The sequence below is a fragment of the Oenanthe melanoleuca genome, chromosome 3, assembly GCF_029582105.1.
Source record: "Oenanthe melanoleuca isolate GR-GAL-2019-014 chromosome 3, OMel1.0, whole genome shotgun sequence".
NCBI classification, from domain to species: domain Eukaryota; kingdom Metazoa; phylum Chordata; class Aves; order Passeriformes; family Muscicapidae; genus Oenanthe; species Oenanthe melanoleuca.
The window spans coordinates 66,451,526-66,523,614 of NC_079336.1; the positions used below are offsets into that span (position 1 = coordinate 66,451,526).

General features: G+C 38.9%; 1 protein-coding gene across 1 annotated transcript; it reads left to right on the forward strand.

The window, feature by feature from the left end:
• Positions 1-1,331: 1,331 nt before the first annotated feature.
• Positions 1,332-42,843, forward strand: NID1 (nidogen 1). The gene is made up of 20 exons (XM_056487300.1): positions 1,332-1,563; positions 7,018-7,317; positions 8,411-8,640; positions 9,269-9,693; positions 10,302-10,451; positions 11,804-12,055; positions 13,168-13,368; positions 15,118-15,363; positions 16,264-16,407; positions 17,475-17,603; positions 20,414-20,557; positions 21,279-21,401; positions 28,980-29,204; positions 29,829-30,001; positions 31,977-32,103; positions 35,984-36,155; positions 36,915-37,072; positions 38,389-38,512; positions 39,474-39,586; positions 41,002-42,843. The coding sequence occupies exons 1-20, from the start codon at positions 1,357-1,359 to the stop codon at positions 41,121-41,123; spliced, it is 3,765 nt and encodes a 1,254-aa protein (XP_056343275.1). The 5' UTR covers positions 1,332-1,356; the 3' UTR covers positions 41,124-42,843.
• Positions 42,844-72,089: the final 29,246 nt, after the last annotated feature.

Sequence of the window (72,089 nt, forward strand, 5' to 3'; positions counted from 1 at the left end):
GCCACGTATTTCCGGATATACATAAAGCCATGGATTCCATGAATCCACCAGTTACTGTATTAGAGGCTCTGAAAATATGGAGGGAAGTTGCAGGTGAAAGTACGAGAACTCAAGGAGAGCAGATTCATCTTCCTTTCAGACCTCCACACAATGTCTCAGTGATGGTTTTCACTGACATACAGAACCCAACAGCTAGTGCTGCTAGTGATCATGGTGATTAGATGTGTTTGTCCTTTAGGCTGGCATGGTTATAGCTCTACCTAGGAATGTCTTGTGTTCTTGCAATTTGCCAAATGCAAAATCACACTTTCTTACAAGAAAAAAAAAAACAGAAAGAAAGAAAGAAAGAAAGAAACAGAAGCAGGTATTAAAGAAAAGTGTGCAAAAAGTGTGTGGTTAGCATTTTGGCTGCCTTTCTTCCGATTACTATTTGCTGTAAACATTCTGTGGACATATCACAGCATATACTTTACTGGCCAAGATTTAATCTTTAAACACTGCTGTCCTCACTTGGAAGCTGTAGGAAAAATATATGAAATATAAGCGTTCTTCAGGTGCTTCTGAGTGTTCCAAGGGAGCAGGACTACACTATAAAACAAGAAGACATAGACACGTAACACGTAAGAAGTAATTTATTTTTATATACACCACATTTATTTTCTCTGTATTTCATATCAGCAGTAAGTTTTTGTTTGCCGATTTATTTTATTTAAAATTTTATTTTAAAATCAAATGCAATTCTGACATGGATGGTGTTAATTTATGAAATGCGTTCCAAAGTATTTATTCATTTTCCCCGACAATGAGCACCTGGTATCGAAATTACTTCAGAAGACAGCATGGGGATTAATATTTTTGTTTCATGTTGATATTGGAATTTGGTCTCGGTGCGCTGGCTGTTGGGAGGTACTGCAGCTGCTGGAGTTGCTTTGAGCACACATTTTCCAAACTAACGCAGGAGCCCCACTGGCCCTGGCGGAGAGCCGTGGTGCTTTGAAAGCATCCGCCGGATGCCTACGACCCCGCTCCGACTCAGCTTCCCGAGTTCCGCGCCCCACAAGCGACACAGATCCCAAAAGCGGCTGAGCGTCCCCATCCCCGTGCCCCGGAGCGCTCCGACGGTCGGTCCCCGCGGACGGCTCTTTGCTCCCGCGGGCGAAGCCCCGGGCCGGGAGCGACCCCCACGGCTGAGCGCCGCTGCTGAGCCCCGCTGGGGCTGTGGGAGCGGCCGCGGGGGTCCCGGGGCCGCTGTTCGCCCGCCCCTCACAGCCATTGGCCGCGGCCCCCCCGCTCCCCGCCGGCCCCGCTGCCCGCGCTTATAGCGGCGGGACGGCGCTGCAGCCGGGAGCCGCCGGGATGCGCGCCGCGCCGAGCTGTGCGCGCTGGGCGCTGCTGGCCCTGGCGCTGCCCGTCCTGGCGCTGCCCGCAGAGCGCCTGGCGCTGCTGCCGCACGGCGAGGACCGCGGCGATGCCGCGCTGGAGCCCGGCGACGATGTGCACTCGGCGGCGCTGGAGCTGAGCACGGCGCTCCACTTCTACGGCGCGGCCGTCCACTCCCTCTATGTGAGTTGGCTGCCAGCGGCTCGGAACCGCTCCCGGGGACTCCTCGGGGAGCTTTGGGTGGGTGCGCGGTGGAGCTTGTGGGTTCCGTGTGACTGCCGAGGTCAGAGGTCGGTCCAAAGAGCTTAATTGTTCCAGTTGTATACAGTCAGGTATCGGGGCCGTGTTAATTCCCTTCTTACGCTGTGGCCGGAGCAGATTCTTCGAGGTGCACAGCTTCTGCTGGAAGACAGTGCAACAGATAGTAGTAGCGTAAAGGAAATTAGCCAGAGTGAATGCCGTCCCCAGGCGTTTTCTGCACTCATAACAGAGTGTGTTCGGCTCAGCAACATCCTCCTTGTGGTCTTATTTGTGTGTTTCGGCATGCCAGAGTTACAAAACTGAAACGGGGTGTCTAACCAGAAGAAGCCTAACATGTCCAAGAGTTGCACCTCTAAGCACTGGAGAACTTTCTGTTCCTTAGTGTCTTTGGCACTCTTAGGTGTTCATTGCTTTAAGAGTCTCTAGGGTGGAGGAAATCCATATTTATAGTAATTACAGGCTTTGGGCGACAAGCATTATCTCAGACTTGTGTCTCACAGCTGAATCTGCATCCCAGAGTGGTGTGTGCATGTTTATAACTGATGGAGGGTGTTCGGTGTTTGAAGGTGGGATTGGAAACAGATTGCCTGGAGCAGAGCTGCTTAAAAGCAGCAGGAAAACTGTTTAAAATGGCAGCATGTGTTCAGAACACTGCAAGAGTACTGCACACTTTATCATTGCCTCTTTTCCCCTGAAGCCCCATCTAGGCTAGCAATTAAACATGCTGAGTAGCATGTTTAGAAAGGTTTTGGTAGGGAAGGTACAATGTGTTTAGTGCATTAATCTGGTAAATTAAATCTCACCTCCCTGTCCAGATAAAGCAGTGTAGTTTAGTATCATGGATCTAAGATGCAGCTCACTGGATTAACCTACATGGAGACACTTGGGAAACTAGAGCTCCATGTGATTGCAGTCATTCAAAATTTGATGTAGTTCCCATTCACTCGAGTCTGTTTCATGGGTATTCACTGAAGCTATAACTTGCTTATGCTACACTGAGTTATATTAGTGCTGACACTAAAATGACACTCCTTTTCATTGTCCATACTGTCCATACTTAGATACGTCCTGAAATCATATCTGAAATCTAAAATTTTGAGGGATTCGGGTTGTGCTTCTGTGGAAAATAGATGTTGTTCACTGAACCTTACTGAGATGAAGTATTAAGTAGAGTTCAGACTTCAGTTTGACCCTTAGTTCATTGTCTTGCCTTCTGTACTCTAATTTGGTCACTGATTAGTCAACCCAAGTAAAAAATACACTTTTAAAAGCATGAACATATTCTTGAAAGATAGTGGGCTGTATATTCAGCCACTGAGAAGCAAAGATAAGCAGTGTGTGACAGAGGTAAGCAACAGAGATGGGGCAGAATTTTCAAAGAGCAGTAAATTGATTAACCAGTCTAGGTTTCTTTAATGATCCTGTCACTTGCCCCGCCTTCAAACAGGAACACTTATAAGCAGTTTTTGCCTGAAAGATTACCCATATAGAATCTTCCAGGGCTCTGCCAGCATTGCTCAGTACTAAGGATGGGCAGTTTTAATGAATGGCATTTCAGTACCAGTTTATACACTATGCAGAGGCTTTTTCTTGCACTGAATCTGGCATAAGTATTGCAGAACAGAAGCCCAGTACAAACTTCTTTGGCGTAGAGAGAGGAGCAGTATTCCTGTTAAGGAAATGTGCTGAGCATTTTCACATTACATATTTTTATTGTATATTTGCAATGTGTACTAATGTGGCTCTATAATCTTGCTTGGCTGGAGTTTCCAATGTATTTCTAATTGGCAGTAAATATTATCAAGCTGATACAATTAATATTTAGTGCACAGAATTTTATGTGGTTTCTCTTTCTCTTTTTTAACAGTTGAGAAGCTGAATTGTTTAAGTTAGCTGTACACATGAATAGAAAGGCAAGGCTTTCTGTGGAGTGATTGTTTAGTACCAGCTTGTCATAAAATCCTTGGCAACAAAACCTTTCCTCAGACAGAAGAGAGCACTTTTATTTCATATAAGTGGAAACAGACTTTCACATATTGTGATCTTCAATATGTGCTTTTGTATGTAAGATTTATAGCATTGAACTCTATCATTAACCCATACTATTCTATTTGTTTTAATAGCACGCTTTTATTACAGCTTTTTCAGTTCACACTAAAACTCACTGGTGTGGAAAAATGGAAGGATTAGGGGTTACCTCCATTTAGGAAAGAGCTGAGAATCTTCTAATGCAAACTTGGTTCAATTTTTTAATCCTTACTTTTATTAACTTCTTAAATTAATAGTTGGTCATGTTCATATTAGAAAGCTTTGCTGTTTTACATCAACTGTCACTTCATTATAAAAATAAACTCAAATTTTCTAAACTTTTTTTATGCAGAAATATCCAAGCCCATAAAATGCCTAGTCATTGAACAGGGAAAAAGTAGCTCATTTGTTAGAAACTTTAATTTTTTGTTGTACACACAGATACAATTTTTCTTTTAATAGAAGTACTTCCTTACTTTGCATTCCTTTTCTCACTTGGATTTCAAGGTGGACCTAAAATTGTGTATGTGTGTTATTGGTTCTGCTACAATTCACAAATGTATGTTAACTATGCATGTAATCCAGAAGTTTAACAGGCTAAAAATACATCTATGTTAGTTCCTGTCAATTTAAATAGTGTTATACCCTAAAAGGAAAGATGTACGGTAAAGCTGGTCTTTAGACAACGCCCACCTGAGGCCTCTTTTCCCCCCTTTCCCTTTTGACAAGAATGATGCTTTGATGAAACCAAGTACTTACCCCAAGTTATTTCTCTTTATTTTGAGTTTCACACTTAAAACTATTTTTGTGACCTTGAAAGAAGCAGGATGAAGTTAAAGGAGTATTCACTGTCTTTGTCAATATGAATGTATTATTGAATCTGAAAACTAAAAACATTTTTTTCATTATTGGTGAGTTTATTTTTTTGCCTTAAAAATCGAAGCAAAAAGTGAGCAGCTTGTTTATTTATTTTCATGTGATGGCTTGCAAATGTTTTCTGGGTTATAGAAACATTCCCTTATAATTTAAAACTGAACTGTCTCACTTAAAAACTTACTTTAAAAATGGGGTTTGCGTCTCCTTAATAAAATTATTTCTTACATTAAAGTTTTTAGCAAATAGGAAAGGAATAGCTAGACGCATGTCACTGAGCTGTGAAAAGAGGAGGGTCATTTCTTCTGGCCTCTGCTTTATTCTGCAGTATTAACTAGTCCTGATTGTATTTTCTCTTAATGCTATTTTAATCTCTGCCATAAATGGGGGATCATGATGCTGCAAAATCTACACACACCAAATCTGATGAAGAGCATGGAATTTGTTTAAAATACTTCAAACACCAGTCATCTCTCACAAGAGGATTTAAATGAGAGTAGGGCTGTTTGTGTATAAAAAATGTAAGAGAGCAGAAGGAAGAGGAAAACTTTTAACTTGCACTAAATTTATTACGTTAAAGAGGGAGTGCATCTCTTTTTTCTAAAAGGTCAGCAACCAGACTGTAATGTCCACCATTCTCCATCCTGTCTTCCAGTGTGTAGTATAATTGTTGGGTTTAAATTTTCAGGTCGTTTTAGCTTTGCTTTATGGGGATATGTAGGAGTGCTGGGAACTTTCCTGGACTAGATTTCTCTTACGTGTCCTACTCCAGTTTTAGAGTCTGTACAGAGGTAACTCATTCTAGTTCTTTAGTTCTTTATTCCTCAGGTTCATAGTTCACCTTAGGATCTGTGGCCACTGTTGAGTCATGATGGAGTAGTGTAAAAATTATCACAATATTCAGGTTCTTCTTCCCATTTCTAACATGACCTGCTTGTTGAAAAGACTCAACAAATAGGCAAAGGAGATACACTGAGAATAAAAAACAGCCAAACCACAGGGAATCCCTGGTAGGTGCAGGTGGATGCAGTTGGAGGCTCACTGGAGGAGTATGTACATGTCCTCTTGTTTTGCTGAATCTCCAAACTAGCAGGTACAGCTGGGGACAGACCACTGGGCCAGGTGGCCTTGCAGTGTGAGTCATGGCCATTCTGACCCACTTCTAGGCATTTGTAAAGATTTTATCATGTTGACAGTATCTTGACTATGTTAAAAGATCCAGCAACAGTTTATTGTTCTTGGACTCATAAAAATCCCTGTGAGCAAGATAAATCTGTGGGAGATTGCAGTTTTAATTTCATAGCTTATAGTGACAGTTCTGGGACCTCTTTCCCCTTTTGAGTCCCCCTGTGTATGTGGCAGCAGCTCTAGAGTGAGTGCCTGGCTGCCTGCAGATAGTCAGATGTGTCCTGTTATCAGGTAGTCCAAGACCTGGGGGTGGATTTGTATGTGGCTGAGTCAGTGACAAACACAGCTGGTGGAAGGGCCTGGCACAAAAAACTCTTGTGTGAGCACTTCATGCACCAGCTCAAAGCCTGACACCTGTAGTCTGTGTGTGAGAGCCAGCTCTGGTTTGCCAGTGGAGTTTGGCCGTCATACTTAGATGTGCTCTAGCACCTACCTGTATGTAAGTATTTATCTCAGTTTTAGTTAGAGGTGGCTGACTGTGAATCATCATCTCACTGATGAGTTGAATCTCCCTGAGCCAGTACCTATGCATTTACAGACCAAGTGTTTCACTTTTGTATGTGAATTCCTTCCCACGCCCCCTTTCAAGTATTAGACCCATTTTCCTATCAAACTGTGTCAGGGCACTCAGCTGTAAAGGAATTTATAGGGTGGCTTATGACTGCTGTGGAAATTCTGTCTCCTAGACTCTAAAGCCTCTGGTATAAGAGCTGTGCTCTGTGCTCACAGCACGTCTTAAGAGTGAGCAGCAGCTTGTTGTTGTTAGCCTTGCACAGTAGCAAAGAAGTTCATAGAAGGGTGATTGTAGTCAAGTGAAAACTAAAGCAGTCCTGGCCAGGCAAAGAGAAATCTCTGTCTTCCCAACAGGCTTTCACCCAAGCTATTACAATATGTAAGCATGGAGCAGTTTTTTGGTGTTGGCATCTATGTATGAATTAGTTCTTTGCTCAGAAATTCTATCAGTTTCTGAAGCATTGGTGGGAAGGTGATGTACTTCCTTCTTAGAAAAGACAATAGGTAACTGAAATTTAAATAGCTGAAATCTTTATCTAGGAAAAAATGGCTGTTCTATCTGTCAAGTTGACCTCTGATTTTGGGCAACTGAAATCTCAGGACTCCTGACATAGGATAAAAACCAAAAGCTTAAACAACCACAATTAGTTTTTAAGTACAAAACTGTTGATTAAATTTCTTTTGGAATTAAAATTAAAACATTGTGATCTGGAACACATGTGTGAGACAGTTGTATAAATGGTATTTATGTCATAATTGTCATCTTTTTATTAGGTTACCACTAATGGGATTATTGCAGTGAATGAACCCTCAAGTGAAGAAAAATACCTTGGTCAATTCCCAGTGAGTTTTGGGGCTATTGCTCCTTTTATGGCTGACCTGGACACAACAGGTGGACGTGGAAATGTGTATTACAGGGAAGATTCATCCTCAGATGTCTTGCAACTTGCATCTGACTATATCAAAAGAGGTTTTCCTGAGATTGCTTTTGATCCCAGCAGTGTTGTTATTGTTACCTGGAAGCTTGTGGCTCCTTTCCAGGCACCCGGAGACGATCATGCTTTGGAAGAAAAGGTGAGTGTCAATCAGAGCTTTAAATCATGTTGGACACATGCTCAGCTGAAGTGTAACGCTGTAACCTTTCAATTTGAAGGCTTGAAGTTCTTTGTGTTTAAATGAATTCTGCAGACCTAAGAATGTATATATCATGTAAAAAGCTGTAGCAAAATAGGAGTTTCCAGAACTTTTACTTGAGATTTATTTTAATAATGTTTTATTAATTCAGAAGATAATGCTTGAAACTACATAGCTGATTTTGTTATTTCCTAATGACTCTTACTTTGAATGTTAAATGTGATAGTAACTGAACTAGAATATCCTGACCTCCCTCTGTGCAATTTAATCCTGCTGGCTTGCATTTTTCAGCAGACTCTTAAGTCATTTTGACATCAAGCTATGTAAAGTCAGATAACTATGTGAACTAGTAGGATCTTAAGCCCATTTTGAACAGATGATATTGCATTCAGAAAAAGCTCGTATTTTGTAGCTAGTATTGGATTAAGAAACAGTTAGAGATTATTTTTATTATTATTTATTATTATTATATAATTTTCCCCTTTTTAAACCATTCAGGTACTATCCTGCAAGGATATGTAACTGTGTACATCATAATTATCAAAGCTGATGAGAACATTACAGTATTTAGCATATCTTTTTATGTCAACAACTAATTTCTTTTGCTGAACTTGGCACAAGGATTGTGTTTATAGTAACAATTCTGCACCCTGGTAGTAATGAACATCTGATGTCTGAGGTGCTGTCCCAGTGGTTCCTACAGCAGACAGGAGTGTTCCTGTGGGAAAAGACTTTGGCAACATGAAACTTGAACTTTAAACATTCTGTTTACAGAATTTTTTTATTTAGTCTAGCACATTACTTCTGTTATTTTAAGGAAATTAAATAGCATCCTATAACATTACAGAACTTAAAATTGTTATGCTTTGGGCAGCCTATCTGACTATTTCCTACACATTTCATTTACTTTTGTTAATGTTTTCTTTTTAATGAGAATTCTGATCTTCATTTTGTGTTTTAAAAAAATTACTGTATCTTTCTTGACTATTTTTAAGTAAGTGTGTATTGTTTGGTTTGTTTTTTTTTTCCACAGAGAAATACATTCCAGGCTGTCTTAGCATCTTCTGATTCCAGTTCCTATGCTATTTTCCTTTATCCAGAAGATAGCCTGCAATTCTATAGCACATACTCCAAGAATGGTGATGAAAATATTCCTGCTATGGTTGGCTTTAGTCAAGCCTCTACAAACTACTACTTTTGGGAAAAGCCAGGATCCTACAATGTCATTGCAAATGATGAAGACAACATTAGAAACCTGTACAAGTATGCTTTTCTCTTTGTCTTAACTCCTCAAGAAAACACCAGAGTTCCATGGTTTTCTTAATTGTAGCATGAATCAATGAGAACTGATTAGATCCCTTTAGCCATTGCATGAGAAATCACAATATCTGCCAATGATAAATATCTACTCCCTTGAGGACTTGGAGGACTTTGGTGTAATTTGTTTAAGTCCATATTCCCATTGTCACTGGTAGGAACTCCTGCATACTTAGTTCTTCTATGAATAGTACCACTTCAACTCTTCATAATCTATCCTAGACAGATTGTTTTTGAAAGAAAGAGTGAACAAGCAGGAAAGAGAATGAGTTAGAAAGTTTTAGTCAGTGGTAGCAAGATTTTTGTGGCCATAAAATCTCCTTCCCACCACTTTGGAGGCAAGAAACATAGAAATTCTTAACAGAGCTATAGTTGAGGAGAAAAAAAAATTACTCAGTTACTCAAACTGTCAGGGGTGTTCTACAGCTGAATAAACTGTACCTGTAGATAAGTATGTATTGTAGATAAGATAATTAGACAGTTTTGTCCTGACACTTTGCAGTGAAGGATAACATTGTGTAGGCTAGAAGTGCCACACAACTTGCTTTATTTGGCATGTGCTTGTCTTTGACAGAAGCAGCAATGCTGGGAAGCAGGGCGTCTGGGTGTTCGAGATTGGTAGCTCATCTGACAGTATTGTGCCTGCCAAAATCAGCAATACTTTGGAGAGCATAGAGCCCAACGAAGAAGACCAAGAGATGACTTCTAAGCCCTTTATGTCTGACTATGGTTCCACTGAAATAACACAGCAGTATGTCACAAGTAGTACAGACAGCACTGAAGAGGATCACCATCTTGTCACATACAGTGTTCCTCAGTTAGGTGAAGACTTTCTGACTTCATACCAAGATGTAACAGGAACACCTTCAACTGAATCTTTTTACAGTCCTCAAAATTTCCCGACAGCAAAAGCTCCACCTCGCCAGTTTCGAATCCAGCAGTTTCCCCCACAGCCACCTCAAGTCATAGATGTGGAAGAATTTGATGAAACTGGAATAGGTAAGCTCTTTTGTACAGTTTAGCTGCTTCTAATATGGACAGATTGAAAAAAGGCGTGTGAAAGAAATTGAATTACAAAAGATATCTGGATATGTTAGACTGACTGTCCAGATGTTAATTGTTCCTTGAAGAAGGTGTGAGAGTTGCTATCTCTGTTAAATAACAGGGTAAACCAATTAGGATTACAGGGCACATTATTTGCTGCATGGTCTGGGTACAGATATGTGCTGATATGTTTTGTTCTGAGGTTGGAAAGTCCCCTTTTTGTTTTGATTCAGAAGCAAGGACAAGTTAAAATTATTGTGCATTTAGCTTTGACAGGAACTTTAACTGAACTGTGTTGATACATATCTGCTGGAGTCAATAGAATCAAACAGTTTTCTAACTAAATAATTAAATAGCAGAAGCCCTGATGTTTTCTGCAAAATCGTAGAAAGTTATTTGCACATTGCAAGGTCAGCCAATAGCAATTGAAATACCTTGTTTGCCTTAAAGAGAAAATGAAAATCTGATCAAGTGAGTCCAAAGACATTTTAAAATTAGTCCAGGGATATGTGAATACCACAGAAATTATGTGAAATATACATGTCTGGTCTTATTTTCCACAGTGTTTCGCTACCACACAGATGTCCAACAGACCTGTGCTAACAACCGTCACCAGTGCTCTGTTCACGCGATTTGCAAGGATTATCCCAACGGGTTTTGTTGCAGTTGTATTGCTGGTTACAAAGGAAATGGCAGACAGTGTGTAGCAGAAGGTAACTGGTTTGAAATTTAGATACATAAGCAACAATAACATATGGCATTCTTGAATGAGGTGACCTGTATTCAATTCCAAAATAGACCCTATGAAAACTTTTTGAAAGACTTATCACTGAGATATAGTGAAAGGCATTTGAATTAGTGAACTCTACTTTTTAAAATGTTTTTTCTGAGTGAAGCAAATTATTTTGAGTAGCTGTTTTTATGCTTTATGCATTTTAATGTGACTTTCTAGAAAAAAACTTCTTCTATAACTGACATAATTTAAAAGAAAGCATAATATCCAGTGGTATTTCCTAGAATTAGTAATGAAGTTCCAGCGTGTTATAATCTCATATGGTACTCACTCCAGAAATCGACAGTTGAAAGTGATGAACGAATTCACTTTGATCGTCGAACCAAAGAGCACAGCTCCTCTTTGACTCTTAAGCTGCTTTACTAAAGGGTGATCTGCCAGATTTCTGTTAAATACCCATTCAAACTTTGTTCCTGCGTAAAATCCATAAAGGAATTTCTTATGTATACACTCGTAATCCTTGTAGTGATTTGGTTCGGAGTACAGATGCAGTTCAACAACTCAAATAGTTTACTGCAAGATTGTGTTGTATAACCTAGGAAAGCAAAACCTAATACTTTCTAATATTAGCACTAATTTCTAATACTAATACAGTTCATAAAATTGGATTTTCCCTAGAAAGAAAAGAAGGATCTGATGATAATGAAATGTAAACTTACATGTAGGAAATTATATATACATATATTATATATATATATATATATATATATATATGTATATATATGTATATATATATATATACATATATTATATATATAAAGGAGAAAATTAGCAATCCAAAATAGCTACTTCTGTATAACACTGACAGTCTTCAAAATGACCAATAGTTCAGAGCCAAGAAATGTAATAGGTTAGAGTAGTAGAGAATCAATTATTCTAATGCCTAATTGTGTTAGTCTCCTTACAGGGAATGAAAAAATTTGCATTCAGTATGATATGAAGTGTGGTCTTAAGAAGCTTCTGTCTGCCACTCACTGTCAGATATACTGTTACAGTGTTATGAAGTTATCCTTGCAGACAGAGCTTTCAGTGAGGATAAAAGGTATCTCTTCAGGCAAATTTAGCCATTTAATCCTTCACATAAGACAGCACACATGCACGTACCTTCATAAGCAAGTGAACACGTGCCAGTTTCTTGTCTGAACTCTGTGAGTATTGGTTTGCCATTTTTTTCAACACTAAACACTGAACATTGTGAGCACTCTGGACATGTTCCTTGGAGAGTATGAGAGTACTGTTATTTTGTTCTGATACATTATATTGATTTGCCAGGTTCTCCTCAGAGAGTCAACGGCAAGGTCAGAGGAAGAATCTTTGTAGGAAACAACCCCGTTCCAGTTGTATTTGAGAACACTGATCTCCACTCCTATGTTGTGATGAACCAAGGGCGTGCCTACACTGCTATCAGCACAATCCCAGAGACTTTGGGGTATTCTTTACTACCTCTTGCCTCTATTGGAGGTATCATAGGATGGATGTTTGCTGTGGAACAGCAAGGATATAAAAATGGATTCAGCATTACTGGTAACTTCTAAATTAAAATAATGTTCAAAATTGCTATGCTTTCCTGCATCTTGGTAGAAAAGAAATGTATATTTAGTGACAATATAAGGTGAAAACACATATCTATTCTGAGCTGCAAATTGGTTTTTTGTAATCAAATTTCTCACCATTTTTCTTGTTTACCATATGTAGACAATGGACCTTTTAATTTACTGTCATTGTACAAGAACAAAATGTGTTAGAGAGAAGATTGACTTGGCCAATTTCTTTAAAGAAAGATTATTAAAAAGATCTGTTGGAGGGGGGATTGTTACTAGAGTGTACATAGTTACTAAAAAAAAGCTTCTCCTATATCTTCAAGATATTTAACATGGTAATTCCCTGATTGTACCAACAGAGCGAAAGAGAAATGATAATCAGACCTCCTGAGGATCAGAAACACTTAACAGAAACAGCTGCTGCATGACATGCAAATGACTCTGTTAGCTAGTTTGAGGGAAACCCCTGCTTGCAATTCAAGCTTTTCATAAGAGATTAGGGCCAAATCTGGTTGGCTGTGCTGCTGTAAATTCAAGCTGTAGATTCAATCTGTTCTAGGAGAACACGTGTTTCTTTTTAAAACTTGATCCTTTACAGACTTGTAATATGAATTTAGATGAACACAACTTTTTGGTTCAGGATTTTCATGGATTTGGTATATCTGAAGCTTGTTCTGGAATTTACAACATACATTTCACTTGGTTTTGATTTGGAAACAGATGTACAGGATTTTGAATTTTTTTTAACTCTCTGTACTCCTAATGGAAATTTTTCCTAAAATGTCCTTTTAAATAGTAAGATAAGGACTACTGCTATTAGCTTAGTCAGAACTTCTTTTTAAATTTAATAAAACACTGCTGCCTCAGGTTTATTTGTGATTTATCATGTTTAGTGCTTAAAAAAAATTGCTTCCTAAATATACTATCAGTATACCTCTGAAAGTTATTTCATTAGAAGCACAAGACATTAGCAATTCTGCTGCATCAAAACTTGCAGACTATAATATTTATTTTTTTATGTACTAGAAGCAATATCTGGAATAGAAGGAACTGGAAACCTCTAAGTTTAGTGTTTAACTAATTCTCTTTCTTTAGGTGGTGAGTTTACACGGCAAACAGAAGTAACTTTTCTCAGCAACAATGAGAAGCTGGTTGTAAAGCAGAAGTTCAGTGGCATTGATGAGCATGGTCACCTTACCATCAGCACAGAAATGGAGGGCAGAATACCTGAGATCCCATCTGGGTCATCAGTCCATATAGAGCCGTACACTGAACTCTACCACACTTCTAGTTCTGGTAAGAATGAAGCTATAAGAAAGTGGGCGAAGCAGAGACTCAGACAAACTGAAAAGCATTCTTTTGTTCCCTTTTTAACAAGTGTATTTAGGACCCTTTGAATTATAGAAAGCTGCTTTTTACCCCTTAAGAAAAGGTTTCAAATGAAGGTGGATTTTGAGTGGGATTATGCAAATATTTCTAATCTTTTCACCAAAAACGTACAAGTTTAATTCCCTTTTTATTGGCCTTTTTTTTATGCTGTTGATGTTGTACAAGTTGCAAAGTTTTTCTCTGTAAGTCCACAGCCCTTTAGTAGGAGCTTAGTGGCGTATAGCTTTTTGCGGTAATGTCATTAAGTGAGCTGTGATCTTTGATGAGACTAAACCCATTATTTACCACTATATCTCATGTAAACTTCATTACAGTGACTCTGTAGTATTTGAGCTGAATTTTAACAACCAACTGGAAAATTACCTCTTAATTCCCTTATCAGTTTCCTACATTGTTTCTTCAGTGTTCCTCTCCCCTCTCTCTCAATTCCTTTATCACAGATCCTAGGTTTCCTAAGAAAACCATTCTTCACTCACTATTTACAGGGCAATCTTGCTTTGCTTACTTACTTTTCTTTCCTCTTCCTGGATAAAATTATGGGTGTTTCAATACAGAAAGTAAAGAAGTGAAGTTGGATTGTTGCTGCTGGCCAACCAGCCCAGCTGGTTGAGCAATTCAGACGAAGCAGCCTGTGGTGCACCCTCATGCACATGAATACTAGAGAGACTGCACTCTGCTCCAAGGGTGCACGTTCGGTAGTAGAGAGAGAAAATGGTGTGGTTACATCCTCATTGCCTTATATCTACTAATGTCTGGGTTTGGTAGGCAGTGATGAACCCACTTGTGCTTTGCCTGTTATTTTGGACTGGAAGGAGGAGGAAGTGGAAGCAGCAGGAAGCTTCTGCTTTGTGCTGAACAACTTGAGAGTTTGGGCAGCATCTGCTCTAGAGAACAGTTGTGTACTTGGCAGAAATGCTGTTCCCATGGAGGTAAAGTCAGACTGGAGGGAGGTGTCCTTCAGGCTGGTTTTGATTTACCAGGACTCAAACAGCTGCATTTCTGCCGTCCTATGGCATATCTAAACGACTTAGCAGAAATCCAGCTTTAGCCAGCTGTTGGAAGTGGATTGATATAGGTGTGTTCTGGTGTCCAAACAAAGAATAGTGGTGTTCTGCAGACCTTTCTGTTGGTGGGAGGAGCCACAAGCCCAGATCTTTTTGAAAAGTTTTGTTCACAATTTTCCCAATATAAAAAACTGTTGTGAAGCATACAGGAGCTCTCAGACATGCAGCTTCTTCAGGACTCTGTTAAAATCCAAGGCTAATAGCCTATAATGAGCTAAAAGTGCGTGTAGTTTAGGCTAGTGAGATGGCTCTTGTCTTTAGCTTGGGGATACGTTATATAAGTCCAGCTAAAGGAACCTCTGAGTTTGCTGTTAAATTTTCCTTTCATTACTTGGAAACCAAAAAAGTAAAGTTAAATTTGTAAAATATGTCAAAATAAATCAAATTACTCATTTCTTAAAGCTGAGATATCTGAGAACAGAGTAAGTGTATTCAAGTGTTTGTTCTGTTGCATGGAAATACAGCTACTTTCACAGCCCCTAGCTTTTGAAATTCCCATTTGCACTACACAGACTGCATCCCAAGTCTACAGATAGCATTTGACAGCGTGCTTTTGGTCTCTGCTCTGATCAGTGTGTTTGCTGTCATGTAGTGATCACTTCATCATCCTCGAGGGAGTACACAGTGACAGAGCCAGAAAGGGATGGAGCTGCTTCCACGTACACGGGCGCCTATCAGTGGCGCCAGACCATCTCCTTTGATGAATGCATCCACGATGACTCCCCCCCCTCTACTCCTGCCACTCAGCAGCTCTCGGTGGACAGTGTGTTTGTCCTGTACAACAGAGACGAGCAGATCCTGCGATATGCCATGAGCAATTCCATCGGCCCCATCAGTGGTACGTATTGCAAGTTTTGCTTTTTCTCTGTTGTAATTAAGAGCAGTCATCCATTTTTTTTCAGCCTGCCCTAGCTGGGATTTAATGAGTTAAATTAACTAATTGCATTATCTCGTAGCAGTCCAGATCTACCAGGGAAGGAGACAAATGGAACTGTTGAAAATTTGTATTTTTACTTGAAAAGGGTATTTAAGTGTCACTGGGGTTTATGTCTAATTCATTGAAATAATCTCAATACACCACCTTGCATCTATTCCTGCTTGGATGCATGGAATATGTTGTTCATCTTTACCTAATTTGCAGTTCCTCTATTAATTTTTTGTTGTGGGGGGAGGGGCATTGTCAGAGAAAAGAGCAAAAGAGGGGAGTAAGATTTACCATGGATGAGTTTCTGTATTTTATCTTTATTTTATCTTAAAATTCTATCTTAAAATTGTAGGCAGCTTATGAAAGGGTTGCTTTTTTTTCTGGATGAGCTATCCAAGCTTGCACTAACACCAGAGAGAAAGCAGAGACAACTTGAAAATGCACACCAGATGAGTGAAACAACAGGCTGTGCTCACTTTTGATTGTTACAAAATAAAGTTCTGCTAATTAAAATCAAGAAACCAAGCTGTTAAGAATCATGTTTTAAGTCTGGTTTCAGTGGCTGGAAGATGAATTTTCTTCTTGTCTTGCTCTTTTGCTCTTCTTTAACTCAGTAGTCCTTAGTACAAGTAACAAAGAATGCAGGTGCTATTAAATACATATCTAAGATATCACCTGCAAGGCACTTTCTTCCTAATGCAAAAAGTGTATTTCCTGGTTTAATGTGTGTTATGACCAACCTCCTTCCAGGCCTTAACTGGATGCTATTACTGGGACAGAGTCATCAAGGCTAAATATGGTCTCTCTTGCCAGATGGTTCTGCTGATATTAACCGGAATCCTTGCTACATTGGCACTCATAACTGTGACACCAACGCCGTGTGCCGTCCAGGAACTGGAAATCGTTTCTTCTGTGAATGTTCAATCGGCTTCCGTGGAGATGGAAGCGTTTGTTACGGTATCAGAAGACTTCAGTTCATTGCAAAATGAAAGCTAATGTAGAATTTATTTCTCTTGGGGTATACTGACCTTCAGGACTAGCCATTCCAGCAAAATGAACTGCCCTGAGAGGCTGTTTAAGGTTAGAGGGTTGCTGGGCTATATATCTCAATAATCAAAGTAAGCAAGTCTGACTGTCTTGAAGAGTATGTTTTCCTGTCTTGCAAAAAATCTTTCCCACCCAGTTCATCTTTTTATAAAACATGAGGGAACTTAATTGTGAGAAATTTACTGTAATGCAAGTACTGGTTAAAATGAGTCAACTAGGTTAAAAGTTCTCAAGGGAGATGAGAAATAGGAAGTGAACGTGCGGACAGAGCACAGATATGTGCGATTCATGGAATAATCTTTTTCATTATCTACTTTGAAAATCTATTTCTGTTGAGACTCATATTTCCCAGTTCTGTCTAGCTCTGTATTCCTAGTATATTTGTGTTTTGCCTTGCAATCAAATCACAGCACTAATACTCATTTTTAAGAGGTGAAAGTGTGTGTTAATGAAATGTGTCATCCCTATTATCTAAAAAAGTTTTGGGGGTTTTTAAAACCCAAAGCACAACTCTCCTTCCACTCCAACCCTTTATCAACTTGCAAATGAAAACAATGTCATCACATTGTCTCTCCCAGTCTTCTGTGAGTTGCAGCAGTGGACTAGTGATGTGTATGGATAATGAAAGGGGAAGCTTTTCCTAGAGTTCATGCTCTCCTAGTAATCATCATTGCTTCTGATCACCTAAGGCTGCATTTTTTTGGCTTCTCTTTCCTCTGCAATTTCCTCTGCCTTCCCCTTATTACTCCATGATATAACTTCTTCTGGTTTATTCTTTTTGGTGCAGATTAGCTGAGGACACAGTTATCTTAAAACTTATTTTCAGGTTATTAATATCTCTTAAGAGGTATGATCTATTCAAGCTGTGGCCTAAGTACAGAAGACTGCTATTAATCTAGAGTTTCTCAGTTTCTGTTTTTCTGGCATCTATATTAAATGCATTTTTTGTAATAATCAAGATCCTTTTAATACCCCAGATATTGATGAGTGTTCAGAGCAGCCAGGGCTGTGTGGCAGCAATGCAGAGTGCAACAACCAGCCAGGAACCTATCGCTGTGAGTGTGCTGAGGGATACCAGTTTGCAGAAGATGGGCGGACTTGTGTTGGTGAGTTTCATATTTCTTGAAAGCATTGCCCACCAGCCTTTGGGCTGTGACATCCATCTCACAGGGACAGAAAACTGCTTCACGATCTGTGCTGATTTCTAATGTGAGTGGAATTCAGGAGTTTGTGCTGCAGCTCATGATGACCAGATTTTTCTGCCTTTTTTAAGTGCTGTGCTTTTGACTTTTTGGGGGTTTGTGTTTTGTTTCTTGTATCTAATCCAGAGTTCAATTTAACAGATGAGATTTCAGTTACAGGTTCATTCCTTGGACAAGATAGTTCACAGCTCTAAGCTAATGTGTCTTGGCTATTGCAGACTTATTGTGAAGTGATTAGTTATCATGATGATAAGGAATTGTAGCTGCAGATCACTTCACTGTTAAAATCTTTGTGATTTAGCTCTTTGCTCATTTTTAATGAACCATTTAATATCAAATTCACTAGTTGTCACTCAAGTACGTGGTTTTTTTTCTGTAATTTAAGAACTTTTTTCTGGAGGAAGCCTGAGTTAATCTGTATTTGCTAGACTAAGGTTGTTCTAACAAGGGATATCTTTTCCTTCTTTGCCCTGATCACTGAGCTGTGATCTGCCAATAGTGTTTTTTCACTCAGGGTGTAGAAATTCGTTTTGGAAAAAGGAATCCACAAGTGGTAGATAGAAGAGGGATAATGACAAATAACAAAAGAGGAATAATAACTCTACCTCTAGAGCTGTAACTGTCAGGATAGGATGGAGATTAGAGGGTTTTTTCTTGTTAGAATTTTTATCTTTGCAACCTAACAGTAATTCCATACCAACAAAACCTATTCACACTCTTCCAGTATGGCTGGAAACCTTATACTTCTAGTGGCTGGAAGTTCCTCTTTCTTTTGAAAATAGGTGGTAACAGCTGAGGATTTTCTTCTTCTGTTGTGACAGCTTTGTGGTGGAAGTTTAGCTACCCTTTGATCAGCTAGTACATCTAGGTTGTTGCTCATTATAGCCAAGATTGTTTTTCAGCAAAGACTGAGGAGCCTTCATCTTTCTGCAGAGTGTTGCATTACTTTCCTCGAGTTTGTGACTTTGCATGCTGTGTATTACACTGTCACAAGCCAAATTTCTCTGCTCCAGTAAGAATTACAATTCATGTCTGTTCCCTAAGTCATAGTGCACCCTAAGTCTCTTTCTTGCAAAACAGTCAGAAAAAGCAGCTCCTTCAACCAAGGCCACTGGGAAGGGATAGGGTGAGATATGGGAGAGCAGCTTTATGTTCCTTCTGTTATGTCCAACACTGCACTTTTGTGACTTGGACCTGAAAGGGAACATTCTTCTCTCCAGCCATGACCTCACCAGCTTCACTCTACCACTTTCCCATGGAGCTGATGTTCCACTTTTAGCAAGTGCTAAGTAATTCCTGCCCAGCTTGAAGAATGTCAGTTTGATCCCTTCCTTCAACCAAAACCAAATTCCATTTTTAAGGCTGAAGAGAGGGAAGATAAATTCTAGTTTCCCAACAGATTGAAAATAAATGTCATGGTAATCTTTTCACAACAGAAGGTCTTATAACCTACAGAGAATTTGAACCCTAGAAGGGGCAACAGCAACTCTCTGTGCTTTTGCAAGTTGCTCTGGGATCCCAGTTCTGACTCAGCTTTTTTGGAACTAGCACTTTTTTTCATACCAACTGTGTGATTCACTGCGTAGCTTCATAAGAGCAAATAAACCTTGTCCTCCTATTCGTAGAATGAGAAACAGAAATACTTGGGAACTCCCTTTGAGCTCCAACTCTTACCTTATGTATTTATAATACTGTTCTTAATTAATTTCTCTTTAATTCAAAACTTACTTCATCAAATAAAGATATTAATGATTCTAACAATGATGTCATTTCCTCCAGAGAAACAGAAAAAAGGAGTGTTTTCATATATGGCTCTGATAGAAGATTTTTTTATTTCCCTGCTGACATTGTGGTAGTTTCCATCTGTGTGCTGTGATGAAATGAACATTGTAGAGTCTTGTCTTGGCTCCCTGTCAAATCCTTGTTGTAACTGTGTAAAGCCTCAGTGTTACAGCAGCGTCTATTAGAGCAGCTGGAAGTCTGTAGGATATACACACTGGACACCCTATTTTTGTAGTGTTTTACCTCTTTCTGTTTCAAGTACCATGATTTCCTTTCCTGTTCTCTGATGAAACAGGTAAGCATAGGCAACTTCCAGAAACAATTTATGTGCAAAGTAGTGCAGTGCCTTCAGAGCCACAGCTATCAACAGGAGAGAGTTATGAAAAACTGATGTCTGGTCCCAGATCTCTCCAGTAGTTGACAAATGTGTTTATCTCCAATTAAGTGAATCACAGCTCCTATTTGTTGCCAAGTGACAGCAGCCCTGGGTCAGTATTAGGTTAGTGTAACAGGTCATCTAAATAATTCCCAGTGCAATGAACCGGCCACTTAGCTAACATGTGAGGTAGCTCTGTGAGATGCCTTACATTTCTTCATTCAGGACTCCTTTTCATAAACAAAGCTGATACAGGTATTAGGATGTGTCACTATAGTAGCTTTTCTGATCTGCTCTATATTAACAAGCACCTGTGAGGTGCTGAGACAGTCACTTCATTGTGAAAAATTAAGAAGATTTAACACCACTGAAAGGGGAGATTTCAGAAAAAAAACAAAAAATCCCAACCCCCAGAGCAAAAAACCCTCAGTTCCTTGTTTCCTTTCTCTCCTGTAATCTTTCACAGATGTTGTTCTCTCTGTGAACTTACTAGGAGGCTTAGACTTTGTGAGGGGAAGTTCAGATTTTCATCTCCTCTTTCACATTTACCCTGCAGCTGTGGAGTATGTGGTAAACCACTGCCAGAGGGGCACACACAACTGTGACATTCCTCAGCGTGCCCAGTGTGTGTACACCGGAGGGTCCGCCTACATCTGCACATGCCTCCCTGGCTTCTCCGGAGATGGGCGTGCCTGTGAGGGTGGGTAGCACCATTTATTGTGGGGCTTTTATACTCTTCAGCACACTGCTGGGCTGGTCTTTGCCCTGTCCTATACCTACTTGTCATTTCAAGTAGGAAATTTCATAATCTGGGTCCCTAGGCAGGAATTTTTATTAAGCATTTCTTCTTTTCCTCCTCTCACTTTTGAGTAAACTCAATGTTTGATCTATAGAATGTCCAAGATGAGAACTGCAGAAATTGCTGTAGTTGTAGCTGCAGACCTTTATCTGCTGCAGCTTTTTGCACTGTGTTGGTTAAAATTACTAAGGTGATGAAACAAAATGCTCAGACTATGTAAAAAATTTTGCATTCTGTTTCATGTCAATCTGAGTGCCATGGGGAAGCAGCTTTACCTAATTATATGTTGGAAATATGGCTAGTAATTCCTACTTCTCTTGCTATGTTAAGTAATTTCTTGGGGAAATATGGGTATGTATGTCTAAAATAATATGTGAGTTAATAATGCCTATTACCCTTTCGAATAGGAGAAACTTGGGATTTGCTAAGATAGAGAATCTAAAATACAGGCAGGCTTTCCCCTCAGCCCCTTTTATCTCCCTTGCATTTCTGTACTAGTATTTCCAAAATCAGATACCCTAAAACAGGAGCCTGAAAATATAACAGGTCTGTACTTTATTTCATCACTCTGATTTGTCCATCAGGAGGAACAGTCACCTGAGACTGATCTTTTCTCTTACAGATGTAGATGAATGTCAACAGAGCCACTGCCATCCAGATGCTTTCTGCTACAACACTCCAGGGTCCTTCAGCTGCCACTGCAAGGCAGGTTATCGTGGGGATGGTTTCCGATGTGTGTTAGGAGGTAAAATTCTACAGTTCTTGAAAGTTGGACCAGAAATATAATTTGGGATTTGAAGGATATATATCTTAATTTGTTTCCCTTCTGAAACTCAGTACCTACTGCCACATTGGTGTTCTTATTCTTTAAACTTGCAAGTTTAGGCCTTTACCAAGCTTGTGTCAAAACTGTATCTTGACTGCTATAATTTTTTCATGATATCCTGTTCCATTTCATGTTTTGTTTATTCTATCCTCAGCAGTTTTCAGCCCCAAGCTGATATTATCTTTGAAGTTGCCTTGTATAAAGGTTTGACCGTGGGGGTGATTTGGTTTGCATACTCAGTAATCACTTACCATAAAATACCTGGAATTGTTGGCAATGCAAATGAATGCAATATTTACGGGAGAAAAGTGAAAAATGAGACCAAAGTCATGAGGCTCTTGTCTGCAGTAAGATCTAGATGCCTACATGCCACATGCAGCCTGTGGTCCAGAGAGACTACAGTTTCCAAATGGCACTTACTTGTTTCTGTATTTATCCACCCTATTCTCTATTCAGGAGAAAGTTCTTTTCCCTCACACTTCTGTTTCTCCAGCCTACTTTGAGGCTCAAAGTGTAAAACTCATCCTGAAGGTATGCTTTAAAAAAAATAAAAAAGAAGGAAGTAAGGAACACTGGAGCACAAAGTAGCATTGTTATTTTACTTTAATTCAACAGCATGTCAAACCTATGTGACAGACTCAGGTTTTGTAGATGGTGAATCTATCATCCAGGAAATAAAGCCTAACTTCTCAGTATATTCAAACCCAATTCTTCTTCCTCTAAGATTCTTGCTGTTGGGCATTTCGCAACAGACTGAAACTCAAACTGTGCAGTCAAGAGTAACGAGAATATTCTAGGGCCAACAGGAAAGAAAGGGTTTGGGGGTTTTGTTTGGGTTGTTTTGGCTTTTTTTTTTAATAGTGGAGGTTCTTGCTTCAGAGTGTTTGTCTGTGTGACATGATATTACTACCTGAGCCTTAATATTTTTATTTTGCCTCTACATTCCCTAATTCTGAATTTCTGACTTTTTTTTTTTTTCACACAGTTGGATGCTCAGTTTTTGGAACCAAAAAGCAAAGGATTGTACAGAGGAAAGGGAAAAAAAAATCACAAAGTTGATTCTAGTTTTAGATCATATTCACATGACACTTTACTGTGTGCACAGTAACACATTATGTAAAATCACCCACTGCTTGTAGATTTTTATATCATAGGTAAATTTCAGGAGGTTTTGAAGTGTTTAATTCTGAACTGTAGCTTTCACCACTTTTTCAGTGTTTTAATATAATTTTTAACTAACATTTCATGCATAATCACCCATGTGTATTTTCATTTTAGTGCCAGATAAATAAGGAACTAACTGGTATTTATGACCTGTGTCAAAACACTCAGCTAACTATCCAGCTGATAAAAACAAAGTTATTTCTCCTAGAGGAGAAACTTAATGTCTATAACTTGAAGTAAATCAAACCTTAAAGCTTCCAGTTCTTCAGGCAGAATTGTAGGGGCAGAAACATTGCTTTCATGTCTGCCACAGGCCCTTTGTAGATGAAGCAGGTGGTTTGGTAGACTGTTATTTGCAATCAACCAATTAACCTTATTACAAGGACACAATTAATTTCTTCTGAGTATATGTGATGATTTACTTAAATGGGGGGAATTTGTGTTATTCTTAACATCTTTTCTTATGCAGTGGTTAGTGTGTCTACTAAACTGCTAAGCACATGGTATTATTGTGTAGTAACTTTTTCCTACTTATCCTGTACACTTCTTCACTTCCTGTGCTCAACACAATTGTCTTGAATGGGTATTTTTGTGTCACAATTTTAGTAGTAGTAACAAAATATTTTTAAGAGTTTTGTATCTACTGTTTTAGTGGGTGGAGATCTGTCAGGCTTTGTTAATCTTCATATATGCCTCACTGATAATTTTTTTAGTATGGTTCTGTATTACGAGTAGAAGACAGTCTTTTAGAAACATTGGATCAATTATCTTTGTTCATTAAATATTCTGAGCAGTAAAAAAAAAAAAAAAATCTGTGTGGATAAGAAGTCTCACTTTTGCTGAATTGTAACTGAAGTACAAAGTATCCGTGTTGTTCAGCCGTGTTGGTATGCAGCAATGGCAATGTTTACAACTTAGCGACTGCTCCCTTCTTAGAGTTAACAGAACAATAGCTGCCCTTGGGTGTCATCTGTTGCTAAAGCTTTAGTGCCTCTAGAATGAACAGATCCATCAGTTAATCATTGCCAGGGACAGAAACAAACTATACTTTCTGAAGCCTCTCAAAAGCAGTTTAGTTTACTCTAGCACTCAATTTGCAAGTAAGTTGCTTCAGAATGGAGACTGCAGAGTAGTTTGAATTGTATTCCAGCTGTAATTGCAGACCCTTTCTCCCCCTTTTTGCCCACTAAGGTTTTGATATAATAAGCCTCAGTGTAGTAACTGAAGTTTTTCCTGGTTGTTAATAGCATGGAAAGTTTCATTCATCCAGATATTTCGTACTTTTTGCTGTTCTCTGTTCCAACCCATGTGAGCAATCGCTTGTTTGGTGTCTTTATTATTATATGAAACTTGCTGTTAAATCTCAAGGGCAACTCTTGAAACAAGTAGACTAACAAGAGAAATGGATTTGAGTCACACACGTGGGAATGTCTGTAGGAGTAAACTGGCAGGTTAATGAAAGAGTTAATGATGCTGGAATGTCCTGCTGCTCCCAGCTATTAAGGAAGTCTGTACTTCATTATTTCCTCACGCTTCATTTTTCCATTTCAAAAAACCCAGATGTCTGAGTGTTTCTACCCCTGCAGACCCCAGACACTGTTTACTAAACAGAAACAAGCCTGGATTCTTGGAACTAGGAACTGTTAAGAGCTATTCTCTGATCATCTGTGTGCAACTGGTCTCACATGAGAAACACACTTACCAGGACAAAACTGTAAGTGAGGAATTACAAAGGAAAATGAACGGACAAAGGGAAGATTTTTTCATTTGGATTTTTAGTGGGTTTTTTTCCAGCATCTGAAGACAGCAATTAAAAATGTCAATATAAGTCTTTGAATAGAGAAGTCCATGCATCTCAGTTTGTCCTTTTACTCAGTTTTCATCTTTTTAAAGAAAAGTCCATAAACCATTTTCTACATTGCTGCCACAAGAGCAATCCCCTATGACTAAAAATACCTTGAATATTTGTATATGGCTTTAGTTTGTTTTTTTTTTCTCCGTTCTATTTCTTTCTTCACATATACGAGAAATGTGTATGTATAAGTTTTTCATCTCATATTTCCATATTCATGCTACTTCCATTTTCATTTTTACAAATTCCATAATCTATTTCAGTGACTTTTAAATTCTGGGTTTCTAGTGGTAATTAATGAATCAACTAAAAAAAAAAAAAAAAGTTTAATATTGATCAAATACAAATTGATTCTTCTGAAGAAGTATATATATTTAGCTGAAATTCAGGATGCACCATTCTATGTATCTAGTCTGACTTGCACTGTGTTCCATAGGATATAAATTCTTCATCGCATCTTTGTTCTCTGTTCTGTTCTACAGCTTCTATCTTAGGAGCATTTTTCTGCACACTCATTCAATTCTCACTGTTCTTTTGAACTGTGGTTGCCAGAGATGGATGCAGTATTTCTAGAATCATCTTCCGAGACTTGTATTCTTCTCTGTGCCTGTATATTCCCTGTGTATATGCTGAATTCTCTTTCATACCCTCTCACAATCCCTACAGCAATGAGCTGTGATCTGCTGATAGACTAATCTTTGAAACTACAACCCGAATAAGCTATCTTTAGAGGCTTGTCTACACAGTTTATTCCAAGAAGTATGACTTCACATTTACATCCTGTCCTTCTCGTGTGGCCTGTTTCACGTCCACAAATGATGCAGCCTGTGGTTGTATATCTTCCCCTGAAATGCAAATGATGGAATTAAATTTCTTAATAGGGAAATTTAAAAGCAAGACCAAGGTAATATGGGAATTCACTAAAGATACTGCTACTCCATGGCATTTGACTTCTGAATCAGATTACTTCTTTCAGTTTTTAATTATTTGCCAAATCAAGTGCTTAGTTTCAAAAATTATACGGTCCTGTGGGCATAAATAGAGCACCATAGGAAAACACAGAGGTATTAGGTCAGTGTATTACCTTCAGCAGTCAAGCATCAACTGCACCAAAATCCAGTGAGGATGCAGTTTTTTCTTAATTTTATACCATAGGCTGATTCATAATATTTAAATGCATACACTGAAAAAATACTGTAACTTTAGCCTGCTGTTAATGAAAAGCTGATGTCAACCCTGATTTTTTTTATCTCCGACAATTACTTAGGTCCTGGTTTTACTGGTTGTTTCATCTCTGCCAGAATGAACTAATCCTGGTGTATACTGTTTTTATCATCATTGACATGATCATTTGCCTTGCCTTTCAAATGTGGGTTTCAAGAATGGTAATGAAAATCAGGGCTCGTTATCCCTCTATGAGGAGCCTTGAAACAGGCATGGCTTGTTTTCCATTTGTTACAATCAGGGGCAGTAGTAGATATAACAGCACCATTACATTTGCTCTTGGTGCTACCAGCTGTATTTAATGGACTTTCTTCATACCAATCACAAGATCAGAGAACTCTCTTAATGCCAACTGTTCTGTATCTTTGAAGAGTCTTGACTGGATGAAATACTACAGTATTTATGTTAAAGGCAGGCTCACTAAGAAACCACATTTAGGCTGCTGTAGTGAAGGAAATTTACTGGCTTGTGCAGTTTTCTCATCAAGGCAGGAAATGTGCTTTATTTGTTGTGTCAATCTCATCTTTCAAACTCTGTTGTACCTATACTAATTTCAGAGAGTTAATTAATTAAAAACTTGCAAATTCAGAGCATTTTCTCCTAACCTGAGTAAAAGGTATGGCAGTATAAGTAGTGTAAGTAGACTATATATCTTAACCCACTGTAATCTGTATCCAAAATTATTGTGCCTTCGTTGTTGCATAGGCTACGACACTGGACTGGGTTTCAACTCATATTCCTTTAGGTGCCTCTAAACTATAAGCATAGTAGTCCTGGCTATGATTCAGAGATGAGGAGAAAAAAAACGGAGAATGGGTTCCACGTGCTTGGTTGAACTGTCCTTTAGTTTAATCACTGTTTGGTTTATAAGTTTTAATATTGGTTAAATTCATATTAGGGAGTCAAAACAAAATGTTGAAAGACGGGTTAAAATTATTAAGTCAGCACAGATGAACATGGTAACCCTGGCTTTATTTCTTTTCAGAATGTTTGTTTAACATAGATTACTTATTGTACTTGATACTATTAATAAAGTGATTACTAGTATAAGTGATTTTCATGAGCAAAGAACTAGTAAAATACACAGTTATTCCTGAAAGTGAGTGACAATATTTGCAAATTATTTTTATGCAAGTAAAAATTCTGAACTGATGGGTTTTTAAAAAAAAAAACAATCATATTCTGCCTTCTAGAAATTCAGTACTAATTTTGAAAATTATTTTGTTTTGACAAGTGTCTTGACTTTAGAGTTGCTAAGTGCATAAGCAGACCACTTATGAGATTGGTCTTGAACACTGCAAGATAAGTCCTCTTTAAAAATACAATCAGAATTCTTGAGTAAAATCTGCAGATATTAATGTGAACATTGTCTTGAAATTAGAACAGATTGATATTTCAAATCACCAAAAACACCAATATATTTTATGTGTAACCACTGGGTCCTATCTGGGAGTGTATACACTCTTGTTTCCATAATTCCTATAGAATATTGAGTAAAAAACTGTAACCTGCTTTTGAGTTTCCGATGTGAAGAAGAAAAGGTATAGTTTCTACTTTTGTCTTTATATCCTACTGAGGAGGAGTTAATAGTGTTTCTCAAAGCTGATAGGAATGCAGTTACAATTTTTTTTTTTTTGCACTGCACAGAAATGTGTGTGGGGAGTAGTTTACCAATGCTCTGTGTTCACTCTGCTTTCTCCTGTGAGCAGTGCCTATAATGACAGTTTAGAATAAAAAACACCTGTGGCAAAACCATCTGTTTACTGGAATCAACATTTCTTTTACCTGCATACTGCTAAGGACACTGAATACATGGAAACAAAATCTGAGACAGATAATAGAGGCTTTCCCACAGTGCCTAATTTTGTAGGTTGATTCAAGGCTCTCCACCACCCACATTAAAACTGATGCCAAATATTTCAGTTGTTCAGTGAGCTGTTGTCCAGTCATTTATATTTTTCTAATTATGTCCAGGTGCGTGAAACTTGTCCAAAGCTTTTGCTTGCATAACTAGTTTAAATATTAATAAAACCTGCCCTTTTTTTTTCACAGCATAGATTTACACCACAACGGTCTGTAGATGCATGGCATTAGCTTTTTGCTCAGCTGCAGTCAGTCTAACTGAGCCACACAAAACTAATCCTGTCCATCAGGGAGTGTAAAAACAAGGAAAGGAATAAATGGAAGTGTAACATTAAAGACTCTTCAGCAGTTTGTACCCAGTATTTCTAAGTGTCTGTAGAAATCATTGACAGGGAAATAATACTCTCCCAAAATTACATCTTTCTCTCCTAGGGATTTCGAGTGTATGGTAAAACCAAGCCAGATTTCTTTGTTTGGAGAAGGAAATACATTATTTTTATTGTATTCTTTTAATTTCATCATGTTATTTGGCTTCTAGAAGATATATTGATCAAGATTATTTTCCCTACTGCATGATATGTATATAAAAAGAAGGCACAAATTTTATTTCAGACTATTTTGTAAAATTAAAACATAAAGAGCCAGATCCCTGAATGTCCTGATCTGACATCTGTAAAGTTTGTTTCCTCTGTAGTCTTTGCAGTAATATATATTTGCATGTGGTGTAGCCAAAGTGCATGGTATGTTTCTCTGTGCTTCACCAGGGAGTGGACAATCTGTCCCTGCAATTCCTTTCTTAGATCCAGAAGAATAAAATGAGTACTCAAATTTTATAACTGAACTTTTAAAATCTAAATACATAATAACAATGAATTGCTTCACTTCCCTAAGATTAATAGAGAATTTGGCGTCTGCCTCATATTGTGGTTTTCCCGTGTGGCTTTGAAGGGAATCTCGACTTTTAGCATTACCAAAAATCTTTCAGCCACTGTAGGGTCTGTCTAGTTAGTCACATTTTAAGGCCCATGGACAATTTCCAATGAGTAGATATCAGGGTCAAAAGTCAGACATAATGTTCTTGCTCATCTGCATCAAGGAGAACAACTGTGTTTTCCAGCTTCTGTTTATGACCCTTCAATGAAGGAAGATGCAGGGGGTGTGTTTGTTCTCTTTTAAGCTAGGCAAGTTTAAGGCAAATGTGTCACACTTACATAGGGCAGACTGGTTGAAGCTGTTCTGAAGTCACACGCCTTCAAGGCTTGTAACAGTGTCATGTTCCACTAGAGGTAAGAATTCTTGTGGTCAGTGTATGTTAACTGTTAATGGACTTGTAGTTATTAGGTAAAACAAATATTCACAGGGGTTTGTTTTGTTCTGTTGCTTTTTTTCCCCAGAAGTAGAAAAGACCAAGTGCCAGCATGAACGTGAAGTAGCTCTTGGCAGTGGAGGTGCTTTCTACCCAAGAGAAGCAAGAGTTGGTCACTTCATTCCCCAGTGTGATGAACACGGGCATTACCTACCCACTCAGTGCCATGCTGGCAGTGGATATTGTTGGTGTGTGGATAGGGATGGAAATGAGATTGACGGTACCAGAAGTGGCCCAGGAGTTCGACCACCGTGTAAGTGGCTGAAGCACTTGTTTCTTGTGGGTATCTCTCCATCTGAGTGCACTGTCTCCCAAATGCAGGGCTTAGTCCTTCCCTGAGATACAGCACTAACTTGGAGAAATGCAGATTTCTGCTGTCCCAGTGGTGGTATGTGTCATACCCTTCAGTGACCCCAAAACACACTTTTCCTTCAGCCAGGGCATATGGACAGCTGTGGTAAGCTTCTGAATAAGAAGGTTTTCTAGCTTCTTCCTTGGCTTGAAATGGTGAGAGGCCAGATAGTCTCTGCCCTCTGGGAGCTGTAATAGCTGACTTGCCTCAGGAAATGAAGGATGTTCCTTCCTACGTTTTCCTCACTTCAGCTTCAAAATAAGATGATTTTTCTAAACATTTGAAGCAAAGAGCAATTACAGAGCCAAACACGAAACAACATATTATGTCAATTTCTCCTTCTCTGTCAGCCAAGAGGAAAATTTCAGAAGCTTTCTGCATCTGATTGTAGTTATTAATGTCTGCTTATAGGGCTGTTTCCTTCTAAGAAGTCTGACTGTAATTGTGTTTCTGCAAATAATAAGGAGCCTTGTTGTGCTGTACAAGCTAATTTTTTCCCCATCTGTTTCCTTCTCTGTTAACAAGGTCTGAGCACAGCTGCTCCTCCTGTTGTTATTGGGCCCTCTGTTCGACCAGACACAGTACCTCTGCCACCAGGAACACACTTGCTTTTTGCCCAAAGTGGTAAAATTGAACATGTACCACTAGAGGGAAACAATATGAAGAAAAGCGGTGCAAAAGCACTCTTGCATATTCCAGTAAGTAATGTACTATACTAGGTCTATGTTTTTTAGATTTCTGACAAAGATGAAAGCTACTCTTTGTCTACACACCTTGATAATTTAAGTTGAAAACACAATTTTTACTTTTCATTAAAATTTCAATATCTCATCAATTTGTTACTGAAAATTCCTGACTATTCAAAAATCTTAAACCTAAGGTATAGAAAAGATAATTATTTCCTTTTAAAGAATGGCTCACAATAGATGACAAGACAAAAATCTAATCTCACATGCCTCCAGCAGCTCATCATATAAACTCCTCTCTATTCACACTTCTTCTGTTTTTTCTGACTCAGGTATAAAAGTTTAGGAGGCCTACAATAGCAGTAGGTGGAGAGGCCCTTTTTCCCATTCCTACTTCCTCAAAGTTTTTTTCCTTAGTCTTAATGTATTCCTGTTTTTTTTCAGTCAGTTGTCTCCACGTCTTGGCTGCACATATATTTTTCTTTCTTTGTTTTTTTTGCTTTCTTCCCCATGTGTAAGCCCAGTGGGTGGTAGATCTTTTTCCCATCCTTCTTACTACTGTCTTGAGAATCTTTTTTCCTGGAAAATGAATTCTGTTGCTGAGAACCTCTCTTTTCCACCACCTGTGTCACATGGCAGCCCTTTTCACTGGCAGTTTCATTACATTAATTTGTTTTTCCCAAGGCCTAGGATTTCTGTTTTCATTCCAGTGTTACTTTATTTATAATAGATGGCAATATCAAGTAGCATGCTGATCTCTTTCCTTTTTCCTTTATATATTTATATATTATAATGAGTTGTTAGTAAATCAAACACTGGCTAAATTACACAGATTCACTTCATTAAATAGTACCATAAATTGTTGTGATGTAAATGAAAAATCAAGGTTTTGTCTCTTATGTAAAGTGCTGTTGCAATAACATAAAAAAAGGTAAAATGCTGTATAAAAAATGGTGTAATAAGGCTGAAGGTGACATGATTCTGAATACTCGTCACCTAGTCTCATTATTTACTTGATCTAACTTAAATTACTTAATTAGAAGTATCTTGAGGAAAGAACTTCCAAGAGATGAGATGCAGTTCTTTCTTGAAATTTTCAATTAAAAGGAAACTTTCAGTCTCTGCTAGAACTGTTGACTTTTTATTGTCTGTGTTGTGTATTTGCAAAGTGGTACCAGAGGTGTTTAGATTGTTTTGCAACCCACAGAGCTAATGTACAGTGATGAGTAAGTTCATCTGTTTTAATTCACGGGTTTAGAACACCTTTCTAAGAAGCTGTGTTGCAAAATCAGCAACAGTGACAGACTTGAGAATCCATGTACAGCTGTTGCTCCACCCTGATAGTCTCTTTGATTTGCCTGGAGGAGGGAGTTTGAACTCAACTCATACTCTAGTCCTGTCTTCTTTCTGCCTGAAAAATTGCATGTAAATGCTTCTTGTTGCTGAGAATATTCTTTCCACCAGGATGATTTATGTAATATTTGCTAACTTTTAAAATAAAACCTTACTTTGCTAGAACTTTTTAGACTCAAATGGTGCTACATAGGAAGCACAGGCATAATGCATGACTTGGATGTCAGTGCAAGTCAGATTTAATAGAAGTCATTATTCCCCCTTAAAGGGAAAGAATGAGATGAAAAAGGTACATGAAAGGGTGACCCAGTAAAATGTCAACATGAATTTTCTTTAGATTGGTATGCAGGTGAAGGTGCAAAAGTCAGACAAACTGTTCAGTACTAGTATCTCCAATGCTTCTTTGAAGTAATCGTGAATGATATCTGCTAGTTAAAAGGGACTTTTAACTGGAAGTATTTTTCTAAGATATTTGACAGTGACTGTTATCCAATTATTTTCTCAGCCTCTCCTCCCCATTTCCCACGTTTCCTCAAGAATTTTGTTTCTTCAGGCTTGAGACTTAAAAGCATACATTAATGCTGCTGATGAGTTCTTTATCCTAAGCTGATCTAACTTGCTTGTGGTCCAACAGGACAAAGTTGTTATTGGAGTTGCTTATGACTGCGTGGACAAGGTGGTTTATTGGACAGACATCAGTGGCCCTTCAATCAGCAGGGCCAGCCTGCATGGCGGGGAGCCAACGACCATAATTAAAACAGGTAACAGCACGAAATTCTTCCTCTTGCTACTGCCCAGGTATTGTATTAGACTTGAGTTTCATAATATGTACTTCCTAGTTGTTGCCTGAGCTGACTAAGAGTTGTGTTTATATATAACATGGAATACCATCAGAGGGTGTCTGATTTTTGTTCTGACAAGCAAGGTAGGTCCTGGACAGCTGAGATTTTGTTATATGTAGTATTTTTTTCTCTCCTGATATCTGCCTGTCAGCTGCCTGCTCTGCTGAGAAAGGACTAGTGAGCAGGGAGGCTGAAGAGAACTGCTCTCTTCTTTGGGTTGGGGATCAAACAGCTGAAAAGTTGTTAGAAGCCAGCCGTGATTTTCCCATGCCTGCCACTCAAGTTGTAAAATGGAAAGTGAGTAAAGCCACTTTGTTTGGTTTTACCCTTTGTAATTGTTCAAGGATTTGAGAATTAGACTAGATGGTATTGTGGAGTTAGTGCTTATCCAGTTTATATCTTGTTCTTATATTCTTTCCTTCAAGACTGCTGCTCACTGCAGTCCATGTTAATTTTCATTAGAAGGGTTAAGGTCAAGCCCATGCATCTTGAATGTTAAATCCTTTTATTGAGTGGAAAGTGCTAAGGGGAAGGACAGGTTTAGAGAACAAGGTGAATGGTTGGGGGAGGTGGCATTAAAAAAAACAACAGCAAAAGGAGCTGGAGGCACATTTTAAATAGTAGTGTCCTCAACATCCTAGAACACCTGTGAAATCAAGATACTGGAAGAAGTCACCTTTGCTTTCAATCCTTTGCAGACATTGTTACAAAAACTTATGAAATTATCTTAGAAAAATGATCAGCCAGTTATAAAACTCTACAATAAATTTTGTTTACATTTCTTTGGATGTGTAAAGAATCACTGCCTGGACTTTGTGCTTTGGAACAGTCAGTTTGTGAGACTCCATTCAGGCTCTTAGGAATAGTAGATAGATGGGGGTGCCTTGGATCCTACCATTGACCTAGGAAGGAAAACTGGAGAGTGTAAGGCCATTCCTAACCATTCCAGCTGTTATGGAGCTTCATATTTCTATACCACTTGATGGCTGAGGTATTTTGTGAGACTTGTTTTTCCATCCCAATGTACTTAATATGAAAGAGACTCTAACCTACAGTGCAAACCTGTGCTTGCCTGTGCAACTTAGAAACTCTGTAGGGAAAATATTTTTGCTTTGCAGTATTAATGATTTTTTTTTCAGAATCTGCACTTCTAAAATAGGGAAAATTACTATTTGCTCAAAGCTTTATATGGATATGAATGGCTGTCTAATGCGTGTGTGCATAGGCATTAAAATTCCTGCAACGTATAAAATGTTAGAAAATTATTTGTGAAGACTTTCAGCTCAGTTTGATTGGTTATTTAAGGTAATTCAAGATGCTTCAATGCCAAATTGAAACCTCATGAGTTTTATCTGCTATAAAAAAATATTGTATGTGTGGACCTTACACATTAATTCTGTTGTTCTTTTGGTTGCATAGGATGTGAATGCTTTTTCTGAAGAGACTAGGAGAGATGTTGCACTTTACTTTTTGTGTGTTAATGGGTATTTCAATAAGGATTCAGATCAAAATAATATTGAACATCCAGCATTCAAATGGATATCTTCTATGCAAGCAAAAACTGAAACTTCCAAATTTAATGAAATAGGAAAATTCCTCCCCTTCAGAAGACTCATGAGAATTTTTTTGTTTTGTTTTGATCTTTGCCTTCTTCCTCCTGTGAGCTCCAGCTGCTTTCTTCAGTTCATGCATATTTTTGTGGAATGTACTACATTTTTTGTTGGGTTTTTTTTTTAAAGCTCTTGTGATCCAAGTTGTGCTGCTTTGCAGAAACACTGCTTAATTGTGGAGCCCCATCCAGTTCTCCTTTATCCCTGCAGCTGGATAGGCTGTGGAAACTTTCTTAGCTCTGCATCTGTGGCAGCAGGTTAGGAAGGAGAGCTTTCCTCTGCAGTAACTGCTTAAAGTCCTATCAGCTGTGCATGTCTGTACAAACCTGCCCCAAGGGACAGAGCCTGAGGCTGTATCAGGCTTGATGACAATATAGCAGGAACATATTTGTGCTTCTGGAAAGACTGGTGATAAATGAAGCCATTAAATATTCCCTTACCCCTCCCTCCAAGGGAGATAGTTTTTTCTGGCTTGTTATCAACCACAAAGAAGGGACATTTACTTCTATAAATCTCCTAACATATAGCTGATAGGGAATTGAAACAAGGAAACTAGTCAGGGAGCAGGGGCTCCTGGGAATCAGTGACAAATCCTTTGCCTGCTGCTGTCTTTTGTTTCCTAGAAGAGTCCATTACCATTTAGTCAGTAACCTTCTGATCCCAAAGACTGGGGACTGTTGCCACCATCACCTCAAAATGAGGCCACCCTTAGAGGGCTCTGCCACTAGCAAGGAAAGAAGTAGGAACATTTGAGGATCTGAAGTATATGTGAGGTTGTTTCTTGCAGCTGACAGGTTTAGCTCCACATAAGCACTTAGAGAAATAAAGGAGTAATGTGAAGTCGGTATAACTGAGTCCAAGTGTGCCCAAGAGCCCTGAGGAGGAGTAAAGAAATGCCTGATTAACCTTTACTTTCTTGCCCACCACCCCTCCCCTCTGGCCATGAGCTGTGAGTCAGAAACAATGAAGTACATCTTGTTTGTTCCTTTCCACCTCTTCAGCAATTAATATAAATCTAAAATGTCACGTGTGCAGATAAAGTGCTAAGTGTAATCCACTTGAGTGGGAGAGCAGAGGATGCTTGAACTATTGTGCAACTGTTATTCACAGCAACATCAGAGTAGCAAAGTCTAGAGAGCCTATGTTCCGATATTCTGGGCCAAAAGCCCTTTCTCCAGAAAGGTTGCTTGTGTCACATAATGTTTGTTTAATGGCTGTCAGTGAATAAACTTAAGAATTAAAAGAAGGCTAATGGGCCACATTCCATTCTATGTGTAGATCAGCATTTGAAAGGTGCTTTTTTTCAAGCTGGCTGGTATAAAGGGTCACTTTACTTCTTTTGGGGCATATACAATTCTTTCCTTTTCTTTTGGAACTGAAATTGAATGAAAATAGATTTTTTTTTTTTTTTTTAACTTGTCTTTTGCTTCCTTAAATTCCACTTGGCCTGCCTGTTCTTTTTCAATGGAGCCTTGAAAAAAAGAGCAGTTTCTCATAGTGGCTGAATTAAGCTTTATAAATTCTTTCTTCATCCTGCATCCAAGTTAGAAATTACTAATGCTGGAGCATTAAGGTCATTATCTGCTATTTCCTGTTGCTTTGGGAACAACTAACTGTCCAAGAAAAACTGTGCACACACAGTGCTAAAATGTGTTCCTAAAAGAATAACTCTGCAAAAACACAGAACTGGATCTAGAATGCATCAGTAAGTTAATATCATTGTCTCTAGTGTTTAGAGTTTAATTTTGTTTAATTGTTGCATCAGGTAAACCTAGCATAAATTCAGTTTTCAGAGGGTGCCGTGTATGCCAGTGCTAAAGAGGGAGAAATATTAAGGGTTATAAAAGCCATTTTGTGGCCTACAAGGATGGTAGAATAAGATTTTGACACTATCTGCTGCTCCTTTCTGTTATCAACTCTATGTTTGCACCTCCAAGTACAGTTTCTATGTGTGGCAAGTTTGTTCTGTATGGAACTTTTCATTCTATGTCGTTATGAGAGGTTTGTGTATTTAAACTTTGAGGTAAAATGCATGTTCCTCTTCCAAGTGATATAAAGTAGCTTTTGTTGGACCACAGCCAGAACACTGAAGAAAGCTTATGTCTGTTAAAGGTTATCCTTATGAGGCTGACACAGTGTATTGGGAATAAATATAATGCCTGGGAATGTTTTTCTTTGTTCTGCTGCAGACTTGGGAAGCCCTGAAGGGATAGCTGTAGATCATCTAGGTCGCAACATCTTCTGGACTGACTCTCAACTGGATAGAATAGAAGTGGCCAGGCTGGACGGGCGCCAGCGTCGCATCCTTTTTGACACTGGTTTGGTGAACCCCAGGGCAATTGTCCTGGATCCTGTGAGAGGGTATGGATGTTGTGTCAAGAAAAATGTGCAAAGTTTGATTTTATTTATCTGATTATTTAATGGACTGAGGAGAGACTTGTGTTCCATGCAGAACCCCACTGATGGAGTAGGGCTCTGGGTTCAGGTCCATGGACTTCCATCTTATCGTAAATTGTGTGTGTGTTAAGGAGTAAGCAACAAAGGTGCCATTGAGGGGCCACACGCATATTCCCAGGCACAGAATGTACATCCAAGGAAAAAAAAACCTACCACTAAAAAATGGCTATTAGTAGTAAAACATCAGAGAGTTCATGGCTCTCTCTGGGGGTCTCTGCTGAGGGTAAACTACTCTGATTCTGTTGTGTGTTGCTTACTTGGTACACTGAAAAGAAAAATATTGTTTCAAATGCGTCCCAGATATATGCCAAATACCCTTGCTTTAGCCTGAGCAGACACAATGGGAAGTGAGATGAAAAACTCTAAATGTAGATGTACACTTTGCATGGCACTCAGAACTGTTGCAATATAGATCCTTTTTGGCTGGCATTTTGATCATAAGCTACACAATGTAAGGAAAGCATTTGTTTTTCATGGAAGTATATTTGCTATGTTTTTACTACACTTTTTTGACTTCTGTATCGAAGTGCAATATGGCCCTTCTTACTCATTTAAATAATTTAGAGGCTGTGGGTTACTTTTGTATTCTTAGCATTTTCTCAATTACAACAATCTTTTGAGATAAGTCCCTGTCTTAACTCTGGCCTTTTTCTTCTTCCTAAGAAACTTGTACTGGACTGACTGGAACAGAGAAGCTCCTAAAATTGAAACTTCATACATGGATGGCACAAACAGAAGAATTCTTGTTAAAGATGATCTTGGGTTACCAAATGGTCTGACATTTGATCCTTATTCCTCAATGCTGTGCTGGGTAGATGCAGGTAAAGGGGGGCTAAAATATATCTTTGTAATAGTATAATGTAAATATATCCGGTCCTGAAATTATGCACAGCCATAGCTTTTGGCTTTAATGATTTATTCATTGCTATTCACATGAGATTGTGTGCAAGCTGAAGGATTTAAATTCTGATCACAAAACTTTCTAGGAATGCAACAGATCTATGTCTGTGTGTCTAGTATGTGGCTCTTTTTTTAGGTAGCGCTTAGGGCTTTGTAGAAGTTGTTAGTTTAAGACTAGGGAAAAACCACAGGTTTATCTAATTTGCCTTACAGAATGTCATCCTGGCACTTTTGTTTTAAGGCCTGTAACCTGAGGCCAAGTCTGGCTTATATTTGACTGAAGCAAGTCTTGAAAAGGAATGCACCCAAAAGATCAAGGGATTAAAGTTCCGCTACAAACCCACTGTTAGTTTTGTGACAGAGTTTTAACGGTGGGTGGGGGGGAAGTGTGCTTTTAATTCTCATTTAATTTTTATCTTTTGGCATCTTTCTGTCTTTCACCCTGTAGACTCTGGCAGGGATGTCTTCCTGTGGAGGTGCTTTTACTTCAAGTCACCTTTCAGATTTTGGATAAACTAAAATGATCAAGCTTGCTTCTTCACTGTAAAAGACTTTCTCCAACCTTCAAATGTATCTCCTCCTGCTATCTCTAGTTACTTTCTCTCTCTTCCTTTTTGTTCTCACATTTTCACCTTCTTCTTTTTTGTCTAATTCTGGAACACATCACTTAGGAAAAACCTACAGGTGTTTAAATTCATTAGCAGTGTTCCCAGCCTGCAGTGGCTTTGCACCTAGACCTTTTTGCACTGTATTTGCATCTGTGAGTTAGATGTTCTTCCTGCAGTCTCACCTTGATGGCCCAACCCAGCAAACATTTCAGGAACATCTTCACCAAACAAACTTTGTGAAAATGTCTTCCAGAGGAGGTGGAACCAGTTAATGGCTGAAGTATCCCTCCAGAATGGAGGAGGCCTTCTGTCAGCTTCCACACCAACTTGAGGATTCTGGAATCCATAGCAAAAATCTCAGCTTGTGAGCATTTGCCATGGCTGCATGGACATCTGTGTTTCTTTAACTTCAGTGGTGTGCAGAGTGCCATCAGCACCAGAGTACTTATCCATTCAATTTTTGGCACGTGCACACATGTGATACGGAGGAAGGCTTTGGCTAAGCAGCACACAGAAAGATTTTCAGGACTTTCCACCCTGTTCATGCTTGCATATTTGTGCTTGTCTTTCATCTCTGATGAGAGCTCTGTTGTTCTCATTCAAAGGCTTAATTGTTTCACTACATCCAGGTACCAAGAGGCTGGAATGCATGAACCCTAATCAGCTTGGTCGACGAAAGATTGTTGAAGGGATCCAGTATCCTTTTGGTGTTACAAGCTATGGGAAGAATTTATACTATACAGACTGGAGAAGGTACGTTATCTGCTAAGGAAATTATGGAGTGCTTTTATCTTTTTTTGCTCCCTGGTATAAACTGAAGTATATACTGCATTTCTCATGCTTGACCTCTCACACATTCCTGTTTTGTTGCTTTCCTGGCAAAAGATGATGCAGGGTGGAGTGGATATGTAGAGTTGACCTATTGATGCTGCCAATTAACTGAGTTTTCCCTTTTTAGCATAGTGATTTGTCCTTGAAGAAAATGCTTTTAACACTGAACGTTCTTGGGAAAGGAGTGGGCAGTAACTTGTTTCTCTTATAGCAGCTGCATTGTAGAGGGCAGACATTAATCACTCTTGGCTTTCTATGCCCTATATTATATTAATGTTCCATCAAAAATAAGGAAAAAAAGTGTTCACTATCTTGATGACACTTTCTTTATTGCAAATGCTCTAAGATGTTTCTATGTGAACAAGACTTATAGAATTACTTTAACTTCTGGAAAAAATTGAGTCCCTGTATTTTAAAATAAATATTTTTACTTGATGTAACTTACTGTTATGCTTAATAGCTGCAGTGTCAGCTCTACCACAATACTTGTCAGAGGGGCAGAATGTGAAAAATGTGCCAAAACTACCAACACATGCATCCCTCCTGTAGAGGGACATTGTCCTTCAAAATTGTTGAGGTGTCTCCCTGATAAATTCTTAGCTGCCAAGAATGAAGGTCATAACATACTAGGTTTGACCAGGAAAGGTAATGTCTTTGGGGATTTTACTTCTGGTATCTCTTTCTAATTGTAAAAAGAAAGCAACTTCAGATTTTCCCTATTTTTGGTTTTGTTTTCGTTTTTTGACTGGGTAATTGGCTTTTTTGTTGTTCTTTTTTTTTTTGTGGGTGGGGGGGAGGTGAGGACATTTTGTTGTGTTGTTTTGTTTTCCCCTATACTTTCACCTACATCTCACTTCTGTGTATTTTCTTCTGCATATGGCAGGGATGCTGTTGTAGCAGTGGATCGCACAATTTCATTAGAAAATGATAACTTCCAGCCTCACAAGCGCTCACGACTCTATGGAATCACCACAGCCTTTGCTCAGTGCCCAGGAGGTAATCCAGATGATTCTTGAGTTTTTACAGTTGTGTAACACCTTACTGTGTAAATGAACTTAGTAGCAGCTCCCATTTATAAGCGGCCAACTGATTTGGGTAGTGAAGATTTGGGTTAGTGCTTAGATTTGTGTTTACTAAGAAATTAAAACCCACCTAATTTCTTTTCCATAAAAGCAGTTGTTGTAGTTGCCACATGAAACCAGAGCTGGAGCTGGAGGGGGAGAAGGGGCCTGTCTTATCCTTTGTGAAAGGACTTGTATGATTAAGATGAGCATCTGACCTGTAAAAAATACTGATGTATCATCTTCTAAATTGACTGCTATATTCATGGCTAGGGCCTTATTCACTTATTAAGTTCAAACTACAGAAATATTATAGTCTTCCAGATGTCCTTAATGAGATCCAGTGTTTTTCAAAATGGAATGTTCAGAAAACAGCAGGTGGTAGAGTGGCTGGACTGAGCTGGCCCTTCTGCTCTGTTGAATGTTACATTTTTCAAATATGCTATTGAAAAGAGGAAGAGAGGGAGCTGATACCCTTGAAATATAATTTGGTTTTTGCAAAGCTGTATCATTGTGCAGTTATGTTATTCTTAGCAAGTCACGGAGAAGAATTTGCTGGTTTTTATTACAATATGGCTGGAATTATAGGAGTTCTGCTGTTTTTACTTTGGGACTAAAAAACCCCTTAGGATAGTTTCTCTTCAAATTACTCAATACATGCAATAAAAAACAATTTAGTGAAAGTTTTGGCTCAGAGCTTAAAAATACATACAAATGTCATAATTAGGAAATCAGTTATATTGTTATTACTAGTTAATTCACAGATTCATTTTGGTAAGCAGTGTAAAATTCAACAACATTGTGTGCTCTGAGTATATGCTTATACCTGTAATATTCAGAACCTTGGTGTCATTTCTTTCTATGTCTTATGTATGTTTCAAGTCGTTTTTTTGATGGATGCCTTTTCTCTCTGATCCACTGCTTTTGGGACTGATCTCTCTTTTATTTTACTCTTTAATATTAACACTTTCACAACCACCCAATTTATTTGTGCTTGTTTTCATGATCATTCCTCTGTCTTTGTAAGGCTGGTATCTGAGGATGATGTTCTGTAGCATTTTGGACTTTGTCACCACGTTGCATTTCTCCATTTACTCACTCACTTCATTCTATTATCTGTGACCATGTGGCCAGTTTATGAAGGGTGTTTTAGGAGCCGCCCACTTGATTCATGTTGCCTCTTTCATTCTGATATCTTGATCTTTCTTTCATGTGAATGTCAAGTTGACACAAGGGATACGGTAACTCTTATCTCCCCAAAGCTTGTTTCCCTAGTGTAGCCATAAATCTTAACATCTCTTGTACACATCTTTTTTTCTCTAAGGTTTTGCATCTCTGTTTTTTTCCCAGGACATAACTACTGTACGGTGAATAATGGTGGTTGTACTCACCTCTGCTTGGCTACCCCGGGAGGCCGTACTTGCCGCTGCCCTGACAACACGGTTGGAGTAGATTGTATAGAGAGAAACTGAGCATTAAAATAAGCTTTAGAGCAGCAGACACCTTTTGGAAGTGTGCTGTTAACAATTCACTCCTATCAACACAATCAGGCCCTAAAGATAAGTGCTCCATGCTGCTCACAGCAAGCCACAATGCACATATGCAGACACACACACACAGGCAGAGGCTGTTTTTGTAGCAGTTAAGTAAGACAGAACTGCCCAGGTTGGGTCCAACTTCACCTTATTCCTTGTGAAATCATCTCTTTGCTTTTAAAGGTAAATGTGGAGGCCTTAGTTGCATCTGTCCCAGACAAGGAGGGATATGTCTCTTGGCAAAATTGAAGTAATACAGAACAGAGTAAAGAGAATGAAACTACTCAAATCCTGAGACTAAATTGTACCTTGGAGTGCACAGTAGTTTTCTGCAGATGTGGTATGCTTAGCCCATCATATATGTGACTGGGCTTATCTCTAGCTGAGAGACAATCAGGGAGTCCCAAGGATGAACAGGTGAGGGAATATACCCAATAACAGCACATATTTTCTGCCCAACCATATTCCTTCTCTCTATCAGTCTATTCACTTCAAAAACTTGAATCTCAACTACAGAAGTACTTTATCCATGTGTTGTAAGGTTTATAATTCTCACCCTGGCTCATGTGGTCCTTTCCTAGAGCACTTGATTTGTAAAAAATAAACAACACTGTTTAGTGGATATATTTGAAGTTTTTGTTAGGTTTTAAGAGATTTATCTTTCTGCTGTTTGAGGTGGATTCCTGAGTAGTTCCCTCAAATCCACTAAACAAAATTTAGATATTTTGATCAATCGTGGGTAGGTCATCAAAGAGTGGATGTTGATTCATTGGAATACAAGTGGTTTTAAAGAGATAGTCACATTTGTTTTCTGAGAGGTTTTTAAATAATATTTCTACCTTGGATGCTATAAGCCTAAATTGGTCTCTGAATTCTGTCCTAGCAATCCTTCCTTTTTAGCAAACTATGACATGCCTTTTTGCAGACTATAAGAAACCATGGCAGTTAAAATCTCTTTTTCAGAAAGCTCACCTCTGTTTTTCTTTTTAAAAGAAAAAAATATAGTGATGCCCCATTTATGTGCCAGTGTTCAGTAAGAGCAAAAATGGTGTTCTGAAAATCAAAGAGAAGTTGATGTTTTCATCGTCACCAGTAAGTTTGGAGAGGGAAAATCTAAATGCCTGCTTATACGTCAAATTAGCAGTACAAATCCGGGAGTGAAGTTTGGTTTCCCTGCAGTGTGTTGGGAAGGAAGCTTGCCTGCAAACCAACCTGTGGCAGAGCAAAACAGGGCTTGTGAGGCTCCTGCCAGAGCACATTTCACTGTGTGTCATGATCAGAGCAGTAAGCTAACGTCCCCATTTCCTCACTCCCTCTTCAGACACAACAGTGACAATTTTAAACAGAGCCAATTCTGAGTCTTAACTGTGTGACATCTTCCTCTTTAATTGTATATTTATCATAAAATAGCAAAACATATAAACATTTTAAAGATTTTTCTTGTATAACTTTTTATAACTTTTAACTCATTCTATTCATACACTTAATCAGGTATGTCTTACTGTAAATATCAAAAATTTGTTGAAATGAAGGTGCTTGATAACTCTTTCTCCAGAAATATTCACATATCTGGTGAAATATTAAAGTTTACACTCTGTACAGGTATCTGCAGTACAGTCAATAAAAATGGTTGGTTTTTATTTTCTATAAAAAAGAATGTCATGCCTGCAGAAATAAGTCATGTGGTGTCTGAAATACATTTTCTTGTGTTCTGGGTTTTAGCTAACTCATATCTAGTGATGGTACTTCTCTTCCAAGATGCAGCATCACGGGGGAAAAAACTGTTCTTGGGGCTTTGTATTCTGGAAGCAGTCGGATACTTCAAGACAAATACATGAGAGTATTTAAGAACACAGGGTTTTTTCTGTTTTGGCTTGATGTTTTTGCTGGTTGTAAATTCTTGTTTACCTTTGTCAAATAAGTATAATTCAGTTATCCCATACTTCAGACTTACAGCAGTGAAAATATAGAAGAAGGACAAGAATAAAAAGGATTAGTATTAATCCCTATGCTCAAAAATGCCCCAGTGCTGGGTTTCTAGGTGATAGGGTGCTTTGCAAGGCAAATACTACTGGGATCCAAAGGGTGTAATTTGGAGTTACTACAGGAGATTGTTGGTGATCTGTTCTGCACATGGAATTGGACTGTATGCATTGATTTATGGTTTGGGTTTTTTTTAACTTGAATGAGCACAGTGTTCCTCTTCATGCATTATGATGGTTATTATTAAACACTAGTCAGCTAATTCTATGCAAATCATTCAGCAATGACAAGGAAAATATATCTCAGCAGGACTTCTAGTGTTGATGCACAAGCTTCTGAGCAGTCTGTAGCACAAAGAGTGAAACTATTACTGTGGACTGAGTTTTTAGACTGAGGAACTCAGGTATCATGTCTGGGAGTAAGTTGCACTAAATGAGGGGACGCTTCATCAGCTCTGTCAGTGGTGTAAATGTGGCAGTTTGCAAAACTTCCAAGTTTGCACAATTTCAGCATTCCAGTCCCTAGAAATGAGGAACTTTAAAAAAGCTCTAGCATAGTGTTTTGTTTCTAACCTCAGCTGTTGTAGCTCAATGCCAATGTGCAGCAAGGGCAAAGCTGTTTCCTCAGGGAAGGGAGGCCAGTGGAAGCTGTGGCTTTTCCAGCCATGGACCAGTCCCGCTGTACCCCAAGTGAGGCAGTCAGTGCCAGTGAGGGTAGCTGGGTTCAGCCCAGGGACCAGAGCACCAAGCAAAGCTGCTGTGTGTAAGCTGGGAAACTGAGTAAGGATCACAGATCATAATCAGGTTTGGGCATAGTGGCCAGGATCAGTGATTGCCAGCCAAGTGAACAGGGGTGAGGCAGGCCCACAGCTGCACTGGGAAGTTGGCCAGGACCTGAATCAATAGGGTGCCTGGCTGTGGCACAGCTCAGGCAAGGACTAGGGTGAGAGCTCCAGCTTTAAAGCAGCCTTCGCTGCGAATCCCCAACAGAGCTGTTAGAGGATGCCTCTGCTCAAGTTCCCTCAAGTTTTCTTCACACCTTTTATTATAAGCTGCTAGTGCTTGGGTAGTCTCTGCATGCTGGCACTCCAGAGTTTCCTATTCCTGTGTCTGTTTGCTTCTCATTGAATCTTGCTGAATCTTTGGCCTCCAAAATGATCACTGATGTTGAGTTCCTTATTTTAATCACAGTCTAGCAAGGAATGTCAACTTTTGATGACATATTTAGCATTAGCCACTTGACGATACTCTTCCTGTGCCTATCATGCTTTTCCACTTCAAAGTTCATAAGTATTCTGGATGCTGAAAATGTGGATTTTCAGTTTCCTTCTTCTAACCCTAGAGAGTTAATGGTATCTTTCTATAAGACAGGGTTTTCTCCTGCTGGCCTGGGTCTAATTCACCTACTCTGTCCTTTTTCTAACTGTTGCTTGTTTGACTGTTCTAGACTCACCTCAGGAGCAAGTAAATTTCAGATATATATTTACATTATGCTTGAGGTTAGAGATAATAAAAAATATTGTGTTTTATTTAATTATTAATATTAATTTTTATTATTATAATAGGCTGGGACTGGTAGTCCCATATCAGTCTCTGGTTGAAGAAAAGATACCATGTAACTGCAGTTCATGGGGGTTCTGCTACAAAAATCTGTAGATTCCCAGGTTTTTCAGGAATGAAGAACAATTGGTTCAATATTTAAACAAAAGAGAGCTATTCCTAGAGCTATTCCAGAGGTAAGTTAATGTTTTCTTAAATGGATCCATTCTGATCTTCCAGCACACACGAAAATACTCACTGGTAAGGTTATTAATGGTGTTTACCAATCTTGTAATACATAGCAAAAAACTGAATCTAGTGAAAATAGGAGTGGCTTCCTTATGACTTAATTGGATGGTTTGGCTACCTTTCCATCAGAAGCGTGTTTGAAAACCCCAGCTTTAGTCACCTTTTAACTTGCAAATAACCTTCCTCATGGTGAAAATCCAGTGTGGCTTTCTGAAGCTCAGCATCCTGACCAGTATGTTGTTCCAGGCTGATGAACTGCTAACTCTGCAGTTATCCACTTGCACAGTTTTGTCACAACATATTAGATTTTTAACTTGCAAGCACGTGATTAAGAATGACAGATGATTACTAGAGGATAATGGCCCCTCCATGGCAGTGTCACAATGCATTAGTTTAACTTATGGTTAAATATGAACTGGGGGTTTTTGTGTAGTATTTCATAACGTGTTCCTTGGAGAATTTGCTGGGGGAAAAATAAAACAAACAAAAAACCAAAAAAGCCAACAGGATGTGAAACATCTATGGCTATAGGGAATACAGTTGTGAGAAGCCCCCTGTTTGGCCTGTCTTTAAGAATGGAGTATTACCTCCAGAACCTAAGTCCCTGGCTGGGGATGTGGCAGGAGATTGTTCATGAACTGATTGAATTACTTTCTTTGTTTAAATTCTAATCTAATTGAAGTCTGTCCTTTATCTTTTAAGTTTATCATAGCAGGCAGTAAAATTGGTGAAAGGTCAGTATATTGCATCCTACAAATGTACATATTGATGAATGGGAAGCTTTGCTTGACAAGCAAAAGGCTTGGCTGGCAGTGGAATGCAGTGAGTGACCTTCCCTGCTGCTTTGTGCAAAAGCAGAAGGGACTGCAGTGACTTAATGAGGTTTTTGACCAGAGGGTTTCTTGGCCTGATGAATGGGAACAAACTGCCATCCCCACAAATAACCAGGATGTTATGTTTCAGCCTTTGGCTTCTCAGTCTTTAGTATTCACCAGAATCCATTTGGTTTGTGATGGTGTTACTCACTCCAAGCAGGCAGTGTTTCCTACTCAGTGGGGTGTCTGGAACACATAGGAAGCACACAGAGGAGTTGTGTAGTGCAGGGCCTTCAACATGAGGAAACTGGTCAGCTGTACAGTAACTTGCACAGCAGCACTGGGGAAATCTTCCCAGAAGTTCCAGGGTTATAGTGAAAGCAAAAAATGTTTTGGGAAGGCAACTGAAGGTTTTATGGCAGTGGATACAAAAGTGTGTGAAGTTGAAGAGGTGGGGTGAGTAATTAGTAAGATGATGGCCATACTGTATTTGTGGTCTTCAGTCAGTTAATCAGTGTGCTGCCGGGTGGGAGACTAAAATGTATTACATTGGATTTCAGAAACCTTTCCAGTCTCTTCTTTTCCCACTAGAACCATACTATCCCAGACTCTTCAGGCACTATTGACTGCAGATCCTGTTATTTGAGGGCAAAGTTTTGTTTGTTTGAGGGCAAAACCCAAGAGCAGGAGTTTTGTTTTTCACATCTCTGTTCCCTGCTTCATATGGATAAGACACCTAACCAGATAAGCCAGAAGACAGTAATAATCCATCCAGCTCCCAACCAGAGGGAGAACATGTTGCCAAGCATAACTTCCCTCATTTCTGACAAAGCCCCAGATATCCTGGTGAGCCACTGCTGGCATTTCATGATGCAGCTGCTCCCGCAAGTTGGTATTCCCAACTAATACCCACCTGCACCACCTTTTCCAGGACTAAAACCTCTAGCTATGACTTCCTGTGCACATTAACTGTACAGTGAGTGTGTTACAGGGACCTCCTTTAATACTAAACAGCAGCCAAGTACTAGCATGCTAAGAAGCTGGTAAACCTATCTAGCACCTCAAATCCAGAGGTCTCTGTTGATGCATTTGTAAGCATGAGATTTATCTCCTTGAGTTGTATTACAGGCTGTCTTATTAGTGATTAACCTTTGAGAAAATGTATCTCATGTATTTTTAAGTGATTGCACTGTAATTAATAATGTATTCTTAGTGGTCTGTTGTAATTTCAACACATATGGGAGATGGCAAATCACACATTTCATCCTCTTCTAGGCAGAGTATCCTTCTAGGCTTTTGCTTGCCAAGTGACAATCAATCATAGCACTGATTTCTTCAAAACAGTAAAAGGCTGATATACTGCAATCAATTTCTGTGCTTATATGGCTTGTCACTTGATTTCTGTGCTGACAGGCCACACTGGCATTTTTATCTGACCTTAATCTGAAGAACCCACGGGCTTTGCTTTATAGGTGTTTCATGCTAAATCCTGGCAAGTCTGCTAGATTCTGTACTGTTACACCCAACTAATAAGTCAGAGGATGACGTTTGATATGGCCTTTTGTATCTATTAAATTAAGTGTATTTGGTCCTGGGCCAAAAACAATTGGCATGATGTATCTCCTCCAGACAATATCTGTTCTCTGTCACGGCAGGAAAACTCAGTAATGACAGATGTCTGTGGCCTTCATGTGCTTTACCCTAGCTGCCTGTGAGACCCATCTCTCTGCTAGGTTTTACTGATTAATTTTGTGGACCTGGAGCCTGGAATTTGCCAGTAAAGATGTTTTTAATGTTACTCATTGGTTAAGACAGAAAGGAGGAAATTGCTTCTCTTGTGGGATTTATGTGCTTGCTGTGAAAGTTCAGTCCTCACTGTGTGTTCCCTGGAATCCAAACTTTTCAAGGATGACTGGTAGTACTTGGTAGTACTCATATTTGTCTGTCTGCATCTTAGTTTGTCTGCTAGATTGTCTGCCCGTGAGAAATTACATTAGGGTCTGAAAACCTCTGTAAACTGTACATTTGTTCTGAAATAGTATTCTATTACTAGTGGAGCAAGAAAATTTAGCTTCATTTTCATTCTCTGGTGCTGTGACAAATTTATGTTCCTGCAGTTCTTATTTGTTTCATTTTGAGCTTGGTTTTTACTTTAATGAAGAATCATAAAAGAACAAGCATGTTCTTATATTTAAAAAAACCTCCTTCAGACATTGTTTTAATAAGCAACAAATGTACAACAGTTAAGAAACACACAGGAAGAGTTTCTTTCATAGATTTTTATCCAGAATATTTTTTCTTCTAGAACCACAGCTTTTATACACATGACCCTCAATAACCTTGGCTCCAAAATGCAAATAAAATTACCAACACACATTATACTGTTTCTCAATTTTGTTAACTATATGCATTCTTAGAAAATTCATAGACAAATTTGGATTGTAAGGAAGCTCTGGAGCATGTCAAGTCTTCAGCTGGAAGCTGATACAACTTCCATGTAAGAGCAGATTGCTTAGGACCTTGTCCAGTCAGCTTCTGAAATCCCCAAATATGGAGATGCAACAGCCTCTCTGGACAACATCTCAGCCCTGAACCACTTCAGTGTTGAAGTCCAATTCCAATGGAAATTTCCTTTAATGTGACTAGAGGCATGGCTTCTTGTCATTTCCCCAAAAGGGTTGGGTTCTAGGCCCTTTCTTTAGGTGGTAGAAGACTTACACTAAGCTTGCCTTTAGGGAGTATGTGCATTGGAAGCTGGAATAGTTGGTGTCTTTTCTTTTCCTGGTCATTCTGAAAGTATGTTATTCTTCATGGCTTGTAGTAGCCCTATTCCAGCACACAAATTAGCTATTTGTGCATTTGCTGGTCCTAGTTTGAATTCTTAGAGATAATGAATTCTTAGAGCTACAGCCCCTCTCCCCTGAAAGTCCTAGGACTGAGAGAAGCCCTGGAAAATGAGAGCTGTATTCTTATCCCATGTGAGAGGGGAATTAATCCACCAAACTGCAGCTCTAGAACTGGCATGAATACAAGAGTCTTCCCACTGTCAAAGTGCAGCTGAAAGGCTTTTGGGTACAGGAAGACAGGAGTACTTAGGGGGAGCTTCACTGGGAAGACACAGAGATGTTTCCTCTGAAGTTCTGCTGGGCCCTAGACAGGGTCAAACTGTTGAGCTGGGTAGGCACCAACTCAGGAACCTTGTAGTTGACTGACTGTGCAGGAGGGGATATGAGGATCTCAGTGCCACATCTGTGATGAGTAAGACCCCTTCTGGATCTGCTCCTCATTCCTTTCATGTGATTCACTGTGCAGTGATGGTTAACAGTGTAATTCAGTGTCAAGAGACATTCTGGGCTAAGTTACTGCTGGTTTATAAATATTTGGCATAAAGCAATATCAGCAGCTTCAAACTCACTAGTGGGATGTGAAAATTTCCAAAATGTAGGTAATTAAAAGCCAGGTTATTAACATAGGTATCAGGTCAGCAACTTACCTGTCAGGCTGCAGTCTTGAATCATGAAGTTCAAGAGCACAGCCCTCAGAATTTTCTGCAAAGGTACATGTGCTGCAAATGCAGGATGGGAGCTAAGTGTTTGCTCAAAAGATCAGTAGGACAAGAAGGACCTTCAATCAAAAGATTGATATTATATTGAAGTCAGTATTAATGTTTTCATGGTAAAGGGAGCCTTATGAAACACATTTAAATTAAAGATTCTGCCTTTTCAGTTACTAAAAAGACATAATATGAACAAAGTAATGATTTTAATATAGAAATCTGAAGTATAATCAGGGGTTTGGAAAATGAACTACTGCTGTATCACAGAAAGCTATGCTGGAGATGAGCTCTTATATTCTGTATGTCTCTGTATTTTGGATTCTGCGTTTGTTCTGTTCTGGGTTGCAATTGGTCTCATGGAATGTTAAAAGACAGTCAGTCCAGTCATCAGATGCCAAAACATTCAGCAGCAAAATACTTCTGAGTGCAGTATACCTTCAAGCAAGTCTCAGAATTTATTCCTTACTGCCCATGTATACTATCCAGCTGTAAAACAACCAATGTTTTAAATTTTAAGTACTTTAGTAGTGTAATCAGCTAAATAGCCATCTAACTACAGTTCACTATCCTCAAGTTAGCCATAATATTGCACATTGCTCAGGTATAATTTTCTTAATGCAAAACAGCCCAGTATCACTTAAATTACAGTAATTTCTGATTCAGCATTTCAGATGGTTTGTCAAGTTACTAATTCCAAAGGGAGAGCCTTCAAGTACAGTTTTCTGTTTGTTTTCATGACTTGAGAAGCTTCCCAGAGTTGTGCAAGAGAACAATGTTTTATTCTTCCTATCTTGGATCAGTGTTCTGCCTTGAACTCCCAAGATGCATCCAGCTGCAGCTGCCTCAAATGGAAAATAGATTGGAGATCAGAGAAGGTTTGGGTTTTTTTTTAGGCTGCTTGTAATTGGATCCCACAATCCTATTACTTCTGTGTGCAGTCTCCTTACAGCACTCAAATGGCTGTAATTTTAGAGTTTTTGAGAAGAAAAAGAAAATAAAATTGAAGTTATTCTGTAGAAAATATTATTTTGCATTGACCTTATTGCCAGGCAGCTGTTCAATTGTTTCAAGTGTGCTAAGTTACAAGCTCCAGATGTGTGGGAGAGACTACATGCAACCTGACATCAGTGCAAACAACTTGTGGTGGATGCACTGATTTGTAATACTCTCATAGAATAAGAGTCTGTTTTGTGCTCGTATGTGCAATCACTGAGGAAAAGCTCAAAGAGGGCTCTCTTAAATACTGGATAAACAGCCCTGAACTCACTGATTTAATCACTGACTTGACTTCCTTCACACATGACATAGGTAGCTCCAAACACCCTATATACTTGAGCTGATCAAAGAGTCTCAAACACAGTTTTTTAAAAATTCAGTTTTAAATCACTCAATCCCCAATATTGATAGTAGTAAGGGGGATTTGTTGTTTTTCCACCATGAAACCTGCAAACTTTGAAACTTGCCATGCAAACAGGAAAACTGAGCTGAGTCACATTTTCTAGTAATTTTACTGCAATTTTCTACATAGCTGAATTTTAATACTTCTTCTCTGTTGCTTCTCTCTTGCCTCTTGCTCAAAGTCTTTGAAATTTATAAATTCAGCAAGTAAAAAGTTAATGTGCCGTGGTTTTGTTGCTAGTGAATGACTGAGGCCCCCTGGTGCCTTATTTATTAGCAGATCTGGGAACAGAGCGAAGCATTGCAGTCTTCTGTTTGTCCTTGTGTTTAATTGCACGAGTAAAACAGATAATGCTCTTTGCCACTACATATTCAAGCCTGGACCCCACATTTCTTCCATGCTGTCATACCCTTTCTTTTCCTTGCAGCTTTCCTCTCAACAGCCCCGCAAATGAAATGTAAAATACCACAAATATCAAGCTGCACGACACACACAGGAAGGGTTTCATTTTTCTTCAGACTGACTTTTATGGCCCTTTGATGCTTGCTAAGTTGGACAGTAGTGCTGGTTTTTGCCGTCTGGACTTTGCATTACTCTCCTTTTTGTTATCCCTCTTATTTTTAGGAAAGATATTTTGCATTGTTTCAAGCCTGGCTCACAGTTCCTTGGTTGCAGTTAAGGTGCTCTGTAGTTCGTTGCTCCTGTTTATGCAAGAATCCTCATCAAAGACTTCATCTTTTCCCATTTAAAACACCATACAGAGATCAAAAGTAAGACTTGAAAAGCTAATTCTCCCTTGAAAATCGTTTACCCAAAATATCAGCAAAAGCTGTAAGTGCAAGAATTCAGCGAGTCTGAAGGTTATTTTTCGATTAATGCAGCTGTGGTTACATCTCAGGTAACCAGACACCATCTAGTGGCAGAAGATCAAAAATAATCTGATTATAATCATGTTGATCCTTCCTCTGGGGTTTATTCAAAAGCTCATGATGCTTAGATTCTTTCTGAAGATCTTTGTGTTCACAGACAAAAAATGTACTTGTTGTACTGACTCAAAAACTCAGGAAATTAAATGTCAGCTTCTTTTCAAATAATCTATTAATAATTTGCAGCCCTCAAGAGGGTATTTATAATTTGAAATTATTTTCTAATGCATGTGATCAATCAGTATCTTGATTAGGAGTATTCCAATGTGTGGAATTCAGTAAAGCATTTAAAACCAGTTGGCTCCTAAGTGTGCATGGGATTTTTATTTGAGTGTGAGTTGGGTGTTGGTTTTGATGTGGGGTTTTTCTTTTGCCTGCTCTGATTTAAAAGCATGAACTACTTGAGTTCATGTATTTAGAACAATTTGGCAAGAAAGTACTGCTTAGTATTTGCAACACATGTTTTGCCTAATATTTTCTTATAACTTTGTGTATTAGTTGTTCTGAGGTTTTTGAAGATCGCGGTCTTAAAAAAGCAAAAGACATTTCAGTGTTTACTTTGGACATGGTCTATGCAAACAAACATTTGCTAAGACTTCAGTGCCTTTTTCTCGTTTTTTATAAACAAGATACTACTTTTTTTTACTTGCTTATATACTGCAAATAAGATATTGAGTAACTAATTTTCTGTTGGCTAGCACAGCATGATGGATGAGTTGTGGAGGTTCTTGGATAATAGTGTAGATTCCTTGTCTTGGTCTCTTCTTAGCATAATAAAGCCTAATTTAAAAATAAAGAACAAATCTCAGCCTTCATTATTCAGAGTTATGTACTGCCAGTAGTTACTAAAGCTGAGAACAGTACTTGGTACTTTCTTCTCTTGAAGTCTGCAAGGTCACAGGGATAAACATTTGTCAAAATAAGGTAAAACTGAAGAATGGTAAAATTGAAGGTCAACACTTTCTTCTCTAAAATACATATTTTTTTGCTCATGCAGGAAGTTGATATAAAATCTGTGCCTTTCTCACTGGACTTGTCTCCCAACACAAATAGATGTCACCTGTTAACAATGTATTCTTTTACTTTGTTGTGTGACAATCCTTTTCTCTTCAAGACCTAAGTGAAAGGCAAAGTCACTGTTTGAAAGCCTAAATGTCTTAAATTGGCATTTAATAGCAGAGCTGCTGAGAACAAAAAAGAGCTGTCTCAAAGAATGGACTAGCTAATTTACAGCATCCAAACAGGGAAGTGCAATTTAGAAACTGTGAACTTCAGTCCAAATTCCATGTTTGAAGAAGGGCTGAAATTTGAAACTTCACAGCTGGATCTCATTCTCTTTTATGAAAAGACCCTTATCTTTTACCAGAGCTTTAGGCTATGCACAGAAAACTTGAGACACGAACCTCTGTCTTGAAGTAAATGTGTTTGGCAGATTATGTACATAAAAGCAGAAGAAATAAGAGATCTTGCATTAACAATCCTACATGAGAAATTCCAGTAGATGTAGTCCTGCTTTATCCTGTCTCTAATGAACCACATGTAAAGTTGAGATCCATGTAACTAGTGAAGTAAATTTAAAACCATTATTTTGTATAGCTCAAGCATAACTTAATTTTAAAATCCCCAAGCCTTAAAAGCTTCTGCATTCCTTTGCAGAGGAAACACAAATGGTAATCAGTCCCATTAGCACTAGGAACAAAATATCTGCAGCATCAAGTATTATGCATCCCAGTTCTTCCTGAGGCACCTGTGAAAGCCCATCCTCAGCCAGTCCTTTTGGGGCCACACCAGCACTGCACCCACTTGCTGCCAGCACTTCGAATGATCTTTTCTACATTCTTAGGAGGTATCAATCCACCAGCAGCCTTACACAGCTGCAGCTCATGCACCCAGTCACACCATCTCTCTCTTTCCAGCCCAACATCAGGAAGCTTGCCCTAAACCCATCCTCCCTTCAGAATCTTGCAGGCAGCTGCCTGGTTTTGTGCAGTTCTAGCAAGTTGTCTTTGATGCTGCTTTTGGCTGAGAAGCTCAATGAGCAAACTGATCTGATACAGAGATTAAATTGCTGACAATCCCTGTTATTTGAAAGAACTTGGATTTGTGGGAAGCTGTGATTTATCAGAGCTAACAGTTCTGGGGAAACAGTTTTAAGGCACAGGTGTGAAATACAAGTAACATACGTCAATTATGGATTGAAAGTAGCTAGTCTGAATTTAAGAGTGTTAGCACCTACGAGCAGAAGTTGTTAGAGAGGAGAAAGGTTTGGTGGTTAGTGCCTGTTAAAGTCAGGGAGTCATCATGCAGGTTAAAGTTTTGTAGCATTTGATGGGGGTTGAATAAGGATCTGCCTGATTCCTCTGCTTTGCTCCATCATCTCCTGTGGGTGCATTTTCTGCTTGAATGGTATGCAGAATTGCAAGCTGTGCATGGTGAAACTTTTATAGGCTTGAAAAGAAATAATTGACAGTTTTAGAAATATTATGTGTCTTAGTTCTTATGCAAGTCAAGTCTGGAAGAGAGTGCTGAGCATCCCACGTTCAAAGCTTAAACAAAAAGCTCTGCATTCAAACCTTTTCTGTTAATAGTTTTGAAAGACAATTTGACTTGCTCATTTATTTTGTTCTATAACTTGGAAAATATTGGCTCCTCATGTCATGGGTTTGTTGCTAGGATCAGCTTTAGACCATGAGAATGAGAAGGGTTACAGAATTCCTGTTTGTCAGAAGCAGAGCAGTTGCAGCCTTGGTCTAACATGAGGAAGTGCAGGAGGAGACAGGCTGCATGGATCTGCCCACGATGGCTGCTCCACTGGCAGTGACAGCTATGAGCCACAGCTCTGCTGCCTGCTCAGTAACTCTGTTCCTCACTCAGACACAAGAGACTCCTGAATTAACAAGCTCTCACTCAGATTGTGGGGCTAAGTCCAGACTCGTGAAGATGTAGGAGCAGGAGATGAGAAATTTTTGGGCCCTTGTGCATTTTAAACAAATGGAACTCTTCACAGCCCTTCTCTAAACTAATATTTGGGGAAAGGCTTTGTCAGCATACCTTTGCTGCCTAGAAAAAGGTTCTCATACTTAAGGCAATGAGGAGCTTTGTCTGATGTGGTTTGATTTAAATTCTAGCCCATAAGTATATGCATGTGAGATAAATAAGTCAGAAAAATTACAGCACCATCCATGGAGGGTTACAGGCTTAAACAAGACGTGTAATATGTAGGTGAGCCTGAACAGCAAGCTGGAGCTGGGCCAGATGAACAGAAAACAGGTAAAAATTGTGTCCCTTGTCTTCAGTACTTACCACTGTTATTGGGTTGGATTTAGCAGAATACCCTAGGGAACAGCATTCTTTTAAATTGTGTCAGTGGTGGGTTTAGTGAACTGCAAGTGGAAGGTTTTTCTGGGAGGCAGTGTGAAAGTACGGGAAGAGAAGTAGAAAATCAGCCTTTTTCTAGGATAGAACTAGCCTCTGAAAGCTCTTGAAGCAAGGACAAGAAATACATAGTAGAGACAATAGGAAATTTTAGAAATACATTACATATGCTAAACAATAATCATCCCATACTTCACTACAATCCCCAACTAGTGGACTGTGATCCTTGGCTGAAGAAAATCTGCTAAGTTGCAAAATCAGCTGAAACAAAATGTCAAGAGCTTTTGTAAAGAATTGTCTACTTTTCTTCCAAAGAAAGCTGAGGTTAGATAGAGTTCTGCACTATTGCAGGTTTTCACCACATACTTCAGCTGGTGGGATAATTAACACTTCTTTTGTACTTCCAACTCTAAAATCTGCTAACTAGCAAACAAAAAGTAAAGAGGGTGAATTTTAGTCAGAGAGGAAATATTTAAGTTCAGTACTCACATGCCTCAGCCTCAAATATGAGTGCTCTGCAATGGCATATTCATACTAATAAATCAGGGAACAAAATTGGATGTAATAGTTTGTCTTACTGCAGCACTTGCTTTTTGTGGGACATCCTTCATCTCTGTATTTTGGGGAGGGTTTTAAGCACCCCTGTTGTCTGGTTTCTCAGGGCCAGCACAGCATCAGAATAAAACATAGCATATTCAAATCTTCAAAAATATGTAATGCTTAAAATGTTAGTTTCTTTAGCCTAGTATGTTTTCCATACCTTCTAGTGCAGGGCCTGCAAATAAGAGTAGAGGTAGAACAACTTTGGTCGTGGTGTGTTAGACAAGGAACCCTTCTTCAGCTGAAGGCATGCCCTAGTATCTGCTTTTCCCTTCCTTCTTTCCTGTCCCCAGGCTGGGTTGTGCTGGTTTTGTACAGTGGCTGAAGGGTGCTGCTCCTGAGAGCAGCCTAGGAAGCTGATGGCCACAGCCCTAGTTTGCCCAAAAGGACCAGAGTCACTTTGAAATTTGGATCCACCTTGCAGGTCAACAGCCCAGCTGGCTGCTTAACCCTGGGAAGAGGGAGCTGAGGCAGTCCTTCAAGGTCTCTGCTCAGACACAGATTTAGCTCTGTCTGCTGCAGGAGGGACTGATGGCTTGGGTAGAGCTCTCCCTGGGACAGACAGCCAAATTGGAAAAAAGAGAATCAAGGCTGCTCTTCTCAGCGGCCTGGGGAAACTCCACTATCAGCCTGAGGGTGCTGCAGGAGCCATGCCCGGCTAGAGCATGAGCAATGCCTTTTCTCCAGACTTCACCCGGGAACTGTGAGATAAACTTTGGAGCCTGGGAGCCCAGCAAGCTGTAGGGAATTTGTCCCACGGCACTCTGTGCGGGAGCTGTGGGTGCCACTAGGTGGTAGCGCATGGACACAGAATGCCTTTTCCACTGCTGGCATCTTGGCAAACCTGAAGGAGCAGCCAGGGTGAGCTTGGACCAGGGAGAAGCTGGGCAGGCTTTGGATCCGCAGAACTTCTGCTGTGATTCCTTGACCACAAAGGACTGTGACTTTGCACGTTCCCTGCAGAACCAGTGGTGATTGTGAATTTGAATCAGGAAGTACAGTGGGTTCAGAAAGTAAAATCTTAGTAGAATATGGAACAAAAAAAGATGAACAACCAGCTCTGGGAATTCAACCCTTTTCTTCCCATTACTAATAAAAGAGCAGCAGAACAAAAAGATAAGCCATAATCTGGCCAAAGATGCTGATGAGGTATCTCTTGGGAAGGTACTGTCCCAAAAAGCCTTTGTGGGTGATTGCAAAAAAAGCTGTTCTGAGGAAGCTGCTACCATTTTACTAATCTGTCTTAGAGCTCTCAGCAGCTAACATGCTATTGAGATGACTCTGCATTAAGGCATCTATGCAATCTTTATGGGTCCCTGGACAGTGCTGTGCTTCACAAAAAGTCTCCTGAAAAGCTGAACTGAAATAGAGTTTAGTTCAGTTCTATCAATAATATATATTGCAGCAATTGCTGTTAGTTTTCTTGAACAAAGACATTATAAATGAACATTAACATTGGCAATCTGAGAGACTCAAACAGGCAGAGAGGAGCTCAGACCCTATTGCTTGTTCCAGTCATGGGGAAAAATCAAAAATCTTTCTGAGGAGAGGAATTGTGGCATCTTTTCAGGACTGACCACTGTGCTTATCAGGAAGCTGTTGTAATGTATATAGTCCCACCTTTAAGGAGGCTTTGCCTTTCAAGTCTCCCAAGATTTTAATTCACCTTCCTTTATCAAGCAGGGATTGTTAGGCTATTGATGTAATTGAGCCAATTGAATGGCAATGTAGTTAAAAAACCCCAAAATATTTGAAAACATCTTCTTCTGGAGGGTTGTCACTGGTCCTTGAGCCAGGGTTTGAATAACTCTGAGGTAGCTGACCTAGCTGTTTTTCCACTGCAGTGTTTTAGGGAGAGGCTCTAAATTCTGAGTGTAGTGATTTAAAAGATCTTTCTCACAGTGTCGTTCTGGGTGTTACAACATGCTTTATTAAATAATGAATTAATTGACCACTTTGTGGTTTGTATTATGGCCACTAAATAATGAGGGTAGTTACTGGTACCTTGCAAAATAATGATGGAGGGTTTAATTACAATAATAGGATCATCTAAGTATTTGGAAATAAGGGATGATACAAATTGAGAAAATCAGAGATAATTCTGTCTCTACTATTGTGCCATTCAATTTCCTTCTCTATGCAAAATAATTTTTATATATGACACTTTGAAACAGCAATATTTTTAAGCCAAGTACTGAATTAAGCACACATTTCCAGGCTTAATATTGCACGGAGTTTAGCAAATTCGATATAGGATTTAGCAATTGTCTGGGAGCTTAGTACTTGGAGAAATCTTCCAAAACTGAATCCAGTTGTCTGTCATTGTAGGCAGCCTTGTCCTATTATCCTTTTAAAGGATTCATCAAGCTCTGTCTTAAAACTGATTAGGCCTTTTCCAGTCACTGTTCCTGATGGGAAGTCTGTTCCAGAGCATCACTTTATTGATGGGTAGAAATAATCCCCAAACTCCAGCCTAAATTTGTATGTGGCTGGTTCACAGCCATGTGGTCTTGTGCCAACCTTATGCCATTTTAAGCCCTTCTTTCCTCCTCTTTGTGTCCCTTTCGAGTGTTTTTACAAAAAGCAATCATATGCCCTCACAGACTTTTAAAAATGAAACAAGCTTAGCTGGTTTAGTCTCCTCTCATAAGATAGTTTTAAATCCCCAGCATCTTTCTCTGCATTCCTTCCAACATGAGTTAGGCTTTTTCTGAACATGGGGACCCACGATGCTGTGCTTTGTCCTGAAAAAGCCTAACCCAGGCAGTGCCTCAGAGCGTGGCACTCACACACAGTATTTTCTCTCAGTGCTGCACTGCGTACAAGCTTTTGGCAACTAATCCCCTCATCCATCATCACAGGCATGCCCAGCTCAGTTGAGTGTCCTATGTCTTTACATTCCTTCTGCTGAGAAAGCAAACTGCAGGGGAAAAAAATTTAAAATAACTGGGACAAAAAGGGAAATTCAGCTTGTGGCATCTTCCCTTAAACAAGACACGTCAGACAATCCTTTGAGCAGTGTGAATATAGACTTTGTAATTTCTGAATTGGTCAAGCCATAATAAGAGTGTGGTTTTCTTCCCTGATTAAATCTTTCCATATCCCAGTTCTATAAATACAGTGGTAAAATACTAGGTGCAGCCTCTGGTATATACTTGATAAGATTTGGAGTTTTTCCAATTTGGCCAGATAATGTCTGATGCCAATGTTTTCCTGGGTAATTTTGAGCCATGTTGATTGGTAAGCAGTAAAAAATGTAACAAAGGGTCCCAGATACCTGCTACATAGTGCAGAATTATACTTTCTGTTCCAGATTTTTTCCAAAAAATGAGAACATTTTAGGCCTACTAATGTTATTTAAAGGAGAAAGCTAGATCTGAGTTGTGCCCAAACCTGCTCTAATTTAGCAACATTCCTGGAAGAAAGGTGAAAGGGAAGTAGTTAGGAAGGAAAATGCCTTTCTGTATTTGCTGGATTTTCAGTTTGTGACAAAATGGAAGTAGAGTGGAATTCTCACCCATGAACAGTGTTTGGAAGGACACCATAAGTTCTTGTGTTAGAGATGCTCCAGCTAATTAGATACAGCTAATGCTTTTTTGAACTTAATTCTCATTTTTCCTATTCCAGTTAATATTGGTTGGTTCCTCTGGAGTAATTTCTCCATATCCAGGGATATGGAAAGGACTCCAGAGAGTGTTTTTACAAAACAGAAAGCGAATAGTACATTTAGTTCAGTTCCATGCTTTTTCAAGGTAATGTGGCTCAGTCCGAAGCAATTATCAGTAAAATAGGGCACCCAGAGCCATTTTAGTCCTTGAGTCTATTTTCTGTTCTTTCCATGTATCATGTTCCAGATTTTCTTTCTTGCATTGTTTTGCATTTCTTTCTTGAAATGTTTTGTTCTTTGTAAAAGTCAATGAAGTATTAAAAAGATAAAAAACTGTCCAAATGCTGAAGCTCATGACAGCTAAACAGATCAGCTTGATTGGTTTTTTGAATAGCTATTGAGCCAGTCAATCTGTTCTGCTGCCTTGCTCTGCTGAATAAGGGCTACTTCACTTGTATGAGGCTACACTGCCTAAAAGGCAAGCTGTACAATGAACAGGTGTGTAGCTGCATCTTCCTCTGAAAAATTATCAGGAAAGTCTGTACAACAAGACCTTAATTGGTAAACCGATGAGCAAGAGAAATATTGTCAGCCTAGGAAAAAACACATAATTCTTATTCTCTTTCTCATTTTTTTGCTAAATATTTTTTATTATTTTTATTTAACCTCACTGTTTGGTACAAGATAATAAAGATGAATGTAAGTTTTTGTTAGAACCCTATTTTTCAGAAGCTGTACCTAGTGAGAGATGTCCATTGCCTCAGTATCTTGCAAACTATGTGGAGAAAGTGTCGTATGAAACTGCTTTTCTCACCCACCAAGAAAAGTCTCTCAGGAAAAGGGATTTCTTGAGTATGAGGCATAATAAAACCACTAATCCAGAAAGATTCTGCAGCAAATCCCAGAGTTTAGTTTCAGGATTAGGTGTTCTGCTTGAGATTTTGCCCTCATTTTCCATCTCTCTGATTTCTGAAGTCGTTTTCCTTTTTCCTGGCTGCAGCCTCTCATTCTTCCTCCTGGAATGAGAAAGTAAGAACAAATTTTGTATCTATTCTATGATCTAAATGCTCATGATTGCATAGAGCCTCTACTGTTGTTTGTGCTGGGACAGATATCTTAATTGCCATACATAAAGCTCACATTCAGTACTTGATCAGTAAAAGGATTTGATCACACAAAGATCTCGAATCCCAAGCAGACTTCTGCTTTAAAGGTTTATGAATATAATATAAGTAAGTCTTTGCAGACAGGACAGATTCTAGTCATAAACTTTTAGGCCATAAATTTTAGGCCAATAGACTTCTTAGTCTATGGAGAGCAGCATGTAACCTGATTTCGTTTTGTTGGATTTATATATTCAAATTTTATGTTTCTCACCTCGTTGAGCTCTGCTGAACAATTAGCACTGGTAGAGTGTTTTGTTTTATGCAAGTCCAAGAGTAAATCAGGCCTTGGGGGGGCCTTTTTATTGTCTCTTTTTCTTGTACATAAAGTAGAGAAGAGGTCCTAACAACTGCATGTTCCAATGGGGGACTGGAGATTAAATTAGCACACTTTTTAAAATACACACTTTACCTGAAAGAACTTGAAAACTGAATGTGTTATCAGGACTTGCCCTTCACTACCTTATTTTCAGAATTTGTGGAAAATACCAAACCATGTCCTTTAGGCTGACAGTTGGTCTGTTTCTCCAACTGGAGCTAATGAAACAGTGGCATCTGTTTATAAAGCCACTTCTGCAAGCTCGTTATGATATATGCAATAATTAGCTCTCCTGGGAATGTATTTCTCAGCAGCCTGCACAAATGACTCACACTGACTTCAGTGGAAGCTCCGTGCGGGGAAGTGGGTGCCTTTATGTAATCTTGATAAAGAAAAACGCTGTCATCTCTACTTAGAGAAGACAAGTTAAATCTATAGATACAGCTGACTATTTTTATGTCATCCTCCTTTTTTACTCACTGCCATTGAATTCTGCCTAGCCTAATTGCTCTTTCAGAGATATTCTCTTCCCACCTCTCCTGTGATGTTTGATTTACTCAGGCACGGTGACCCATGATTTTCCTTTTAGGCACATCATCCCCACTGATGGCAGCATCACTCAAGATGCACAATTGATTCCTCTGGCTCTAAGAGAGTCCTCTTGTCTCCTAAAGTCCTTTTAGTAAAAGGCAGCAGTTCAGAGTTTTATTCTCCTCTTGTGTACTCCTGCTATACACGACTGCAGCTGCGATGGTTCTAGCAGAGCAAATCCTGGTGTGCGTTGGTGTGAGAGAGCTGACTGCTGCTTTGTGCTTTGTTTGGGCTTTTGCTGTCATGTTTGCACAGTGCAGTTTGTGAGCCTGACATTTTGTGCATTGTATAAGCTCTGGATGAGTCACAGAGGCAAAGATTCATGGGAATCTTTCCAGTAACTTCAATAGGCTTTGACTCGAGCCTCTAGCACCCTCGACTGGAACAGATGGTGTGTCTGCAGGAAAGCAGGCAGCCTGATGGACATCGTTTAGGGCTGTATGATGTCACTGACACTGATTTTCATCACTTGTTAGTGAAACCATAATTCACATACATGCAAAACCTCTCCTAAGTGTTGCCAGATTGAGTGCGGTCCTGTTGCCCCTTTATTCCATCATTCCATTCCTGATAGTGGGGAGCAATAATAGATAAATGGGGGATACCTAATTTCTCTTACAATCTTCTCTCCTAAGCATTAGGAACTGGGATTGGTTTAATTCCTAAAGCATGGGGGGGGGCTTTTGATCTTTTCACCTTCTGGCATTTATTTTTTAAAAATTCAACTTGGAGGGGATGAAACACTTTAGTAGAAATTTGCTATTTGTAATTTCTACACAGGGAAAAATGGAAATGTTAAAAGTGACTTCAAAGGTAGTACAGTAAAAATCTGCTTACCCATGACACAACCTTTTCTGAAGTCATCCAGTGATAGAGGAAAGCAACACAAAATGTATTCTTTGAGATACTGGGAAACCTTTAACAGTTGTGGAATTATCACCATGCATTTGTTGTCTGTATAGAAACAAAATTATTCATGTTAGTAAGTTTCCATCCTAAGACCTGACAGCAGGTAAATCACACAGCACTCTCTTGTGCAGTGGGAAGGACACGTTGTAAAGACTTGTATCTCTTGGCAGTCTACACATACAGTCACTGACTATCTTTAAAAGGGCTTAGAATGATCACTTCATTTTTGCTGTCTTACTTTACATGTTTTTTATTTAACAGTAAAATTCTGAGAAGTATAGAAATTTCACCACTTCTTAGTGTGCGTAATTCAGCGCTTTCCTTGTGCTGTCTGCCAGAGCTACTGACCCCCAGGTCAATGTAACAACAAACTCTTAGGAAGAACAAAGTTCCTACAAGCTGGGAGGGATCAGAAAGCTCTTCTGTTCTGCCTTATAAACTTTTGTGGTGTTTTAGATGCTTTACTGAGCTTGTAATTTTCAGTGAGAATGAAACCAGAGAACTTTCAGTACAAAATAGCTAAGCAGCTGTTGATCAACATGTAGAATGCAAGAGTGAAAAAATCTCTGTTTCAAAAAGTGTATGGAGGTGTCAAACTGAGCACTAAAAAGCAATTTCTAGATGAAAAAAAATGTTCAATCAACCACTTTCACATGGTATCATTTCTTCTTAAAACAGCCCTCTGCATGAGGACCTCTCTCACTGCTCACGCTCCAACAGGCTCGTGTTTCAGCTTTCCTCCTGAGGCAAAGGATGGGGGAGGATCCTTCTCATGGAGAGTACAAACTTAATCTTCAGATGAACAAAGGCTCCATGACTCATAAGTTTTCTCCTCAGGTCAGGTCAGCCATTGCCAACAGCTTCCTCTGTTTACAGTCTGCTGCACTCCAGCTAGGGGTGTGGATTGCTCATGCTGCTGCTCATTGTCATGCTGCTTATGAAAAGACAGAGGAAATTATGTTTGTCTCTAATAAACTCTGAAAAGTGATGAAAATAATTCAGGAATGAAGTCACCACTGTCTTTAAAATAGAAATATTCACAGATTTGGATATCCTTCTGATATTTAAAAGAAAACAGACATTTACCTTGTGCTGTCCCAAATATTAATAGAATACTTATTATCTTTAGGGAAGACAAGAGTCAGCGGTTTTTATTGGCTTTGGATTACTTTTACTAACTAAAATTATTTCTAATTTGAGTTTGTAATAGGTATCACATATTTTTTCTTGGAGAAAACCATTAAACTGAACACAAACATGGTTTTGAACACAACATGGGTTTGAACAATATATATAAAATGTCTGCATACATGCTGTCAGATATACATTTAATAATGATGTACTGGATCACAGGGTTCTTTCCTTCATTTATGTATGTCATTAAAATTTTGGCTCAGTACCTTATGGAAAAGCTTCCTTCCTGTTTTGCCAGTAGCTGAAGTTTCAGGATTTTTTATACATTGCCTCAAATGTGGTTTATTGCTTCGGATCTAAGAATTTACATTTCCTACATTACTAATCTGAAATCTAAATTTTAAAAGTGCATGCAAATCTACTTGCAGGTAGTGAGATGTCAGTCGTGGTATACACAGGTATGGGGCAAAGTAAGAGATGAAGAAGAGAATCACTATTTGTGAACTCGCACATTTTTATTTAAAAAATGGTCTTGGGGGATTTCTTCAGCAACATACTCCTACATCAAGGCACAAATTGCTCTAGTGGCTGGTAGAAGTTGGCTATCTATATGTTCTCTTTTCCTGCTTGAGAGTATTAGATTGTTCCTTCTCCTTCCTCTTGTGGCTGAAAACAAGTTGGCTCACAGATAGCCCAACTCTGCATGTCCATTACTAGAGATAAAAAGTGAAAAAGGAGAGGGCTGTTACCCCCTTTTTGCTGTTCAATGACACAAAACAAATTCATGGTCAGCATGCAGATGTGCACATCACAGAAACATCACAACCAGGAGAAAATTACACAGTAAACTCTACTGAGCTGGAGGGAGCTTGTTGCTCTGTAGGAAAAAAGCACAAAAGTAGAGTTTTTTCTTTGCTGGAAAGGATTTATTCAACAGGAAGTAATTTAGATGCAGTAATTAAATTAAGCAGAACTATATTACTACTTCTCAATTTGGACATCCATAAAACCAGATAAATAACAGCATCTTTAGTCCTTGTCACCTGCCTAGAGCCATCAGACTTTCTCTGCATTGCCACTGCACCTTCTCCCAGAAGTCTGGCTAAGTACATGTTTATTGGTATAACATGACACACTGGTGAAAGCAAAGTCTTCTGAGCATTTCAAGGTTTTGTTTATATTTTTTCAACATTTGATTTTTTTTTTTTTTGTCTATGTTATAATGCATGGTTGAGGGCTTGAAGAAGCTTTCCCATTTGTGTGAGCCACAGCCTCTCTGTGCTTCCACCAGAACAGAAGAACACTGATTTCTAATGACATTTGTCTGGTTGAAAAAAGACAGAAGGCAACTCTTAGGATCTGGTGGTGGATTTCATATATATTGGATCAGTCTGTGTCATGATTTCAAGTGCTATTCACAGGAGTCATGCATAGAAGCGATTCATTTCCATGCAGACCATGTTTTCCTAATGCATTTCAAGTTATATATGGTGCCATGGGTCATATATCATGGTGCTTTCCTCTTTTGCATCAATATGTATGACATTTTTGGTTTCAGTATATCTTGCAAAGTGATTCTTTTATAAAGCAGGAGTATAAAGCTGCAGCCTCTCCATGCATTACAGCAATTGACTGATTAACAGAATCAGGTTATTATTCTACTTCCTTAAATGTTCTATGTAACTCCATGTGTAGTGATCAATCCATGTCCAATAGTTTACTAGCACTACCTCCCACATGTATTTGACTTTTGTTTTTTTTTTGGTTTTTTTGTTTTGTTTTGTTTTGTTTTTTTTTTTTTTTGTTGTTGTTGTTGTTGTTGTTGTTGTTGTTTTGTTTTTTTTTGTCTGTTGGGCATAACACATTTAACAGGACCATCTGTTGTGCAATGTGTAAAACCTGAGGAGTTAGTAGTCCACAGTAAATAAAAACAGAGTCCAAAGCCTATGGATAAATCAAGTAGTTTTCACTGAATATGGGAAAAGAAAGAAGAAATCTTATGCCTTAATAAAATAGGTGTACTCCTCACAATGTAATTCATGCTCAAGCATGAAAGCTCAGTGAGAGCACTGCAGTGCTTGCTTCCATCTCAGCACTAATCCAAATAAGCTGCTGTCCAAGACAGCTCATCTTGAATTAGCTTGTTGAGCGTGAATGTCTGCACAGCAAGGCTCCAGAGCTGCACGGATTTGCACTGCAGAGCAGGTAAGTTTGTAACCTCATGTTGCAAACGTGATGACAAATCTGACTTAAAGTTTCCCTCTCTCCCCCCCTGCTGCAGCTGATTCAACGGGTTGAACTCTGAACTGTGTCTGAGAGAACTTGTACTGGTAACAGCATCACCTTCATACAGGAGAGGAAGGAGTGACTCTGGCTGCAGGAAACCTCTTCAGCTGGATCTTTTGGTGATGGAACCACTGCCTGCTAGGTCAGTGAGGACAAGCCTGGGAACTCATAGATGAGCTGCTATACTCTGTGCTGTTGGGCTGTTTCTGTACTGGTCAGAAGTCCATTCCAAGAACATCTGTATCTCTGCTTATCTTTGGCCCTCTGGACTGTACTTGCTCTCTAGCATTGTCTTTTGTGGAATCCCAGAATAAGCTATCTTGTGTTCATCTCTAGGGCTGACCACTTTTTACCAGTCATGGCTCTTCTGAAGCTCCAGGAAATTCAGCAGCTATGAGACTTTTCCTCTGGGGCTGACAGCAGCAGGCAAACACACTGACTCACATTTGATCAGCTCCTGCTCTCTGCAGAGGCTGTCTAAATCAGTCAAAGGAAATGAAGTGAGTGGCCTTCTGTTTAGCCGGTGTAGAGCAGAGCAGAATTATCCACATGCTGGGCTTAAAGGTACAATTCTCAGTCAAAGGTCTTCTTATCTCATCAACAATTTTCTACAAACCTGGTTGACAAAAACTTGTGCTCAAATTTCCTCCTTGTTTTCTTTTTCCTGCTATCCAGTTAACAACAATCTCAATGGGAGATTGCATCATTACAGGATTGCATACCTGGAATAGGTGTTTATTTTTTGCATCATTCATTGAAAACTGTTCTGTGTTTGCCTTGATTTCCTCTTCCATTGAAATACTATGGGTTGTATTTATCCCTGCAAGGGGATATATATTAAAATATTCACAGAAGCAAGTGTTTAAGAAAAGCTCACACTTTGTCTCCCTTAGTGAATAGGTTTCCTCTCAGTATCTTAGAAGGGTCTTTGTCTTCATTTCAAATATTAAAGCACAGCATGACTTATCAATGCACTGCTTGTGCATGTACACTTAACACTGCTAAGACACCTTCTTGGAAAAATAAGATGTCTAGTTCCTTCTCTTCAATAATCCAAGGAAATTTATCCCCTCTTGTGATTAGATGCTATTTTTTTAAACTTTGAACAATTAAATGCTTTTTTAAAAAGATAAAATTTCTCACACCAGCTAATGCCTAACATTATTTGTTTGCTTGAGAGTAAAATGCTATCTTTCTTGGCTTTCTTTGCAACTTGCACTCATAGAACATCCTGCTCCAGGGATTAGGCCAGCAACTGGAAGCAAACATATTTGTAAAACAAACCCTAAAATCTGCTGTGTGTAACAGAATCATGGCAGCAACATAAACTGTTCTATCAGAGCATGTGAAAAAACTGTACTAACCTCTAGATCTTCACAACAGAGTAGCCACAGTTTATTATGCATTTTAGATTAATTTCCCTTTTGAAGAAAAAGTAGGTCTCCTTCCTCTTCATAAAATGGAAAAATAATGGGACTATAGATGAGGCATTTTTTTTTGCCAGTCTCAGAATCAGGATAGGTATCTACAAGGGAGGTGGTGGGTTTTTCTTGTACAGAATAAGTATATCATTTGATGTTTTTTTCCAAAAAAATCTGAAAATTCGAATTGAAAACTAAAAAAATATGAGAGGCAGCAAAATTATAATTAGCTGCTTTCTGTTTTGCAGAAACTAAAGTCACAGATTCCATACAGAATTGGTAAAAGCATCCAACAGCCTCACCTATAGAGTTACCTACAGAAGCTAGAAGAGATCAAAGCCAATTTGAATTATTAGGCAGGGATCAGGAAGAGAATGTATAAGTGTGCTCATGGGTATTTCTGTTCTCTGTTTAAAAAGAAACCCAAGAGTATATTCATCTTTTATACTTTAAATCTCAAAATAATTAGGAAGATTTTTATATTAAAAATTACTACTTGAAAACTCTTCAGCCTGTTAGATGATAGGAAATTTAAAACTAAGAGTTCATAAAAGCCACTGCTTGACAAGCTTTTTAAGTCTCTGATTTTGGTAATATCAGCAAACATCAGACTATTTCAGAAGCTTGCATTTAAAAGCTGGAGTTTATAACTTTGGGGAGAAATCATTGGTCCTTTGAAGGCCAAAACAGTTCTTTCTCTCTTCTCTGTGATGAAGGAGGAACAAGTGGACACATTTTCCCTGTGAATGTTGTCACAGAAGTTAGGTCAGTGGTTAGGGATTGTGATTTTGGAACTTACTTTGTTTTCAAATATGTTGACTGTGTTCTAACCCTGCTCATTAGAGGCACTTGAAGAAAGTGTAACTCATCAGCTATATGGCCTTGCCTGAAGAGATGAGATTTCAGAGATTTCCAGTGGTTGCTCTCCAGTTAACTACTAAGGGATGACAAAAAGGATTTCCTGGAATTGTGATCACCTGCAGGGAGGGACAGATAGTCTTGGATTTTATTATAGTGACTCACGTTCCCTCTGGAACAGACACGAAAATATTTATCCTCATCAATACATCCGTCACCAGCTAAGACATGAATGCAAGGACTGCATGCGCAGACACTTTTAAAATTACATTAAAAGCAAGATATGGCATTGACATTGTGAGATTTACACTAGCTGGCTAGTGGTTTTTGGCTGACCTTACCTCTATTCCTCAGTCACAGTGTACAAAAGAATTTAATGAATCAGCCTCTGTTCAAAGCAAAGTGAAGGTCATTATCTTTCAAAGGACTTCAGATTTGAAACTTTCTTGGTTCAGAAGTCCTCTCAGCCTAGGCCTAAAACAGCACCTGGTTCTCTCCAGAGGTAGTGGCTGTGTAAGAGCTGGTCTCTTAAGGCAAAGGGAAATTGCAGTCAGTGTTGTCAGTGCCTGTCTTCACTGGCAGCAGGAAGGAAGAAGTAGATAAAAATGCTATTTTCTCTTACACTTAACTTTTAACCAAGTAACTGGAGCCCAAAGTGGTGTGTTCTTGCATGTACATAGTTGCTACCAATGGAAAAGCTGCTGACACTTGCTTCTGCTTGAAATCAATAACATGGCTCCCATTGCTTTCAGGGGGAACAGAGGCCAAAGCTGCAAATCCTATCAGATAATTATGAATCAAACAAAGAGTTGCAGTATACAGTAAAGCTCTACATGGCTGTGATTCAGAAAAGCACTCCATGTTCTTTGTTAGGAAAGTAAATCATGCAGCAGCAGGAGACATTTTCAGCATTCTAAATACTCCTCATGGAAACAAAACTAAATTTTGACTGTGCAGGTTTATGTACCTGATACCTTAATGAAATTTTTCCACCTTTGAGGATTGTTTGGGATTGTTTCCTTCACAAACCACCCCCCCCGCCAAAAAAAATCAAAACCAAAAACCATAAAACAAAACCAAACAAAAAAAAACAAAAAACAAAAAACAAAAAAACAAAAAAACAAAAAAAAAAAAAAAAAAAAAACAACCCACAAACACCACCACCAAAAACAACAAAACCCCGAATTTTCTCTTATTTTAATATGTTCCAGTGTGCATTTGTTTCCACAGCTAATCACTGAAACCCCAAGGAGGCAGCAGCTGTTGTGAATGAGCAATCAGATTGCCCAGCTAATTAATGGTTTTAAATGGACTTGGGTGGTTTTTTGCCTCCCCTTCTTGTGATTTCAGTGCTGATGAAACCGTTAATAAATTCTTAATGAGGAAAATGTTACATAAATGTTGGGTAAACCAGGTCTTCTTTTCTATTCAAAGCATAACACGTAATTAAAATGCACCATGTATACAATCAGGGCTTCATTTAACTCATCTCAACCTACCCACTCTGTGCTGAGATGAATATATCCTGCTTCTCATTTGATGTGTCCTGTTGTGTTAAATGTGCCACACTGATCTAAAAATGGCAGATTCTGTGGGTGCCCAGAGTTGTTATCAGAACCAGACACTGCATGCATGCAAGACATGCCTCCACAGAGCATCTCTACTTAGAAGAAAAAGAAATGCGTAAAATGATCTCACTTGTCCTTTAAAAACAGGTTTCTAGTCCCTTCAATCCATTCCTTGCAAATAATCAACTGAAAATACAATTTCCCCATTAAAATTGATGGTGTATTATTCTCTCTTCTTTGTGGAGCATTTCCTGGTTTATTCAGAGTAAGGAATTTTTTTAATTAGTTGGAAATCATTACTTTTAAACTGCTAAACAGTGTCTTCTTAGCATAAATTTTTCAAGAATACTGATTTTTTCCAAGAGCTTTCCCAAATTCACATTTTCTTTTAAGAGTGTGGTGTTTAAAGAGAGAGTGTTATATTTTAGAATCACTAACCAAAAGCTAAAATCTTCAATGTGGAATTTTTAAAGAATCATATATTTATGGTAAACTCTCATTTTTTATAAAATAGATGTGTAATCAGCTATCTGGTGTAAAATTCTGCTGTATTGTGTGTGATAGTAACCAACCTCAGAACACTGAGAATTATTTAGCTCCTGTTCACTGCCATGGGAAGAAGGCTATGAAAAATTATTCTTATCATATCAGAGACCCAAAAGCTATGAATCAGTCTTCCTACAAAAAAAAAAAAAAAAAAAAAAATTGCTTTAAAACATGTAATGTTTCTGAAAATACTGAATATTCATTTATATTTAGCCTTCTATTTTCTGAGACTTTAGCACTTTCATTTTCTGTGTTTCAATCTGCAACTCTGAGGATATGAGTATCTTTTAAAGAGGAAGTGGAGTTTCTCCACTGACCACATAAATGCAAGAGCTGGGCTTTTATGAAAGATAATTAAATATTATGAAACCAGGGGTGAACTAATCCAAATTGACATGGCTGAGACAACAGCCCTAGAGCATGAAAAGTAGTGCGTACTAATGAACAGAGTGAAGGGAAGATAAATAATTCTGAATCCTAGCATTGTGTCCCGACAGCCAAGTACCTGTATCCAGAGTTCAGCTTAATTATTCCTTTTCCTTGCAGGCACCAGACAAAGGTTTTCTTACAAGCACTTGTCTATATTACTGGACAGAGATTTAGCTTATTTACCTAAGGTGAAACTATTTGATTATTTCTAACCCTTTGCCACATGTGCCCTCCTCACAACTTTAGCCTTTATTGTTTTTTAAGATAAAAATTTGGTCCTTATGCATCTCTAACTCTGAGGTTACATTTTCTTTAAATGCTGTTGGTGTTGCAATGTGCTGAGTATATACAGTAACAAAGATACACACTTCTGACCCATATTCAGGGGCCAGAGACGTGGATCTGAAAGGGAATGAGCTATTCCTCTGTTTTGGCAGTGATAGCCTGGCTGTTTTCATTGCAAATGTTGGAGCAGTGCCTCTGTGACTCAGTAGGTAAGCTCTGCCAACCAATTAGCTGAGTTGTTTAGTGTGGACTTTGATTAACTTTGTACAAATTTAACTTTCTCTTGGAAAACCTAACTGTTTATTTTCTGTTGTTGCTACAGTTTTGGCTAATATCTTGAGACCTACATTATAAAAATGAACAGATAACTTATTGTAGTGATACAGATTTTTGCTTGGCATCAGCAAGCTGCATTCATGACTACTGACAGCTGAAGCAGCCAGATGTGTGTGTACGTGCATAGTTCTTCAACCACGTGGGCTTTTGCACAATAAATCCATTAGTGCTGATTGCTTCCCTTTCTCCGAAAGGCCCTGCTTTTTTACTTAATTTTGCTATCTCTATCTCTAAATCAGCAAATAGCTTTTAGTGAAATCCTAAAGGGCTGGACATTTGTGAATTATATCATTTAATGCATTAGTCATAAAATTTGTTAAGGGTGACTCATGATTTTATTGCCTGCATCCCCTAGATGTAAAATGGATCTTTATGACTTGAGTTTTCTTTCCTTGCCTTCAACCTTCTTTATTCTTTTCTGAATGACAAATGCCTCCCCTGTTTTATGGCTAGGAACACATTCTGTATGAAAAAGGCACCTGCTTTCCCTCTGAGAGAGGGATGGGGTCAGAAATTGTATGTGGTACAGTCTCTCAGTGGCAGAACATTCTCCTCTCTTGAAAGCAAATTATAAGCACCTTTATAGAGGTTTATCATCTTGGACTAGAAACATTGCCTGCAACTTGAAAGTCAATGCTCTTTCACAACAATTGGTAGGCTATTTTGGAGTCTAGCAGCTGAAGGCAGTTATAGAGAGAAGTGATTTCCCTGTGACCCCAACTATTGTTTCACACCAGTGTTTGCGAAAGTGCTTGCACATTTCTCAGCACGCAAAGCTCTACACGGTAATGAAGCTGTTACAACACTTCCCTGCATGCAAGAGGAGAGGGCTTCCTTCCTCTCCATGCCCCTCCCACTGCCCAGTCCCCTGCTCTCCATTCTGCCATCTGTTCCTTGTGTGACTGGTCAGGGAGCTGGGCTAGCCCTGAGCACAGCCCTGAGCACAGCCCTGAGCACAGCCCTGAGGGCCAGAAGAAGAAGGAGGAGAAAACTGGGGCAAGGAAGAAGAT

Coding starts and splice junctions, on each gene's coding strand:
- NID1 (XM_056487300.1), top strand. CDS start 1,357: ATGCGCGCCGCGCCGAGCTGTGCGCGCTGGGCGCTGCTGGCCCTGGCG. Junction 8,641..9,268: donor AACATTAGAAACCTGTACAA/GTATGCTTTTCT, acceptor TGTCTTTGACAG/AAGCAGCAATGCTGGGAAGC. Junction 13,369..15,117: donor CTACCACACTTCTAGTTCTG/GTAAGAATGAAG, acceptor GCTGTCATGTAG/TGATCACTTCATCATCCTCG.